This window comes from Dermochelys coriacea, chromosome 10 (genome assembly GCF_009764565.3).
Source record: "Dermochelys coriacea isolate rDerCor1 chromosome 10, rDerCor1.pri.v4, whole genome shotgun sequence".
NCBI lineage: Eukaryota > Metazoa > Chordata > Testudines > Dermochelyidae > Dermochelys > Dermochelys coriacea.
In genome coordinates, this window is record NC_050077.1 from 37,919,440 (window position 1) to 37,978,952 (window position 59,513).

The window sequence follows — 59,513 nt, forward strand, 5'->3', positions numbered from 1 at the left end:
TGCCATCTGTCAGAGTGAGACACTGCTTAATTCAAATCCTGCTTAGCTTGTGGAACTTAGACTGTGTGTTTACTTTTTGTTTTCTTAAGGTAACTAACTCTGACCTATATGCCTATCACTTATCACTTAAAATCTATCTTTCTCTAATTAATAAACCTGATTTATATTTTACCTAAAACAGTGTGTTTTGGTTGAAGTGCTTGGGAAATCTCAGCTCAGTTTACAAAGACTAACGTGTGTCCACTCAGCACTGAGGGGGTGACAAACTAATGAACTTGCACTGCCCAGGGGAGCCTGGAGCAGTGTAAGATGGTACAATTCTGTGGTGTAGTGCTGGAGCTGGGGGGAATTGGCTGGAGCCTCCCTATGGATGGTTCATGAGTGGCTAGGAGATAGTTCATGGAACACAGTTGGGTGTGTCCCTGCCTGTGGATGTCTCTGTAAGTGCAGTACACATCAGAGGTTTGTAGCTTGACATCAGCATTACCATGTGAGAGGCAGCCCAGGTTGGTGGGACAGAAGGCTCAGCAGTCCCACAGTCGAGGCTGCACCCCAGGGACCCCGTAACAGGCACCATCCCCGCTTTTTCATTCTTTGGCCCCTGTAATCACTTAAGTCCGGGCTATGTGGGTCCTCTCTCATCTGAGCAGACGGGCCTTTTCTTGCTTCAGGAATTAAATAGGCTAGCACCTTTCCCCACTATTACACTGGGTCAGAACTTTGAAAGAGGAAAAAATTACTCACTCTCCCTGCGCGCACACATGCACACACATGAACAGTTTGCTGTCAGAGAGACAGGATCTCTCCTTTACTCACATCCAGACCAGTTTTCAGAAAAAACAGTGGTTCATGCCTAGGTTTAACTTGTGACCTGTACACTAACATTGGCAGAGAAATATTTGTGACGTGTGAAATTGGAGGTTCATGTCTAGGGCCTTCATCCATTCATTCTGCTACTGACCTGCTGTGTGATCAGAGGCAAGTCACACCAACACTCTGCCTGTTTCCCCCTCACCCTGTGTCTGTTTTGCCTATTTAGCTAGTAAGCTGTTCAGGGCAAGCACTGTCTCTCACCCAGAAATCTCAGCTGGAGCCTCCAGGAGCTACCATAATAATAAAAATCATTAATAAATAAGTCTTTTCTAATAGTAACACCATGATTATGGTCTCTTGTGGCTATCAGGTTCATTGGCACCCATTACTTTCCTATGCCTACATAGTCCTGTGCCCCACCATCTTAAACTGGGCTTAATGTGATGCCTGCACTGATAGTCAATCAGCTCACAGATAGCCAGACAGGGGACCTCTCTCACCAATGCAAACTCCATGCTGACATGGCCTATGCCCTCCTGCCACACGCCACACCCACTGTAGCCTGGGAAGCAGCCATAAATGAGTAGCGCTTCAAGTACTTTCACATTGGCCCCTGGAGCAGGAGTGCTTACCATATGCACTGCAGCCTGCACACCATGTTGTGTGTGGATGATAGGGTGCAGTTAGCATTACTCTCCTTCACTGCATGTTTGTATGTCTCTTCCCTCACCTCCATGACAATTGTGCCCCATTTGGTAGAAGAGGAATAGAGGTAAATGATATCCTGTGTGGGTAACAGTTGAACCAGTCTTCAGATTGAGACCTACTATGGTAGAGGACAACCTAGCTGTGGATACTGGTGAGTGGAGAGTCCATACCACCAGAGCAAACTGGCCCATGGTATCACTATCCTCCTCCCTGGTCTCCATTCTGCAAGAGAACTCACTTCTGGATCCTTACTATTTATTGTATTACAACAGCACCTAGAGGGCCCTCCAAAAAACTGATATCAGGGCCCCCTTGTGCTAAGCATGATACAGCATAGAGTGAGAAGCAGCCCTTGTCCCAAAGAGATTACAATCTAAATAGACAAAACAGAAAAAAGGTGGGATGGGAAAGAGACTTGCCCAAGGTCACCCAGAAGATCAGTGGCAGAGAAAACAGAACTGTGTCCTAATCCAGTGTGCTTTCTATTAGATCATACTGTCTCCAGCTGCTGTCAATCCTGCACACACCTGGTGCTGGGTTCTTCCCATGTGTATGAACACAGTCAAAGCCCAGAATGACATAGCCAAATCTGTAATATAAGAAATCTTCTGTGCTTTTCATTTCACGCACATGCCCCAGAGCTTCCTTCCTCATTCTTTCCGGTCTCATTCCCTCTCCCTCTTGCTTACAGAATCTTTGCAAAGATCATTATCTCCAGCAGGGTGAAAGATCAACCAGGGAATGTATTTACGCAGTCACTACAAGTTCCAAGAGTGGCCTATGTTACTAGGAATATTAAATGCAGGATAGTGACTGGAGCTGAAAATAAAGAGAATTTCTTAGGCTCAGTGCAGGCTTTATAACAGAGTTATTGTGCTAGCAACCATGATTGCTGTAGCTAAATTTGCATAAGCATTTTAATTCTAGTCCCCTCTTTTATTGGACTAGATTTTCAGAAACTTTTGCCTCTAAGGCTGAAGTTAGCCAGACTTGGTCTCTGCTTGAGGATGAAGCATTTGGGAAAGTGTTTAAACTATTATTTGTATTTAATTTATTTATTACAGTATTGCCTAGAGGCACCTCAGGGTCCCATTGGACTGGGCACTGTTCATACACATAGCGAGAGACAGAGAGCTCATGATCTGAAAGGACAAGACAGATAAAGGGTGAAAGAAGAAAATATTACTATTAAAGCTGGGCAGGAAATGGTTTTCCTGCACATGAAAATTTGTAAGATTTCAAAGGGTTTTTTTCTGTTCCAAACTGGGACAAAAATTACAAATCTCAAAAATATTACTGAGCCGAAAATCCAAAAACATTTGATTCAGGGCAATCAAAACATTTATTTTTATTTTTACTATAAGTGGCTTTAGATGTCCAAATGAAAAGTCATTTCAAATGGAAAACCAGAATTTTTTCATTCTGAAAATGTCAAAATAAATCATTTTGACAATTGGGGTGGAGGGGGGGATCAAAAATTGTTCATCAAAAAATGTGTCTGACCCAACCTTTTCCCACAAAATATTTCTGTTTCAAGAAATCTGCGTTTTCTGATGAAAAAATATTTAGTCTGTACATTCCTGACTGGCTCTAACTATTATCCCCATTTTACAGCAGGGGATATGAAGTGACTAGCACAAAGTCACAGAGAGAGTGCATGGTAGAGTCGGGAACTCAGCCCAACTCCCCGAAGTCCCTGTGAAAAAAACAGTAGTTTTCCCATTATAAAAGTGTCAGTTGTGACATGTAAAAACAGCTGGGGTGGAAAGCTGAAATTTGGCAGGAAAATAGCCCCAGTGAGAAGTGCCTTGAGTGCTGGTTTGGATTTGATATTGACTGTGGAGCCTTTGAAAATCACACTGTAGCATTAGTATAATATATGAACACTTCGTAGTAAGATTTGGTGTGACTAACTAAGGCCTCAAGGCAACAAGGCACTTGAGCACATGCTTAACTTTAAGCACTTCCCATTGGACTTAAGCACATACTGGCATGCTTTTCTGAATCTGGGCCTTAGCTGAAAAATGTTGTAAATATGTAGGGAACACGGCAGGACTCCACAGGAGTCCTTGTCTCAAGGAATGTGCATCACGAATGGTGAACAATGAATAAAACAAGGGCAACTGTGCAGTAGAGAACCTGTTCCAGCATCAATCCACACCCATGCCACAATGCAATGGTAACAGATGCCTTCATTAATGGTGTGGCTGGAATATATTCTTGCCTCACAATCCAAGAATTGAAATGGCAGAATCGCCGCTTATATAACTGCCTCCCAAATCACCTCTTCCCCTTCAGCTTAATCCCTGGAAAAATGAGTTCAGAATGGACACCTCCCATTTGCTTTGATTACAGTTTGATTACAGGTAGGAAGTGGTTTTCTGGAGTTTACACAAGGGCAAATCCTGACCATGTTGAACCCCTAACCTCTGCACCTGCAAGCTCTGTTTTGGGAGGGCTCTAAATGAGCCCCTGGTCCACATTCCCTTCTACTCCCTCATCTGTCTCCCTGCAGTTTTCTCTCACCACCACTGCAGTTTTGAGGACTCCAAGGTCCTCCCATGTACTCCATGAAGCTTTGCTCTGTTACCTCTTTCTGGGGCAGCTAGAGCATGGCAAAGCCTTGATGGGACAGAACCATGATGATGTCCATGCTGTTAGAACTTGCAATAATAATTTGGCAGTTTGTCTGGAAAGCAGTGGAGGAGCAGCCAATGGATTAGCCACTACTCATATCCATAGGGCTAAACACCAGGCAGGAACCCCAATCCCACATCATCTCTTTGACCTCCTAAATACAGGCCATGGGCCAAATACAGCCTTTTGGAGCCCAAACAGCCAAACCTCTGTTTCCTTCTCCTCACAGCACAAACACACTCTGGCCTCTCTATCCTCACCAAATCCACCCTTGATCCCATCTACCTGTCTAGATACCACCCTATCTCCCTCTTCCACTTCACCTCAGAACCCACTGCATGCACCCACTACCCTCCTCACTCCATTAAAATAGCTTTTTCCAAGGTCTCTGGAGATCTGCTTATAGCCAAATCTCAGCCTCTACACCATACTCCTAGACTCCTCAGCTGCTTTTGACACTATCCACAAACTCTCCTCAAAATCTTGCCTTCCCTTAGCTTTCGTGATGCTGCCCTTTTGGTTTTCCTCCTACCTCTGTGGCTGTTCCCTCTGAATCTTTTAGTGGGTCCACTCTGTGATGTTGCACCCCATAAGGCTTTATGGAAATATGCATATTAAAGTACATATGACATTACTGGAATATGTTTGATGCTACATATGCCATGTAACATATCTCTGTAAAGGTTATGATCTACTGAATATATTCATCCTATTTGTATGCATGTATTATTTTTGTATTCAAAGTTATGAATATTGGCTGTGTACTTGCTTGATTTTTAAGTAGCCTTATTAAAGCATTTGGTCAACTTCTTGAGAAAGAAATGTGCAAATTAAGTGCCCAATCAAGAAACACTTAATGAACAATGGATCTTGGAAGGCTCCAATCCACATAAGAAGTCTTCCTGGAGACATTCAAGATAGCATGTGAGCAATGGCTGCTGCCTGTAAAAACTGAGTCATGCATAAACATATGACTTGCTCATGTGACTCCAAAACTCCATCTTGGAGCTGGACTTTGCATAGGAGAAAGGAAGGGGTCTCCATTCACAAGAAAAAGTCTATTTAAACCCGTGGGAGACCCCTCCATTTTGTCTTCAGCTGGCCCAAGAGATAGCAGCTCCACCCCAAAAGATACCTGAAAGAAACTGGAACAAAGGACAGTAGCCACAGGGAGTGTGAGTGATTGCTGGACCCAGACTAGAAGGAGACTAGTCTGTAAAAGGAAGCTTACTGAAACAACTCTGAGGGCGAGGTTTTATCTGTATTCAGTTCTCTTACTATATTAGGCATAGACTTGCATGTTCTATTTTATTTTGCTTGGTAATTCACTTTGTTCTGTCTGCTATTACTTGGAATCACTTAAATCCTACTTTCTGTGTTTAATAAAATCACTTTTTACTTATTAATTAACCCAGAGTATGTATTAATACCTGGCGGGGGGGGGGGAAGCAGCTGTGCATATCTTTCTATCAGTGTTATAGAGGGTGAACAATTTATGAGTTTACCCTGTGTAAGCTTTATACAGGGTAAAACGGACTTATTTGGGGTTTGGACCCCATTGGGAGTTGGGCATCTGAGTGTTAAAGACAGGAACACTTCTTAAGCTGCTTTCAATTAAGCTTGCAGATTGTGGGATGTGGTTTCTGTGATCCAACCCATCACACACTCCTCTCTCATGCTCTGTGTAGCCCACAGGGCTTCATCCCTGGCAGTCTGCTCTTCTTGCTATACATCCTCTCTTTGGAGATCTCATCCACTCACACAGCTTTATATGCTGTTTTTATGCTGATGACTTGGAAATCCACCTTTCCACTCATGACCTATCTTCCGCCATCCAACTCCATATCTTAGCCTGTTTCTCTGAAACCTCCTGGATGCCTCACCAGCAATTTAAACTTATCCTGGCCAGAGCTGAACTCTTTATCTGTTCTCCTGAAGCCCCCTCTCCCTGCATGCTTACTTCACCATTGACAACATTTCCTGGTCACTCAGGCTCTTAACCTAGGGAGTCATGTCTGACAAGGCCTCCCTCTCTCTTGGCCCACACTTCCAGTCCATGTCCAAAGCTTTCCACAGCATCCTACACAAATTTAAAAAATGTAGCCTCTACTTTCTGTCCACACTACAAAAACTCTAGTTCATATCCTCAGCGTCTCCCATCTTGACTATTGCAACCTCATCCTCTCTGGCCTCCTTTACACACACATTGTCCCATCCCCTATCCATTCAAAATGCAACTGCTAAGGTCATCTTCAGTCTTTTGCTCCAATGTGACCCCATCTTTGACACTTTCCATTGGTTTTCCATCTGCATCAAACTGAAGACCCTTCACAATTCTGTTGGTCCCTACTCATCCCTTCTTCGTTCATTGCATTGACTACATGTCCTTTGTGCCACTAAGAATGCCAGCCTTGTACACACATTTGCCTGCTTATTCCTCAACTGTCTCTGTGCTTTCTTCAAAAACGCTCCTTATATATGAAACACGTTTCCTGAATAAATTTGTAAGGCCTCTCCCCTCCCCTCCTTCAGAACTACCCTCTCCATGAAGTCTACATGAGATCAGCCAGTGAAGGATGTTCAAGTAATGCAACAGTCTGGAAGAGCCATTTTTATTGATATATTTTCAACTTTCAGATGATTAGGAAATATGGAGTTGTGCACATAGCCAACCTTTGTGATTGCATCTTCCTATCTTCACCACCCGCATCCCTACCCTCCTTTTGTTTGCCACGCTCACTTATTGTGCCTCATTTCTAATTAGACTATAAGATTCATAGATTTTAAGTCCAGGAGGACTGCTTTGATCATCTAGCCTGCAGAACACAGGCTACAGAACCTCACCCAGCAATTCCTGAATCAAGACCACAACCTCTGTTTGAGCTGGGGCATATGTTTTAGATACCCAGTCTTGATTTAAAGACCCCATGTGATGGAAAATCCACCACTTCCCTAGATAAATTACTCTACAGGTTAATTATCCTTAAGCTCTGCTTGTCTATGTATGTGTTTGCTGCCTAGTACAGTCCGGATCCCAATTGAGACCTTTAGGAACAATAATAACAATTAATAATAAACTACAGATCCTAGCATGCAATGCTCCACCTAGATCTGAGAGAAAGGATGATTAAATTAAGATGCAGCATTGCATGCTGGAACCCATAGGCTCTGTGGCTATATGTACATAATTGAAGCTAGCTGCAACATCTTCCATATTGAAAAGGAGTACTTGTGGCACCTTAGAGACTAACAAATTTATTTGAGCATAAGCTTTCGTGAGCTACAATTCACTTGCATCCACTGAAGTGAGCTGTAGTTCATGAAAGCTTATGCTCAAATAAATTTGTTAGTCTCTAAGGTGCCACAAGTACTCCTTTTCTTTTTGCGAATACAGACTAACACGGCTGCTACTCTGAAACCTATCTTCCATATTAAGTGTGGTTCTCTGGCAGAGCACCATGTAGCCCTTGGTTATGTGTCCTTATATAGTCTCTTTCCCCTTACTGTATATTTTTCAACCATTTTGTTGCATGGTTTTTAGTGGAGAGATAGAATTGTATGATGGGGTCTGATTCAAGGTCCATTCTTTTGATTGATTTACATGGATTTTAGATCAGGCCCAGAAGGAACTGGTTAGCGTGAGTGCATATCACAGCCAGCTACTGAACAGAATCAAAGCTGCTCAGCTGTGTGCTATAGACCCCACACTGTTAATAGCTATGAGTGATTCCTCATGAAACCTGGATTTTTGGAGCAGGAGGATCTGAGTTCTGTCCCCACCTTCACTGTGAGGTTCAAAAAGATGTGCAGCAGCAGCACAACAACTGGTAGACGGCCATGGATTTCTTATAATGCTGTTATTTAAGAGCTGGATTGGAGATATGATGAACTGTGCAATGTTAATAAATTAAATGAATGATGATAAACAGCTACAAGCTGACCAGAATTAGAGTAATTTTAAAACTTTATTCACGCATTTTGATTCAATGAAATAAAATATTTCACGCTCTACTGTATTGCTGTATAATTTTGAAGGGATTCAGGATTGTTGTTAAATCATGCATAAATTACTCTGCAACCTGGCTGAGAGAGTGTGTGTGTTAATTACATTGTCGAGGTGTATGGGAGAGGTAGTACATTTGTTGATTTGAACTACTTCAGTAGTTCTTTTCCTCTGTGATCCAGTCCTCCCTGTACACACAGCTCTCACCTGTGGCTCCAAGTAGCTGTAAGTATGCAGCAGTGGCCACAGCCCGTTAAACTGATTTGGCAGGCAGGCTAAACCATGTGAGGGTAACTGGAAGTGTGGAAACAGATGGTGATTTAGGGATTGCCTTCCCAAGCATACTAAGATTATTCTGGTAGCCAAGGCAAAATATATTGGTCTAACGGCTTGAAAAGCAGTGAAGCAACATACTGTGGAGGGCAAAAGGCATGATGGGGCACTACAGAAGTCATGACTATCCACAGCAGCTAAAGAAGCCTCCAGCTGTAACAGCCTTTGTGTCACTGGCCAAGCTTCAGCAGCCAAGAGAATGGGACTGTCCCAGTGCAATGATTTTCCCATTTTAATCAACTTCACGCACACGTCATTCATGCACATCTCTCTTCAAAAGTCCTGTAGCGATGGGGAAGTGGCAAAGCAACAGGTGAAGATGATTACTAGCAGTTGTAGCCACAAGCCTGCACACAGGTGGCCTGGGACATTGGTCTCCCATCCCTGACCCAAGGGCAGCAAGGAAGCTTGGCAACACCCCAGCTGACAGAGCAGCCCTTTTTAGGATTGCACTGCTCTCCCTTTTTAAGGGAAGGGACTAGAAAAATGCCTCAAATATTGCTTGCCCAAATTAAATCTGGCTAGCTTACCGTGCTTGCGGATCATCCTCAATGTGGTCAGAAACTAAAAAAGTACTAAAGATTGCTGGTTGGACCATCGGGACTATGACAGACAAAGATGATACTTCTCAATTTGAAAAAAGAACTGCTCTCCTTTCAAAAGAGCTAGACCTAATATGGGTCCCACCGCATTTCAGTGAAGTGATAATAAAATGTTTAAAATCCACCAGACTCCGTCTTGGCTAAAACCTGAATGGAAAACACTTAGAGACAAATATGTAGGACACTGCAAGATAGGTGTCAGGACAGAAGTAAAGGGAATCAAAGATTGCTGCAATCAAAGTAGTGCTACCACAGCAGTGGAGAATACAGGCTGAAAACAGTGGTAGCATTGGGAAAATCATGGCACAGATCCAGAACAAGGAATACACCAACCAAGAGACAGTTGAGAGCACCTCAGAAGCCCTGTGGGGGTAAGGGTATCTTTTGTGCAGAAATGCCAGATGAGTATTATTATCCCTATTTCATGGATAGGGAAACTGAAGCTAAGGCTATGTTTACACTATGGAACTTACAGCAGCACAGCTGTACCACCGCAGCTGCATCGCTGTAAGGTCTCGCTTGTAGCTGCTCTATGCCGGAGAGATGGGAGGGAAGCTCTCCCGCTGGCATAATTAAACCACCCCCAACAAGCAGTGGTAGCTATGTCTGAAGGAGACGCTCTCCCACTAACAGCACTGTCCACACCCACCCTTTTGTCAGTGAAACTTTTCTTGGTCGGGGTGTTTTTTTCACACCCCTAGCTGACAAAAGTTTTACCAACAAAAGTGTAGTGTAGACATAGCTTAAGTGATATAGCCAGAGTTGCATACAAAGTTAGTGGCAGAGTTAAAAATACAACCCAGAATACCTGATTCCCAGTCAGGAGTGAAGAGAAGTGTTTCTTGGAGAGAAGAAACTCCCATTTCCTTCCCACATCAACAGTGGCACCCATCAGCCCAATCTCCTCCCTACTCCACTAGCAGGATGGGAATAGGGGACAACATTATAGTGATGAGGGCAGTATAAGCACCTGAATATAATAGAACAAAGCTCTCCAATCAGTTCCTTCCTTGGGCCACTCTTGCTTGGAGTCCCACAACAGAGTCAGTCCCATGTTCTGAAGGATCTATGTACAGTATTATTTGCCCAGCCAGATCCCTGTCCAGATGAACTTTCCCTTGTGGCCACTTTCTGTCAACTGTGACTTAGTTACTCAACTTAGTTCATAGGAGTTTGGGGAATGTGCAGATGTCATCCAGCCTCAGTAGTAAGGGTGAAGGAAATGGGGGTGGGGTGTTATCTAGTCTCACTAGTAGGGGTATGTCATAAATATAAAGGGAAGGGTAAACACCTTTAAAATCCCTCCTGACCAGAGGCAAAGAAGCTAGGATAACCTCGCTGGCACCTGACCAAAATGACCAATGAGGAGACAAGATACTTTCAAAGCTGGAAGAGGGGGGAACAAAGGGTTTGTGTCTGTCTGTGTGATGCTTTTGCCGGGGACAGAACTGGAATGGAGTCTTAGAACTTAGTAAGTAATCTAGTTAGATATGCGTTAGATTATGATTTCTTTAAATGGCTGAGAAAATAAGCAGTGCTGAATGGAATGGACATTCCTGGTTTTGTGCCTTTTTGTAACTTAAGGTTTTGCCTAGAGGGATTCTCTATGCTTTGAATCTAATTACCCTGTAAGGTATTTACCATCCTGATTTTACAGAGGTGATTCTTTTTACTTTTTCTTCTATTAAAATTCTTCTTTTAAGAAACTGAATGCTTTTTCATTGTTCTTCAGATCCAAGGGTTTGGGTCTGTGGTCACCTATGCAAATTGGTGAGGTTTTTTACCAAACCTTCCCCAGGAAGGGGGGTGCAAGGTTTTGGTGAGGATTTTTTTGGGGAAAGACATTTCCAAAGGGCTCTTTCCTAATAAAAAACCCGGTTAGACATTTGGTGGTGGCAGCGATAAAGTCCAAGGGCAAAAGGTAAAATAGTTTGTACTTTGGGGAATTTTTAACCTAAGCTGGTAAAAGTAAGCTCAGGAGGTTTTCATGCAGGTCCCCACATCTGTACCCTAGAGTTCAGAGTGGGGAAGGAACCTTGACATGGTGGCAGAGCGGTGGGATTAACTTGAAATCATTTTGAGATCAATTTGAGATTTTTTGAACCAGAAGCACAGATTTGAAAAGGAAATATTTTTTTTTCCTTTGGGTTGCTGAAAAGCAGGGTTTTGGCTGAAAGCAGTTAGTTTTTTTTTCTGCTTTGGGGCCAGAACAGAGACAAAAGGGAATTGTCTTTTGTGAGCTGGAGTCTTCTCTACCTAAAGGCAGGGTAGTTAACCTCCTGCAGGGAAATTCACCAGTCTTCACAGACCTGAAGAAGATTTTTTTTTTTAACCTAAGAACAACTAGAGGGGTTTTCTGCCTATTTGCCTGGAGACAAAGGTGTTAGGGTTGTTGCAGGGTTTTTTTTAAATTTTTGTTGTTGTTGTTGGTTTCTGGGGGGGGGGAATTTTTCTGTAGGCTGACAATCACTATCAGAGAATACAGGTATCGTATTACAGCGCAGCAAAATTTTACAAGCCACGTTTTTTTTGTTTGTTTGTTTTATTTCTAACTCTTGGGTGTAAAGTTACTTAAAAACAGAGAGGTAAAGATGACAGAAACCAAGACACAACACAAATTGGAGTTAGCCAGACTGGAGGCAGCGAAAGAAGCAGAAAAAGCCCTAGAAGCTGCCCACAGGAGAGAAATGGAGGCAAAGGACAAAGAAATGGAGGCAGCGAAAGATGCAGGACAACACCGAAAGGCTGCTCACAGGAAAGCTATGGAGGCAGAAAAAAACCAAGAGGCTGTTCACAGGAGAGCAATGGAGGCAAAGGAAAAAGAAATGGAGGCAAGGGCCAAAGAACTGGAGGAGAAGGAAAAAGAGAGGAAGTATGTGGAGGAGGAGAAGGAAAAAGAGAGGAAGCATGCACAGGAGATGGAGAAGGCAAAGGCTCAGCAGAATATACCAACAAACCCTAGCAATCCTTCTCCAGGGACCACTTCCCATCCCAGAAAGTTCTCCACCTACAAGGCAGGCGATGATACCGAGGCCTTCTTAGAAAACTTCGAAAGGGCCTGCCTTGGGTACAGCATCTCTACAGACCAATACACGGTAGAGCTGAGGTTGCAGCTCAGTGGACCCTTAGCTGAGGTGGCGGCTGAAATACCTAAGGAACGCATGAACAAGTATGAACTGTTTAAAACCAAGGCGAGACTCAGAATGGGGCTAACACCCGAGCATTCCCGTCAGCGATTCAGAGCCCTAAGGTGGAAACCATTTACCCGACAAGCCTACAACATTGTGAAACATTGGGATGCCTGGATATCAGAAGCAAGTGTTAAATCTCCAGAAGATTTGCCCTTCCTAATGCAAATGGAGCAGTTCTTAGAGGTTGTTCCTGATGAAACAGAAAGATACATCCTAGATGGGAAGCCCAAAACTGTAATCGAGGTGGGGGAGATTTGAGCCAAATGGGTGGAGATGGCAGAAAAGAAAAAAACTGATCGCAGTTGGAGTGGATACCAGAAGGGACAACCTCAGACTACCTCCTACTACCGGGGGCCGCCCAAGGCCCCAACGAACCCTCCAGCTACCTTATCTTCCCGCCACACCATTCTCCAGAAACCCACCTTGCCCCAGTGACCCGTCAGCTGGACGATATTTTAAATGTAACGAGCCGGGGAAGGTAAAAGCCAACTGCCCCAAGAACCCCAACAGATTACAGTTCATTGCACCGGAATCACCCCAGACGTCCTCAGACCCAGATACGCTTGGAGCGGAGGGGTGGACGGGAAGAAGGTCACTGCGTGGAGGGACACCGGAGCACAAATGTCAGCTATCCATGCTTCCTTAGTGGACGCCAATTTAATCAACCCAGAGATCCAAGTGATAATTCAACCCTTCAAGTCAAACTCTTTCAATTTGCCTACAGCCAAGTTGCCTGTCCAATACAAGGGCTGGTCAGGAACATGGACTTTTGCAGTCTATGATGATTATCCCATCCCCATGCTGTTGGGGGAAGACTTGGCCAACCGTGTAAAGCAAGACAAGAGGGTGGGAATGGTCACCCGCAGCCAGGCTAAACAAGCCGTCACGCCCAGCTCTGTTCCGGAAACTTCGACCAGGACCCGGTCAGAGGTGATGGACCCGGACACCAGGCCAATGTCTGCAACAGCAGTAGTGGATCCAGTCCCAGAGACCCAGACAGAGCCAGTCCCAGAACCGGAATCAGCAGAACAACCAGCACCAGCCCCATTGCCAGCACTGAATCCAGTACTTGCAACCCCAACCCCAGAGGGCCCCAGCGAACCTGAATCAGCAGCAGCCAATAACACAACACAAGAGGCTCAGCCGGAGCCTGAACCCCAACATAGTGCACCAGTGGAGAGCAGTTCACAGTCAACGGAAACAGCCCCATCCCCTACATCGCTTCCAGAGGGACCAAGCCTAGGTCCACAATCCAATGAGGAACTGATGTCTCCAGCATCAAGGGAACAATTCCAGACTGAACAGGAAGTAGATGAAAGCCTCCAGAGAGCTTGGACGGTGGCATGGAGCAACCCACCGCCTCTCAGCTCTTCTAATCGATCCAGGTTTGTTGTAGAAAGAGGACTTTTATACAAGGAAACTCTTTCTGGTGGACACCAGGAAGACTGGCATCCTCAGAGACAGTTGGTAGTTCCAACTAAGTACCGGGTCAAGCTCTTGAACTTAGCCCACGATCATCCTAGTGGCCATGCTGGGGTGAACAGGACCAAAGACCGGTTGCGGAGGTCATTCCACTGGGAGGGAAAGGGCAAGGATGTGTCTACCTATGTCCGGTCTTGTGAGGTATGCCAAAAAGTGGGAAAACCCCAAGACCAAGTCAAAGCCCCTCTCCAACCACTCCCCATCATTGAAGTTCCATTTCAGCGAGTAGCTGTGGATATTCTGGGTCCTTTACCAAAAAAGACACCCAGAGGAAAGCAGTACATACTGACTTTCGTGGATTTTGCCACCCGATGGCCGGAAGCAGTAGCTCTAAGCAACACCAGGGCTAAAAGTATGTGCCAGGCACTAGCAGACATTTTTGCCAGGGTAGGTTGGCCCTCCGACATCCTCACAGATGCAGGGACTAATTTCCTGGCAGGAACTATGGAAAGCCTTTGAGAAGCTCATGGGGTAAATCACTTGGTTGCCACTTCTTACCACCATCAAACAAATGGCATGGTGGAGAAGTTTAATGGAACTTTGGGGGCCATGATACATAAATTTGTAATTGAGCACTCCAATGATTGGGACCTAGTGTTGCAGCAGTTGCTCTTTGCCTACAGAGCTGTACCACATCCTAGTTTAGGTTTTCACCATTTGAATTTGTATATGGCCGCGAGGTTAAGGGGCCGTTACAGTTGGTGAAGCAGCAATGGGAGGTTATTTACACCTTCTCCAGGAACTAACATTCTGGACTTTGTAACCAACCTACAAAACACCCTCCGAACCTCTCTAGCCCTTGCTAAAGAAAATCTACAGGATGCTCAAAAAGAGCAAAAAGCCTGGTATGATAAACATGCCAGAGAGCGATCCTTCAAAGTAGGAGACCAGGTCATGGTCTTAAAGGCGCTCCAGGCCCATAAAATGGAAGCGTCATGGGAAGGGCTATTCACGGTCCTGGAGTGCCTGGGAGCTGTTAATTATCTCATAGCATTCCCCACCTCCAACCGAAAGCCTAAGGTATACCATATTAATTCTCTAAAGCCCTTTTATTCCAGAGAATTAAAGGTTTGTCAGTTTATAGCCCAAGGAGGAGATGACGCTGAGTGGCCTGAAGGTGTCTACTATGAAGGGAAAAGTGCTGGTGGCGTGGAAGAGGTGAACCTCTCCATGACCCTTGGGTGTATGCAGTGACAGCAGATCCAGGAGCTGTACACTAGCTACGCGCCAACGTTCTCAGCCACCCCAGGACTGACTGAACGGGCATACCACTCCATTGACACAGGTAATGCTCACCCAATTAAAGTCCAACCTTACCGGGTGTCTCCTCAAGCTAAAACTGCTATAGAACGGGAGATCCAGGATATGTTACAGATGGGTGTAATCCGCCCCTCTGGCAGTGCATGGGCATCTCCAGTGGTTCTAGTTCCCAAACCAGATGGAGAAATACGTTTTTGCGTGGACTACCATAAGCTAAATGCTGTAACTCGCCCAGACAACTATCCAATGCCATGCACAGATGAACTATTAGAGAAACTGGGACAGGCCCAGTTCATCTCTACCTTGGACTTAACCAAGGGTACTGGCAGGTACCGCTAGATGAATCCACCAAGGAAAGGTCAGTCTTCACCACACGTCGGGCTGTATGAATTTAATGTACTCCCTTTCGGGCTGCGGAAGGCACCCACCACCTTCCAAAGACTTGTAGATGGTCTCCTAGTGGGATTAGGAGAATATGCAGTCACCTACCTTGACGATGTGGCCATATTTTCGGATTCCTGGGCAGAACACCTGGAACATCTACAAAAAGTCTTTGAGCACATAAGGGAGGCAGGACTAACTGTTAAGGCTAAGAAGTGTCAAATAGGCCTAAACTGAGTGACTTACCTTGGACACCAGGTGGGTCAAGGAACTATCAACCCCCTACTGGCCAAAGTGGATGCTATCCAAAAGTGGCCTGTCCCAAGGTCAAAGAAACAGGTTCAATCCTTCTTAGGCTTGGCCGGTTATTACAGAAGATTTGTACTGCAATACAACCAAATCGCCGCTCCACTGACAGACCTAACCAAAAAGAAACAGCCAAATGCCATTCATTGGACCGGAGAGTGTCAGAAGGCCTTTAATCATCTTAAAGCGACACTCATGTCTGACCTGTACTAAGGGCCCCAGACTTTGATAAAGCGTTCCTAGTAACCACAGATGCGTCCAAGCGTAGCGTGGGAGCAGGAAGGACCGGATCAAGAATTCCATCCTGTAGTGTTTCTCAGCAAAAAACTGTCCGACAGGGAAAGCAACTGGTCAGTCAGTGAAAAAGAATGTTACGCCATTGTCTACGCTCTGGAAAAGCTACGCCCATATGGTTGGGGACGGCGTTTCTACCTGCAAACCTACCATGATGCGCTACAGTGGCTTCATACCACCACGGAAAATAACAAAAAACTTATTCGGTGGAGTTTAGCTCTCCAAGATTTTGATTTCGATATCCAACACATCTCAGAAGCTTCTAACAAAGTGGCTGATGCACTCTCCCGTGAAAGTTTCCCAGAATCAAGTGATTAAAATCGTCCTTGAGATGTGGAAATATTGTTAGTATTTATATACTTGGCAGTATATTTAGAGGTGCATGTGTCTTAACTGTTTTTTCCTAGAGCTCCAGGAAGAAATCCCAGCCAGCGTTTCACCCTATCTGTGATTTGGGGGGCATGTATTAAATATAAAGGGAAGGGTAAACACCTTTAAAATCCCTCCTGGCCAGAGGAAAAACCCTTTCACCTGTAACCTCGCTGGCACCTGACCAAAATGACCAATGAGGACACAAGATACTTTCAAAGCTGGAGGGGGGGAAAAACAAAGGGTCTGTGTCTGTCTGGGTGATAAGAAAAGGAGTACTTGTGGCACCTTAGAGACTAACAAATTTATTAGAGCATAAGCTTTCATGAGCTACAGCTCACTTCATCGGATGATGTTTTTGCCGGGGACAGAACAGGAATGGAGTCTTAGAACTTAGTAAGTAATCTAGCTAGATATGCGTTAGATTATGATTTCTTTAAATGGCTGAGAAAATAAACAGTGCTGAATGGAATGAATATTCCTGTTTTTGTGTCTTTTTGTAACTTAAGGTTTTGCCTAGAGGGATTCTCTATGATTTGAATCTAATTACCCTGTAAGGTATTTACCATCCTGATTTTACAGAGGTGATTCTTTTTACTTTTTCTTCTACTAAAATTCTTCTTTTAAGAAACTGAATGCTTTTTCATTGTTCTTAAGATCCAAGGGTTTGGGTCTGTAGTCACCTATGCAAATTGGTGAGGTTTTTTACCAAACCTTCCCCAGGAAGGGGGGTGCAAGGTTTTGGTGAGGATTTTTTGGGGGAAAGATGTTTCCAAAGGGCTCTTTCCTAATAAAAAAAATCCGGTTAGACGTTTGGTGGTGATAAAGTCCAAGGGCAAAAGGTAAAATAGTTTGTACCTTGGGGAAGTTTTAACCTAAGCTGGTAAAAGTAAGCTTAGGAGGTTTTCATGCAGGTCCCCACATCTGTACCCTAGAGTTCAGACTGGGGAAGGAACCTTGACAGGGTGGAAAGAGCAGAGGCTCCTGGGGAGAGAGTATAGAGGTATCCCAGTTTAAGCAAAAGAAATAAAGTCAGCAAAGCCTTGTAATGCACACCCATCCTCATTCATCCTTTGTCTGCATGCTCCTTATGGGCACTGTAATCTCATCAGGCTTCCCTCTGGACCCACTGGGTGGCTGGGCAATGAAATGGCAGATGAAATTCAATGTTGATAAATGCAAAGTAATGCATATTGTAAAACATAACCCCAACTATACATATAAAATAATGGGGTCTAAATTAGGTGTTACCACTCAAGAAAGAGATCTTGGAGTCCTTGTTGATACTTCTCTGAAAACATCCACTCAGTGTGTAACAGCAGTCAAAAAAGTGAATAGAATGTTGGGAATCATTAGGAAAGGGATAGATAAGAAGACAGAAAATATCCTATTGCCTCTATATAAATCCACGGTACACATATCTCAAAAAAGATATATTGGAATTGGAAAAGGTCCAGAAAAGGGCAATAAAAATGATTAGGGGTATGGAACAGCTTCCAAATGAGGACAAATAAAACTGGCATGGGTGGCATGTGAACTGCCAGCTGGGGGGAATCTAACCCCCAGCCCTGCCCCTTCTGCCTGAGGTTCCGCCCCTTCTGCCTCCAGCTGGAGCCCTGAGGTTACACCATTCCGTCCCCCTCCCTCCCACAGCCACTGGCCTAGTCCCGCAGCTAGCCTCCCAGCCCCAAAAGAGCACCAGGAGGGCAGGCAGCATGTGGCCCCAGCCGCGAGCACGGGAGGGCAGGTAGTGCGCACCCCAGCATCGAGAAGGCAGGCAGTTCACGGCCCCAGCCTCCCCAACACCGGGAAGGCATGCCACCCAATCCCCACAGTTCTAGAACGCAGGAGGGAGGGTGGCACATGGCCCCAGCCTTCCCAGCCCTGGAGCACAGGTGGTGCACGGCCCCAGCCCTGGAGCACCAGGAAGGTGGGTGGTACACAGCTCCAACCTCCCCAGCCCTTGTCGGAGCACTGGGATCTGGAGCTGGAGGACCAGAGCCACACACGGGGAGGGGTCATGGCAGGGGGTGGGTCCACACCTGGCTGTTTGAGGAGACAGAGCCTCCCTCAGCCTATGTGACCCACCGCCCATGAAAACTGGGACTTTTCAGCTTGGAAGAGACAACTATGGGGGGTTATGATAGAGGTCTATAAAATCATGACTGATGTGGACAAAGTAAATAAGGAAGTGTTATTTACTCCTTCTCATAACAGAAGAACTAGGGGTCACCAAATTAAATTAATAGGCAGCAGTTTTAAAACAAACAAAAAGAAGTATTTCTTCACACAGTGCAGCGTCAACCTGTGGAACTCTTTGACAGAGGATGTTGTGATGGCCAAGACTATAACAGGATTCAAAAAAGAACAAGATAAATTACTGGAAGTTAGGTCCATCAAGGACTATTAGCCAGGATGGGCAGACCGCAGCCTGTTTGCCAGAAGCTGGGAATGGGTGACAAGGGATGGATCACTTGATGATTACCTGTTCTGTTCATTCCCTCTGGGGCACCTGGCATTGGCCACTATCGGTAGACAGGACACTAAACTAGATGGACCACTGGTCTGACCCTGCGTGGCTGGTCTTATGACTATATGGTGCCCAGCAGACTGTCACCTATACATGTAATAATAACAGCATTTACTCCACTTTTCCACACGCTCATGAGCCCAGCATCTCTAGCCCCCGCCCACAGGCCTCTGGAGCATTCTGCTGTCCAGGAGGGCTCTGGAGTGGGTCGGGTGTACACCAACAGCAGGGCACCCACCGTGCTGTGGCTGCCTGGGTCCCCAAGACCCGGACGCTGGCCTAGGCAATTGCCCCGTGAGCTACACTTCCTCGGTTTACGAAGATCATTACCCTCCCCCCGCTCTCTGAACCCCAAGAAAAACACCCCCGCTCCGCGGCCCGCTCACGCAGTCCTTATCTCCTCGCAGCTCGGAGAGGGGCGGTGCCTGCTGTGCGGGACGCGCCCCATATGCTAATGAGCGCTGAATCACGCTCAGCTGTGGCCGACGCACCGGGAAGAAGCGAAGTAGGGAGTGGACTAAACCATCTGCGCAAGAAAGAAGGGCAGGATGATATTCAGATCCCCCCTCACGCCGCTTGGTGATGGACAGATGGGACCCTGTTTGGTTTGTAACGGGGAATGATGTGCTTGACGGTGTTGTAGGCTGGGGAATGGCGTTTTCATGTTCATGAGCGAGGCGTGAAACCCACCTGGCTCTGAGTGGTCCGACCCCCGAGCGGCGGGGGAAGGAGGGAACTCCGGCGGGCGGGTCACGTGACCTGTCGGCGACCGCCATTTTGTCCTGCGGTGGTTGGGTATTTAGAGCGCAGCGTCCGCAGGCAGCGCACCTCAGTAAGGACCCAGCCGAGCAGCCGCGTTGCCACTGATTCCCCCCCAGCCGTAGATCGGCTTGCGCCCCGACCCCAACCCCGACCCAGCACGGTCTCCGCGGTTTTGTCGCTCAGCACTGCCTCAGGAGGAGCCGGAACCCCGAGGCAGAAGAAGACCGTCCGCTCCCCGCAGCGCGCAAGCACCGATCGCGGCCCAGCCATGTCCGAGGGCAGCGCTCCTGAATACGCCTCCTTCTTCGCAGTGATGGGCGCCTCCGCCGCCATGGTCTTCAGTGGTGAGACACCCGGCTCCTTCCCCAGCCCTCGGCGGTCTGGGGGCGATAGTTGCTTTCCCTCACCGGGGGGCGTGATGCTGGCGGTGCCAGCGCCCTTACCTGGGGGGGAATAGGAGGCTCTTTCTGGCCCTCGGGCGGAGGGGGGGGTTGTATCAACCCCGCGATGGGCTGTGGGGGAGGCTCGCGTTCCCGGGACCTGGGGCGTGATGGCTCCTGAGGGAGGGGGTGCTGGCAGAGGGCTTGCTGTTTGGCAGTGCTTTGGGGCGGGGGGGGGAGGACTCGTCGCCGGCTGGGGCTCCTTGGCCGCGCTTTGCGAGCGCCTAGGGGCAGCGCCGCCCGCCGGGGAGCTGACACTTGGGATGTCCGGGGAGGCAGGAGCGGCTCCACCGCAAGGCAGCCAGGACGCCGCTGTCCGCTCCCCGGGTATGGGGGTGGCCCGTACACTGGGCTTTCGGGATGTTACTGCGGGGGCGGACCCTGCCGAGCCTGCAGTTCCCTTCGCTTGCTGCGGCTCCCCCCTTGTCGAAGCTCTTCGCTTTCTCCGCCTCCTGCCGCCACCCTGCCCAGCTGCTCCATCCGGGCTACTGTGGGCGCTCGGAAAGTTCCGGAGGGAGGGGCCTGCAGGGCGAGATGCTGAGTGTCTGAGGCTGACGTCACTGTGGAGACTCAGCTGGTGGAGGAGCCCCCGGCTGATCACGTGACTGCAGGGAGGGTGTGGGGGTTGGTAAGGAAGAACTGTGCTTAGCAAAGATCCTAATGCGGATCGCCTGAGCCAGCTAGGGCGCTTGGTGCAGGTGTTCTTCCAAGAGAGCTTTTCCTAGCAAATGGTTGTAAGGACAATGCAGCTGTGAATGGGGGGCCTGTTTCGATATGGCTGAATAGATGTCCACGTTTCTGACTAATGGAAGCCTTGCAAAGAGGGGGTATGTGAGTGATTGATCTACAATACCTGGCTGTCTCAATTCGGGAGACCAGGGCAAATATTTACTACTTACTGTAAATCTGACTAATGAGCTAACCCACTGGATACCAAGAAAAGAGGACCATTTTGAGTGAGTTTCTGACTTGGTGAGTGACCCCAGGGCTGTTGGTGGGTACAGGGTCAGTTGTAGACGCCCATATGACTACTAGTAATTGTTGTCTCAGGCTTATGAAGCTATGGTCAGCTTTAACAAGTAACTAAATTCCATACAACCTAAAGATCGCTTTTGGATATGGATTAACTTTGGCTGTTAGTACTTGACAGACTAAACTTTGACAAACTCTAAATGTCAGTGTTAATGGAAACCTTGATTAACCAAAAAGTTCTTCTGAGGTATGTGGTCTTTAGTCCTAATGAATTAGATTTGTTAATCATAGCATTAAGTAAATCTGTCACACTGTGTGACCTTCTAGGAACTTTCTTTATTTTGTAGAATAAAAAGCTAGGTGGAACCTTCTTTCACTTCATATATGGGAAAATCTAAAGGAAGCCACTCTGGTCACCTGCAGCCACTGAACTCAAAGCAGTGAATCCTTCACATGCTTGTACAATCACCCAGTCACATTGTACTCTATACACAGAGGATTACATTGGCGCAATACTGACTTGTGTTTGAAAAGTCTGGATTTAGTTCTGTTAAGTACAACTGTAAATATGGCAAAGGCCACTGGCACAATAGTATGTAAACCATCGCATTACCTACTTCAACTTTTCCCAGTTATGACTAGCCATTTTTTTTACTCCAGTATCTGACACTTACAACATACACAAGTCATCCTTGCTTAGTTCAAAATATATGCAGATATTCCTTAAGTATGCAGCTGAATTAACAAATTTTAAAATGAAGATCATTACACAAGCAGAAACTAGTAAGCCTCTCTATACTTCCATTTGTAGATGGGAGATTGCCTCCAAAAATCTTTAGATAAATTTTATGCTTGGAAGGATTAGGATTTTGTTAAATGTCAATAAACATCAATTTCACTGGGTACACACATGCCTAAGTTTCAATCAATGGAATTTTGTCCAAAGTGAGATGCTGCTTGACAACTTACCACTTCAATTTAAGGAGATTGACTGTATATTTTGACATATGATGATTTGTTAATGGTTCCAAAGCTTTAACTTTTGAATTTCATGTGCTGCCATTTAATTCTGATGCCCCAACTTTGTACAACTGAATTTAAATTTAATCAATAAAAAATGCTTAAGTATCTGTTACAGCTCTCCTGCAATGTACACTGAGCAACTCATTCCTTATTTGGTCACCAACACTACAACATGATCTGGATGCTAAACACCTAGGTCTTTGCTGTACCAGTAGGCTTGTGGAAGATAACTCTTGGTATGAAGTAGTCCAAAATGTCAGACCTACACTTGCAAGCAGTAGACAGAAAGATCCTTATTAATTCATTGGTGGTGTCCTTTTTGAGTATAATTACCTCCCTTGAATTAAGGAGAAGGCTTCCTTTAGTTTCCCCTGTTGGCTACTTTCATGGGCTTCGGCACATAGATGCTATCCTCTGCAGTAGAGTGTTATGATGCAGATCAGTGGTCACCAACTAGTTGATCGCACTCTCCGGCAGCACAGTGGGGTTGCTGCTAAGACAGGCTCCTTGCCTGCCCCAGCCCCATGCCACTCCTGGAAGTGGCCAGCACAGCCCGGGGGGGGGAGATGGGGACAGGGGTCTCCCTCTGCGTGCTGCCCCTCCTTGCAAGCTCTGACCCCGCAGCTCCCATTGGCCAAGAACAGGGCACTCTGCCCAATGGGAGCTGTGGGGTTGGTGCTTGCAGAGAGGGGCAGTGTGCAGAGCCATGTGCTGCCCCACCTTCCCAGGGCTGCAGCGGCACATTGGCCCCTTCTGGAAGTGATGTGGGCCAGAGTAGGCAGGGAGCCTGCCTTAGCGGCAGCCACACCACACCACCGACCAGGAGCTGCAGGAGGTAAGTGCTGCCCTCCCTAAGCCAGCTCCTTGCCCCTTCCTGCACCCAAACTCCCTCCTAGAGCTTGCACCCCTTACCTCTGCCCCGTGCTCACTCCAGAGCCCCTGACGCATTGCAAACCCCTTGGCTCCAGCCCAGAGCCCACACCCTCCTACCCCAGCCCAGTGTGGGTGGGGAATGGGGTGGGGAAGGGGATGGGGTAGATCCTGGGTTGCCCTTAAAATCAAAAAGTGATCTTGGGTGTAAAAAGGCTGGAGACCACTGATGAAGATGATATTGCTCTTCAGTCATTGCTGAGAAAGTGTTGGAGCACAGACTTAAGTTGCCTGCTGCGGGGCAGGGTAGGCCAGTAGGTAATCTCCAAATCTTGAACACTTGTCTGGCTTGGCATGATAGTCATGTCAAGCCAGTGTATTGCAATCTTGTATATAGAGGAACAACTCTGCCCACAGTCGGACTCCTGCATAATGTAGCTCAAGATGGCTGTCTAACCCTCATCTGCCAGAGGATGGCTTATAAGGCTGGAGGAGGAAAATGATGGGCATGTGATCTTTCCTTGGGAAAGAAGCTGAAGTGGGGTGAAGAGGATTTCACAGAATTTGAATAAACAGAAGGTGGTAGTCTTAACAGCTTGATAGCCAAACCCAGCCAAGCTTTCTGCTTCATTTCAAAACCCAATGACATATCTCTTTAAACCACTGACGCCCATTTTGGAAGAGTAGGTGGTTCTGTTGAGTTGGAAGGAAATGAGCCCCTAAAACTACTCAAAACTGCTCCTATGCTGCTGAAGTGCTACAATGGTGGAAGGCTTTGTTCTGTGTCTCTAGTAAATCCACCCCCTCAAGCGGTGGTACAGTAGAACCTCCGTTACAAACTGACCTGTCAAACATACACCTCATTTGGAACCTGATGCATGCAATCGGACAGCAGCTGAGGCCCCCGGCTCTCCCTGTGTGTGGGGGGAGAGGTGGCATGCATGCAGCTGCATGCATGCATGTGCGGCCTCTGACTCTGACCCTGCTCCCTGGCTGAAGCACTGGAGGGGGCAAGCCCCAGACCCCCACTCCCCAGCGGGAGCTCGAGGGCTAGAATAAAACAGCTGGTGGGGCCAGATTCGGCCCACATGCCATAGTTTGCTCACCCCTGCTCTAATTGCTTCTTTTTTTATTTAGTTTTTACATTTCTGTTCACTAGATATGCCTCAACACCCTTCAAGTAACTTGTTAATACCTAATGTTAGTATCCTGAATGTTAGATACCTACTGCAGGAAGATGATATTGTGGCTTTAAGCTCTTCACTTTTATATAATCACTGGGTCTTGAAACCTGTTTCTGATGTGTGAGCATATACAACTGAAGTGAGGGAGAGTACTAGGCACTATCTGGCTGTGAACTAGTCCTGTCAACAGATTAAAGGGATTGCTTGCTGTGAAGACTAGTAATATTTTTATTACATCTGACCAAGCTTTTATATGAATGAGTCTTAAAGCTAACTAATTCATACTACTGTTAGAAGTTTACCAATCTCTTAAGGGAACTATCCTAAACTAGGCTTTGGAAATCTGCAATCATTTATACAGACTTATAATTGTCACTAATTCAAAGTTTCTTTTCTAGTTCCATATTTGCTTCTGAACTACTGGTTATCAACTAAGTCTTGCTGACATTGTTGTCAATTCAGGGTAAACTAAATGAGGCAATATCTTGTTCATATGTGATCTGTTACTGAACATGCAGACTTAAATGTAGCATTAAAATCTGCAATGTCATGTAGCACTTTTAACTGGTATGTAGCGCTACAGTATGTTCCAATGCTTCTTGCCTAAGTGATAATTGTTTAAAAATAAACTGATTTTAGAGGCGAGAAGCTACTGACGCTCTCTGGGGAGAGAGGCAGTGGCTTTAAGACTCTGTATAAAGAACATCTGAGCTCAGTGTCAATTAATGCAGTAGACTTTATGTTGCACAACTCTCTTTAAAAGTCATACATTTCTAACTCAAACAAGTCTTGTATACTATGTTTCTTGTGAGGCTTGTATTTCAGAGACTTCTGTCTTTTCGCAATCCTGTTCAAGGCTTGTTCTGTCCTGGCAGGCTTGATGTGGAAACAGTATTGCATATAGTCTTTTTGTTTTGGGTTTGAACACTGATTTTTGATTATAGTAAATAGCTAGCAGAGCGTGTTTTGGTCAGCTATAACTGTGGTGGCCACTAGCAGCATCTGACAGGCTACTGTGACCTTCATGTATTTGGATATCTTCTCAGTGATCAGACCTAAATCATTTCTTGTGGTTTAAATAGAGGGGGGGGAAGCTATTTCCAGTGGGTAAAATGTGTGGGTGGCTACATGTCAGATGCTGTTGAGTGGTCAAATTTTATATAATCCTTTCCATGTTCTGACTCCTACAGCACATCCTTGCCCATCAGAAAAGGAAATAGAGGCATGGTATCAAGACCAAGTGGTCTGCTTCTGCATTTTGATCAGTGGAGACTTCACAATGGACGGTTACTGTGTTAAGGGTTATTGGGAGTCTCGAACACTTTCAACCCTGATCATCATTTAAAGACATAATCCTATATGCAGTTTCACTTAATCTCCTTGAATTTGTCCTAGAAACAGGATCATGCTTTTGCTAGACTGCAAGCAGATGGAAGATTTCTGATGGAGGAAATACTACTTTAGTATCTCAGAAATAGCAGATGGCTAGTCTTGTGCACATTGGTTCCTTTTTATCATTGCTGCAAAACTTGTATCAAACAAGGGTCCATTTACAGAATTTCTCTGCCTGCTGGGTTTTCACTACCATCAATTCACAGCAACTATAGACTGCCTTGGAATTTTTTTCATCACACTTGATAGGTAAACTTCATTGAATCTGCCTGGCTAAAGTTTTTATTTTTCCTGGCTCACATTAGAACTTACTTTTAGTTAGTATTGCCACCAACATAGAATCATAGATATGCAGGGCTGGAAGAGACCAAGAGGTCGTCATAGTTCAGTCCCCTGCACTGAAGTAGGACCAAGTAAAGCTAGACCATCCCCAACAGTTTGCCTAACCCGTCTGGTTAAAAACCTCCAATTGATAAGGATTCCACAACTATCCTTATAATTAGAAAGTTTTTTCCTAATATTTAACCAAAATCTCCCTTGTTGCAGACTAAGCTAATTACTGCTTCTACCTTCAGTGGACACAGGGAACAATTTATCACTATCCTCTTGACATCAGTTAACATATTGGAAGACTTATCTGATCATTACTACTTCCCCCCCTCCCCCCCAGTTTTCTTGAGACAAAACATACCTAGTTTTTAAGCTTCCCTCACAGATTAGGGTTTTTTCTAAATCTTCTCTAATTTTTGTAGTTCTTCTCTGGGATGTCTCCAGTTTGCCGTGCTTCGAGGGAAAACGTGGACACCTGGAACTGGACACAGTATTCTAGCTGAGGCCTTTGTAGTGCTCAGTAGAACAGGACAGTTACTTTCCATATCTTAATATGCCACTCAGGTTAATAAAATCTAGAATGATATAGCCTCTAAACAAGTGCATCACATTGTTGATCACAAGTTGAATGAGTCCACCATAAACCCCAGATCTGGTTCTGCAGTATTTCATGCTACCCAGTTATCCCCCATTTTGTATTTGTGCATTTTTTTCCTTTCTAAGTGTAGTACTTTGCCACTTTTATTGAATTTCATCTTGTTGATTTCAGTCTGATTCTCTGATTTGTCAAGGTCACTTTGAATTCTAATTTTATTCCCCAAAGTGATTATAATCTCTCAAAGCTCTGTGTCCTCTTCAGATTTTTATAAGCATGCTCTCCACTCCATTATCCAAGTCATTAATGATAATATTGAATATACTGGATCCAAGATGGACCTCTGCAGGACTGCACTTGGTATACCCCCGCCCGCTGTTATGTATCAGTAGTTTGCTATCATTAGAATGTGGTTTTGCAACTGCCCTATAGTAACTTCATCTTTCTAGACTATACTTCCCTAGTTACATTGAGACAGTCGTGAGGGACTGTGAATGCTTTAATAAAATCAGTATCGCATCTACAGCTTCCCTATCCACTGCCTTCTAGTACCCTGTCAAAGAAGGAAATTGGAGTGGCTTGGCATGACTGTTCTTGACTTGATCATGTTGTTGCTTAATACTTTTAGCTGCTTACAAACCTATTTGTTTATAAGTTAAATATCCTTACTATAAAATAGGGCCTCCTACCTTATATTTAGCATATCTAAGAATGGTGCAGCTCTGAGAGCAAAACTATTGGGCACCTGCCTGTTATCTCCTGAAATGCTTCTGTACAGAAGCTTGTAAAATCCTCCAGGAGCACGTCCTTTATGTTGGCAGAACTGTCATTAGGAAAACTCCAGCAACTGAGTATGTATAGCTGAAAGAGTCCCATGTGCATAGCGTAGTACAAACCCTTATTGCCAAACATTACTTAAGCACTCTAAATGCAGACCCAAGATGACTTGTCTGCTGCTCTTAATCTCTAGAACTGGCAAAGTATGCTTCAAAAAATCTTAGGGCCCTTTGTCTAATTCAGTGCCAGGGAATGTAACTAGAATGTGTAATCACAAATATTAAACATACTTGATCCCTGGCAATTAGCCATATTTCTGACATCCTGCAAGATCACAACTAGTCTTGCTTTAACACTTACTGAAGTCAGTCAGCTAGAAAACAACTTCGCATTGTGGCTTACCACACTAGCTTATGTCCTGGCTTTGGAACAGAACTGCTGCTGTCTTGCCATTATCCACTTCATTTAATGGAGAAGTAACAGCCAGAGCAAGGCAAGGATATTCCCAAGCACTTCTCTGTAGGACTGTATCTGGCACATGCTTGCTTAAATCACAGATTGGGAGAAGTATCTACAGGATAGCTGCATAGTAAAGACCCCAGTAATTTTATCTTAAGAACAAACATCTTAGAAATAGCAGATGAAATACCAGTTAGAGGAGTGTGTGAGGGTGGAGGTTTGCCTAGTAGGTGGTAAGTGAGGACCTCTCCCACGCTATTGCTCACACATCATGCTTGACCTGATAGTCTTTGACTGCCTTTAAACAAACTGAGTGGTCACTGACTTCAGTGACAAACTTGCAGCCTTGCTTCTAACTCGTGTCACAGATTCCATGAGTCTCTGTGGCTTCTGCACTGGCCACTGCTGGGGCAGTCTTGTGCCGCTACCTCCTCCTTCCCCCCCACCCCCCGCAGCAGAGTTTGTGTGGGAGGGGTCAGGGGATTGGGTTACAGGATGGGATGAGGCAAGCTCTGGGCAGCGCTTACCTGGGGGACTCCCTGGAAGTGGCAACAGTGGCATCCCCCTCACTTGGCTGCTGGTTGGAGGCATAGCCAGGCAGCTCTGCGCACTACCTTTGTCTGGGGCACTGCCCCACAGCTCCCATTGGCCAAGAACTGCAGCCAGTGGGAGCTGCAGGGGCAATGCCTGCGGGCAGAGGTAGTCTAGTGCACAGAGCTGCCTGGCCACACCCCTGCCTAGGAGCTGAGTGAGGGGGATGTCACCACTTCCAGGGAGCCCCTCAGGTAAGCACTGCCAGAGACTGCCTCTCCCCCCTCCCAAACTCTGCTGCTGGGGGTGGGGGGATGCAGCACAGGGCCAGGTAGGGAGCCTGCCAGCCCCACCAACCCCCCCAGAACCAGTGGGGGCCCTGGGCTGTGCACTGCCACCCACACACCCCAGCACCAGTGGAAATCCCAGGCCATGCACTGCTGCCAGCACCCTCAGGGCCCCCAGACAGCCCCCAAGTAACAAACTTTTACTAAAAAGTTATAGATTGGTATGGGGCCATGAATTTTTGTTTACTGGCTGTGACTTTTTTACTAAAAATGCCTGTGACTAAAATGTAGCCTTAGTTAGAAATAACATGGCTGCTTCTTCCTCTGTACTTCAAGGGAGAACTAGTATGTTGCACTCATACTACATTTGAGAAACTTTTTTTTTTTTTAAGTAAATGCAGCGATCTGATTTCCCTTGTCTTCACTAGTAGTCTAACTTACCTACTTATAGGCAGACTACATACTGTCCTAAGCATTCAGGCATTTGGCTGCCAAATCCTTTCCTAGACCCACTTGTGATGTAAAACAACCCAAACCTGAAGTGGGATCCCTTCCCTTTAAGTCTCAATATGTAAACTGGTTTCATAGTAGCAGCCGTGTTAGTCTGTATTTGCAAAAAGAAAAGGAGTACTTGTGGCACCTTAGAGACTAACAAATTTATTAGAGCATAAGCTTTCGTGAGCTACAGCTCACTTCATCGGATGCATCCAATGAAGTGGGCTGTAGCTCACGAAAGCTTATGCTCTAATAAATTTGTTAGTCTCTAAGGTGCCACAAGTACTCCTTTTCTTTTTGCAAATATGTAAACTGTAATCCAAGTTTGCCTCAGTTGAGTTCCATATATAGCTTTCATTCCAGAGTCCTGATGAAAACCCTTCATCAAAGAACATAAGTGTACTCTTGCCTTCCAACAAGCTATTTTGGAGGAAATCTTAATTAGCACTACTCTTGCAAACACTCAAGATTTCTTTAGAATGTGTAAAGAAATGAGGATTTCTTCTAGTCTGATTAAATGAGGAACTTGAGACTTGATTAGTGGTGGGAGAAGTAAAGTGTGTAGTATTGTAATTAGGTATTAATGTAGCCAAGTCTGATCACATGTTTATACACTAGCAACTAAACTTGCATCCATATTCTGTCCAGGAGAGTAGTCTGTAAGCCTGACTGAAGAGAAACTGCAGTTCTGAGAATTAGAGCATTGCTACTATAGCTCTGCAGCATTTGTAGCCTATTTACCCATTAACCTGGACTTCAGCTTTTAAATAAGATCATCTAATATAAAATATTATAAAACTTCTCAATGGCTGCCTGCCATGGAATTGCTCTTCAATTCACCTCAAACTTGGAGCATTTTGGGGTCAGAGTCCTGAAATCTTGAAAGTTAAGTCTCTTTGAGAGTTTTAGGTAAAGATATCTAAAATGGTTGCTTAATTGAACAAGTGAGTAGAATGTGTTTGGGATGGCTGGTCTGGCTATGTAATTGGAATTTGTGATGACTGGCTCCTAATCTTCAAAGTCTGAGCACCCTTGCTGAACTTCAGGGTGTTCAGTCTCTTATGCTTCCAGGTGGTCTGTACTGAATACTTCTCACACTACAAAATTGAACCTCTTCTACAGATCAATAGAGACTACCTGTTTAAATTCACTGAAGTCTTCAGCAGAATAAGTGAAGACTCAAGTCTCAGGCTAGATTCAAACTTCATGTGGCATTAATACAGGATGCAACTAACATTATAGTGACCTAACTTGCACAGTTGGTGAAGAATCAAATATCTTCTGATCGCTTAACAGAACTGCAAAGTTCTGCAATTCAAACCTAAACTAATTAAGGTTGTACAACCTTAATGCAGAGATGATCATTCCACTTCATACTGCTTATGCTTTCAGTATGGTCTTGCTGTGAATACTTGTTCAAGTCACGGAGTGGCCATCTGCAGTCTATGATCTTCAGCCAACTACCTAGCTGAATATCTCATCCACCCAAAAGTATACAGCACTTGTAATAGCCACAGTGAGATCCCTTAATCACTTGAAATAGTCTTTTTAAATATTGGATTAATCTTGTCTGTGAAATTAAGCCAGGACTTTCCTGGCTAGAAATATGGATTCAGACTTAAGGTTTCTTTGCAAGTAACTTTACTATCGGCCCTTGTTACACATCAAGGGCTTAAACAGACTGAAAAAGAGACCTAAGTGCAACTTTCCCTGGTGTTGAAGATCTCAAGTGGCAATGGATCAGAAGTTTTTTTGGTTGTTTTTGAGAAGCTTTTTTTTCTTAACTAGTCACTGAAGTTGTACAGTAGGACTAAAAATACCTTCCTCCACTCCTCCCCCCCCCCCCAATTGCTGGAATCATTCCAAGTTCTTGACTTGAATTTGTGAAATCATCTTCCAGTATAGCCAGGACCTGAATTTCTAATCTCAAACTCTCAAGAGTAGCCTTCTTGCATATTCATCAAAAAGCAAATTGCACAGACTGCATATCAGTCTGATTTATGGCCAGATTAAGGCAATCTGGTCATAGGCCTGCTACAGCATGGCAAGAGAGAAGGTAAGGCTGTCTCATGGGATAGCCATGCCCATTTGGAGTGGCAGAGGCTCCTTCCAAAGGTGCAAGCACAGTAGTATGGGACCACTTTTCATCAGGAGCAGCAAAGATGGCAACAGGGCATCCCTCACCAGAAGTAGGGGTAGCAGGAGGAGTGTCCCAAATACCTCCTCTAGAGCTAAGGTGTTGAGGTGGGCTAGACCTTCTGCACTTCAGCTGCCACACAGTCCTGCCAGGATGGCATTGGCAGGGTCAGAAATTCCCATCCATCTCAATGGAAAGGAAGTACTTGTCTTCCCCCTCTCCTTCAGTGCTATCATCTCCATCAATCTGCAGACCTCTGCAAACACTGCTGCATCAATTAAGTCTCACTGCAAAGGTTGGAAGGCTATTAAATGAAAGCTAAAATTTTGAGATTTGCATGACTTCATGGCCATGCCTAGGGCCCTAGATTTTGAGTATCTCATCTTTATCCTAACATCTTTCTACTCCTCAGTATTCTTCTGGCCAGTGTCCACATTGTGAATAATGCAGTGTAGTTTTGTTACTTATCTTGTTCTGCTTTAGAACTCTGGTTTTGCCCAACCCTTCCCTGAAGTCTTAGCCCTGTAAAAAGTCTGCAGCAACTGATGAGTTACCTATGAGAACTGAACTAAGCAGTCGACAAAGTTGTTTTGCAAAATTAGCCTCCAGGAGAAAACATTTCCAAACTGATCAAATATGGAAGTGTTCTAAATAGATCCTCAGACTTGTAGGACCAGAAAGGCATATTTGGCTGTCCACTGTGAATTCTTCCTCCCTCCCAGAAGCTACAGTACTGCTTTCCTGCAGAAGATGCAAAAAGTCTATCCAGGCCAGACTGGTTAAACACTGCTTCCCCCTCTTCTCCCCCTCCCCCCTCTAAAATGTTACCTTCTACTTAACACTGTTTGGAAGATTTTTCTGTCTTTAACTTTTTATATAGTTCTTGCTTCCCCTATTTTGTGGACTTGCCATACAGCAATAGGAGGAACTCCTCTTTAGTTTTCAGGAAGAGTTCATACTTTAATCTCCTGGGAAGACTGGAGGAGGAAGGTGTAGAAAAAGGAACTAGAAAACTGACCGTTCCTCTAAACCTAATCCTAGTCATGTGCCTGTCAGACAAGGTATAGTTTACACTAATTACTTTCACTTCTAGGTTCAACACTCTGGGGTTGCAAACAACTGCAGGAAACAGTTATCTGATTATTTTAAAATACAGACTTTCTCTCTAATGGCTCTTACCTCCAGAACAAGCAGTGACACTTCTAGTGTAGGTAGAAGTTATTCCATCTCAAATGGGTAGGAGGGGGAAAAACTTCAATATTGCATCTCACCATAGGCACAGACTCAATAGGTGCTCTGCAGCTGGAGCACCACAGGGAAAAAATGATGGGCACTGTGTACCCACTGGCAGGCCCTACAGATCAGCACCTTTTCCCTCTGGCTCCACGCCTGCCTGCCTGCCACGATCAGCTGTTTTGTGGCATGCAGGAGGCTCTTGGGGTGGAGCAGGAACATGGAGGGGGCAGGAAGAGTGGGGTCTTGGGGGAAGGGTTGAAGTGGGGGGCAGAGCCTGGGGTAGAGCCAGGGGTCACACACCCCAATCCAGCACATTGGAAAGTCAGTGCCTATGCATCACATTTCTAAAATATCTTTGCTACCAGTTGACTCTTGGTAGGTTTAGGGCCCCAAATTTCATTAATCTGTCCCAGTGAAGGCCTGGTGGTCAGTCTTCCCGCAAAAAGCACTTTTAAGCGGTTATAAATCAATGATCTAATCGCCCTGAAACAGCTGCTGTACACGGAGTGATATTTGGGCAACTTGTGTCGTCCTGCATTAAAGCATAGGCTTGCAAGTGGCAGGTACAGTTTTACTTCTGTAATGTATTATCACTGGCAGTATCTTGTGGTGGGTCTGGTTTATATACTAAATCTGGTCACTTGTGTTCTGTATTCTGGATTAGCTTTGATCCACTCCAGAATCGTTCAAAGCCTGACTGTTTAGACAAACTTTGACCCTGGCTTGCAGTCAATTTGTTGGCCTCCCCAAAAAAATTAATTGTTCTAGTTGTTTCTGAATCAGTTGAGCTGATGCTGAGTGACTTGGAAGCTGTCCAGGATGTTTCTCTTGCGTACAGATTCTTTCAGCATACAGAAAGATGGCCCACTCTGACATGATACTCAAATGTTAAAAAAAGTGAGACAAAGTAAACTTTGATCACAAATCAGATAAGAGCTGCCAGACTTCTCCTTTCCAGAATAAGCTGTACTTCTGCCTTCCTGCTGGAATTGCACGCTACATTGCAGAAAACATAATTGGACCCCTACAAGATCAGCACATTCTTAAGCCACACAAAATGTCTGAGAAACTCAGTGGGAAGTCTTGACTGGCAAGCTAGTGACCATATCTGCACAACTTTTGTATTCCTTTTCTGCCATCCCATATAAAGGGGTTTTAGGACCAGGTGGAATTCACCAAGAGTTCTGAAGGAATTCAAATATGAAACTGCAGAATTACTAACTGGGGTATGTAACCTATCACTTAAACCAGCTTCTGTACCAGATGACTGGAGGATAGCTAATGTATTGCTTTGTGCTTAAAAAGGCTTCAGAGGCAAGCCTGGCAATTAGACTAGTAAGTCTAACTTTAGTACCAGGGAGACTGGTTGAAACTCTAGTAAGAAACGGAATTATCAGACGTATATGAACACATGTTGGAGAGTCAACATGAGTTTTGTGAAAGGAAATCCTGCCTCAATCTATTGGAATTCTTTGAGGGTCTCAGCAAGCTTTGATCCAGTTGATATAGTACTTTGTCATAAATCCTTTGACAAGGTCCCCATCAAACACTCTTAAGCAAAGTAAGCTGTCATGGAATAAGAAGGAAGGGCTCATGTCTCGGTAACTGGTTAAGAGACAGGAAACAAAGGGTAGAAATGGTCCATTTTCACAATGGAGAGCAAAATAGGGTTGCCCAGGGAGCTGTCATGGGACCTGTACTTTTAACATATTCATAGATCTGAATAAGATTAAACAGTGATCTTAAGTGGTAAACAAAGCTTGCAGGTGATGCATCTGCTCAATGTGTTAGCTTTGGCAGCTACTACAATCCTAGGAACCACTAGGAAAGGATAAAGAAGACAATCATTATGCTACTATATAAATCCACAGTACACCCACGCTGAATAGAGCATGCCATTCTGGTTGCCCCATCTCAAGATGTATTAGAATTGCAAAAGGTGCAGAGAAGAGCAACAAATGATTAGCGGTATAGAAGCTTTTTTTTGTACAAGGAGAGATTAAAAAGACTAGAACTGTTCCCCTTAGAAAACTGACTAAGAAGGGAATATCTATAATCTCAAATGGTGTGTGGAAAACAAATCAGGGAAACATTTACCCTTTCACATGATACAAAAATCAGGTCACCCAATGAGGCTAATAAACAGGAGGCTTAAAACAAACATAAGGAAGTACTTCAACCAATGCAGTCAACTTGTGGAGCTCATTGCCAGGGGATGTTGTGAAGGCAAAAAATGTAACTAGGTTTTTTTTATCATCCTAAGTCTATGGAGGATGTGTCCATTAGTGGCTATTAGCCAAGATGTTCGGGGACACAATCCTACACTCTACATGTCTCAACCTCTGGTGTCCAGAAGCTAAGACTAGGGGATGGATCACTTGATGACTATCTTGTTCTGTTCACTCTCTCTGAAGCACCTGGCACTGGCCACCGTCCAGATACGGGGCTAGCTGGACTATTGGTCTGACCAATATCGTTGTTCTTATGTTCTCAGTCTCAGCAGAAAGTTGTGCCATCTCCTGAAGTTTGCCAAAATCAGAATCCAATTTTGAATACACTAAACTTATAGCTTACTACATCCTACCAGTGTAGAATTTTCCTATTGCCAGCTAAGGGCTGACTAAATCTAAACCCCTTATCTCCACCTAATAACTACAGGAGCAAGAAACTGACTAGTTCCTGTCCATATAACTAAAACATGCTTTCCAAAAGCACAACTTCAAACTTAAATAATCACATGAGAGGAATCTTTAGTGCTTCTGTGATTACAAGAATATGGCGTGTGGGGAAACTGATCTTATTAGCAGGTTGAAACTACAGAAACCTTTGACTCCCTGTTAGTTTCTCTTCCTTCTGTTTTCCTGCAAAATAGCTAGTCCAAAGTATTTTTATTGGGGGCAGAATGTATCCAAAATCATAACACAGTATGGTTCTAGAAATGCATTCATTTTTAAGGCTCTCCAATTGTATCCTAAGGCAACTAGAAATCTAGTGGTGTAACTATGAAGCAAAAACCTATTACAATTTTGCCTGGGTGGAGGAAGGTCAGAATTTACATGTCTGAGGTCTCTGATAAGTGAAATGGTTACAATATTGCTGACAACTTAACATTTGTATTTTATGCAAGAAGTGGAAGCTGTCTGGGTCTGTCAGGGACCAACAATCATAGATTCAAAGGCCAGTTAGACTATAGGATGGGGTGGGCAAACTTTTTGGCCCAAGGGCCATATCAGGGTGAAAAAATGTATGCAGGGCCAGGTAGTGAAGGCTGTGCCTCCCCAAACAGCTGGATCCCCACTCACTGTCCCCGACCACTCCCCAGGACCCCATTCATCCAATCCTCCGGCCCCCTTACCATGCCACTCAGAGCAGCATGTCTGGGAGCCAGACACACTGACCTGCATGAGCACATAGCCCTGCTGCCCAGACTGCTCCCTGCGCGGTGGTGTGCCTGCAGGGGAGGGGCCAGGGGCTAGCCTCCTGAGCCAGGAGCTCAGGGGCTGGGCAGGACGGTCCTGTGGGCCAGATGTGGCCCACAGGCCATAGTTTGCCCACCTCTGCTATAGGATCATAATGGTCCCAAGCTTTATAATGCAGACCATAGAACTTTCCCAAAATTCCTAGAGCGTATGTTTTTAGGACAGTATCTAAATCTTGGACTCAATGCCCAGCAGTACTGAAAGCTCATCTTGTACCCTGTCTAGAACAGCTATCTAGAGGTAGCACTTCTAGGAGTACTGATGCTTGCTAAACAGGAACATCAAATGCAGTGATGGGGAACTTGGAAGCAAAAGCTGAACAAGTTCATAATATCTATTTGCCTGGTGTCTTCCTAATCAGACTTCAGCTTGGTATCCAGCCCTTATGGACGAAAGTATCTTCATGAGTTTGCTGGCAGAAGGCACAAACTTAGTCAGTTGAGAGTGTTGGGGCCAATTCCTTTTGGATGTTCATAATTAAACTTGGCATTGTTTAAAGTTGTAGGTTATGCCTTACAGACTGTAAAAAGTGGTATGAACCAAATTACTGTAGACTACATGGACTCTTCCAAACTAGTTCTTTTAACAAGACCACTCCTTTATCAACTTACTTACCATGTTAAATTCAGCCCAGGGCTTCAGTTGACCTTCCTGTAACTTGTAAGAAATTGTATTATAAAAAATAAAGTAGAACTTGCTTCTAATGACAAAGATGTTCTTGTAACAACTTGTTGGCCTTCTGGAAGTATTGAACCACTCTCTAAAGCATAGCTGTTGCCTAAACCTGCCTCTACACTGAAGCATGAAGAATTTCACTAAAGCACCAGATCTCTAAAAGTAGAAAAGTGCTTTATTTGAAGTCCTTTATTCAGCTCTGTAGTACTGATATAACAATGTTCTGAGAAGCTCCTAGGTTGGTTTGTCAGTCAACAAAAGAAGCCATTGAAAGGTGGCTGGCGTGTGGGGAGGTCTAACCCAGAACCATGGACTTACCACAGCACTAAGTGAATACCAGGAAGATATCCCACATCTGCATCTTATTACCCCATGAGTTATCTTTTTGAATAACTATTCGCACTTAACAGAAAAGCAGTAAAAGAACCAACAGCTGTCTGCACCTGACAAGGAAGAGATGTAAGGCAACCTGAATCAGGGAATTTAAATAGTGAACAGTTACTAGACAGCAACTGGTTCTTCTGATTTGTAAACAGCATGGGATTCCTACAAGCCTCTATACAAATAACCTCCTGTTACAGACATTTGCTCCTTAACAGTTTCTCTCCAAGAGGAAATCATAAAAATCCTTACTTCTAAGCAGAACTGTGCTTCAGTTACATCAGCCTGTGTAAACACTTGTAGTGCAGTTCTCTGAATAGATGTCTCTGGGGCAATGCAGATAATAACCTCACTTGCACTAAGCTTCCCCTTGGCAGAGATCCAGATCATCATACTTGGGCAAGTTTTAAAATGGAGTGCAATAGTCTAATGTGAATTAGCAGGAAAGTTAATTTAGCAGCTAGATTTGGTGCAAGTTGGATTCTTCAGTTGTATGCACTGGAAACACCTGAAGACTATTCCTCGATAAAGGAGAAATATTATCTGGCAGTCCAAAATCCTGAAGAGGAAGGATGTCTACAAAGTTTTCAAGCTGTAAAGCTACACAGGATACTTTTTTTTTTTGTATGCCTCTGGCATTAATCTTAAATGCCTTCTGAGACACTTAAGTAATTTATAATAGATATGTACCACCCTGTAACTGCTTCCTAATGCCCTTCTACTGAAACCTCATCCAAACTTGTTTAACCATCAGGTTTCAATGACCATACAGTGAGGTCTCTTGGAGACTAATCTACTGCTGCTTGGTAATTCAACACAGGCTCAATTGTAGTTGCTGGGAGACTTACTTCACTGTCATTGCTTGGGGTGAAGGCTGGTAGCCTGACTAAATGCATTGTGGAGACGACATTCAGATTCAAACCTGGGCATGGTGATGTCCTAATTCTAGAGGTGCTAGATTAAACAGTAAATCAAAGGGAACAAAACACTGATGCCCATGTTTGTGCCAGTGCCCTGTAACTAGACCATCTTAAATGTAGGAAATAGCAGTTTCCAGATAACACAGCACATTCTTGGGACATCAGGCTAACTAGCCTCAGCCTAGCTACAGTGTGTGATGGGTGGAACAGGCTCAACTTGGAAGAAGCTTAATCTTAATGTTACCTTGGGCAAGTCATTCCTACTTCAGCATTCCCAACCAAATGGGAGATCAGGGAAATATTTACTGAAGCTGGTGCCAGTTTACCTACCTACTAGCAAAGCCCTATGCTAACTTAATAGGGTACAATAGCATAGAAAACCATGCTCTCATAAGTGCATATGGTATTGTAGGGATACCACTAATATTGTTTTCCTTTTTTTCCAGCCTTGGGAGCTGCTTATGGAACAGCAAAGAGTGGCACAGGTATTGCAGCCATGTCTGTCATGAGGCCTGAACTGATCATGAAGTCAATCATCCCTGTTGTCATGGCTGGTATTATAGCTATCTATGGCTTGGTAGTGGCAGTCCTTATTGCCAACTCCCTTGCACCTGGCATCACACTATTCAAGTAAGTTTTTGCTACACCTGTCAATAGCTGTGTTGGGAGTGTTAACCTGCAACTCTTGACCCTTGTCAAATGACTAGATATCACTTAAACACTACTGCACAGAAGCCACTTATTATGGAGTACTTGGAATCTGTGGTGATAAGGGCAGTTAAGTACCTAGAGAGCATTTTATAGCATAGAATAGCTTGTAATCCTGTAACAATCAGGTCCAAATTTCAGATCCACTGTCCTATTCGGAACTCGGTGCATCATGCAAAATAGAGAGCTTCAATACATGGTTGTATAACCTTGCCATTCTGTTTCTCTTCATATATTACTATAAACTGGCATTTAAAGTTGTCCCACTATGGCCCATAAGCCGTTCAAGAAAGGGGTCATCAGCCAGTGAGAAGAACTTTACAAACAGTCCCTGTTTATGTTACAGCTCCTGATTAAACAAAGACTGTTTAAAATCCATACCCCTTACAAGGTATGCTAACTTAATTAGCCTGGTCAAATAAACAATTTGTGAGCTTTGGTATGCATCAGAGTTATCAGGGAGGTGTTTGTGAATAATTCAACTTACTGCTTATTTCAGAGCATGCCAGCATGTTGGTAAATTAATCCTTTAGCTATGCTAATCTCTCAACAGTTGCCTTTTTGCACCTGGAGCAGTCTGAAATCCAATCTCTTCCATGCTTCCTGAGACAGGCTGGAACTAGCCTAATATGGCAGTAACACCTATAATTCTGTAATTTCCTAAAATGTCTGTCCTATTAAGGCCCACTAAAATCTGTCTTAATCCTAACTGGGTAACAGAAGCAGAAGGATCTTCAGATACTGAAATTAAGGCAGTCCTTATTGCCAACTCCCTTTCAAATGGCAACTCTTCTGCCCTAACAGATTTGGAATTTTTTTTCCAGAACTAAGTGCTTAAACCATTTCTATGCAAGTTAATGAGGGACTGGCACTCCTCAACTGTCCAGTGTGAGTGTTTAAACCCCTTGATTCTAGAAATAAGACTACATCACAATGCAGGAGTTACTGTGCAATGCTGTCCATCAGCAGTAGAAAGTGAAATTATGCTCCTCCTTTATTCTTAGGAGGAAGCTGGCACTCCAGGTGTCCTGACAAATGGAATTAGAACAACTTGGAGCAAAAGTTGTAGCTGTGCATCACAGTATGGCAAACACTTCTATTGGAATAGAACTTAATACCAAAATGACTCCTTACTGTACACATTAATGATTAACTGCCTAGAAAACCTATGCAAAGCTATAGTTGCCAGAGTCTTGAATGTTTAATGAACCGTTTGATTCTTGCATAGTTTCATGTGCTGCCAGTATTTGGAATTGCTTCTGACTAAATTACTAATGCTCTTTCAGAATCATGCTTCCAGATAGTATATGGGCGTGATGTCCTGTCAGGTGTCTGCATTTGCAGACCCTGAGAACATGAGATTCCCAATTCTGTTCAACATCAGTCTTCTTCCAAGACTACACCCACATGTGTAGTGGGAGATAAAGCTAGGTGTACAGTTGGGAAGTTCCCTGCTGAGGTTGAGGGACTATCTGTCCTTTTAGGAGGATGTGGTTCCCCCTTCAAAAGTGATGATGGAAGTACTGTTTCTACAGAGAAATGGCAGTTATCTTTTTGACCCAGCCCTTGAACTTGAGATCCATCATTCACCACTAATTGTCTCATCCTTGATCTGCAGGAGCTTTCTTCAACTGGGTGCTGGCTTGAGTGTGGGCCTCAGTGGTCTGGCTGCTGGCTTTGCCATTGGCATTGTGGGTGATGCAGGCGTACGGGGGACAGCACAGCAGCCCAGGTTATTCGTGGGAATGATCCTGATCTTGATCTTCGCTGAAGTCTTGGGTCTCTATGGCCTCATTGTTGCCCTGATCCTTTCCACAAAGTAACACCACAGAGTATGATGTAAAGAATTAAACAAAATCACATTTAAAACAAAAGCTCCAGAATGAAAATGGTCTCCACAATGTGTACAGTTGTCTTAATTTGGTAGTGGATCTCTTGTAAATGCGCAATGTATGTTAGTGACTTGTCTGTCCTGTGTGTAATTCAATATTAAACCGGATGGGCTGTCCCAAGCCTGCTTCAGGGCTTGGCATGACCTATGTTCAACTTTCCACCCACTTCCACCCATTAGAATATGTATAAATAGGAACGAGAAATGTAATTTTTTTTCTGTTCACTGGATGTTTATTTATAAAAGACTTGACATGTTCATACATTATGGAGCAAGAATTTTCAATTTCCCATGCTATATATATATATAAATCATACATAGGTAGATTATTACACTGTGGGGTTAATTGTAAGTGCAGAGAATTCCTTGGATGTAACTTGATGCTAAAGATTGCTGTCGTGTCCTGGTATTGGAGTGTGAGAATTGTTTTTACTTATACAGCAAATGTCCAACACTCCCATGTTTCCAGTAGTAAAATTTATGCTCCAGCATCAGTCGTGCACCCAGTGTTGGGTTTTGCAGTTATACAATGTTTCCAAATAAAACTTCCTCCACTACCCTTCTGCAGCAGATCTTGTGGTTTGTTTTAAATCATGTGAAACAGGCCTGCACTCCACCTCTTAGACGCCCCCCAACACACACATACATACTCTGTCTGAATCATGGGAGCAGGCAGGATTCCAATACAATTGAGCATATAGTAATGGAAGAGTTCATACTGCTTCTTTCATGTACAGGCTTTATTTGATGCACTGCAGTATGTCCCCTTACCAAGGATAGTGAGCTCTTACCTAATGACTGCCAGAGACATACTTTACACTGGCTGGGCACTCTGAGAGCTCTGGGCTAGAGCAATGCTTCATGCACTCAGTCCTTCCAGCCTGCTGCATATTAAGTCAGTTAACAGGATGTTAAATGTGCTGAAGGCCCAATTATCACAGTGCTACTGTTAAGTCCTAGCCATGGCTTCATTGGTACTTGGTGCAACTGCAATGGAAAGGGTGCAGGACTAGCAATAATTAACAATTGATGCATCATCCCTCTACTTTCCCAGTGTGCAAGCTACTCAAATGTAGCTTCTTTGCTGTAAACCTGAGCCTAAAAATGGATAATAAAACACGGTACATGCCAAGAGAACAAAATTGTCTGTGATTGAGTGCTCTCCAAACACATTTAACAGAGGGAGACAATATCCCTTAAACTATCCATGATTCACTCCCTGCTATGTAGAAATAGCTTACTGATCAGGCTAATGCTGCATGTACACTTCAGAGTTTTTAATACTGCTTCTATGAGGGTGGCAGGAATGGCTTGCCCATCTGTGCTGCTGATTGCCTGTTCTGTTCATTCCCTCTGGGGCACCTGGCATTGACCACTGTCTGAAGATTGTGTACTGGGCTAGATGAATCTTTGGTCTGAGCTAGTATGGCTGCACTTGTATTCCTATTCTGTGGAAGCATCTCTCAAAGAGCATAGACATGAGACTTCTTCAAACTGAGCCAAAGTCTTCAGCTACTTCCTTATTGTGACTTGCCCTAAGGACAAGCTCTTCTAATTGTTTCTGCTGGTGAAGAATGTAGATCAGTGATGGTCAGACTGAGGCTCATGAGCTCTTTGTGTCTCTTTGTGGCATATTAGTTAAATCAAGGGTGTTAATATAACCAGTTGTAACTGATATAATACTTAATCAGTTATTTTGCTATGAGAATATATATAAAAAGCTAAATATGTCCCTGTCCTGCTTTTTTGAATGAGTCTATAGCACTACAGGTTTCAGAGTAGCAGCCGTGTTAGTATGTATTTGCAAAAAGAAAAGAAGTACTTGTGGCACCTTAGACTAACAAATTTATTTGAGCATAAGCTTTTGTGAGTTACAGCTCACTTCATTGGATGCATTCAGTGGAAAATACAGTGGGGAGGTTTATATACATAGAGAACATGAAACAGTGGGTGTTACCATGCACACTGTAACCAGAGTGATCACTTAAGGTGAACTATTACCAGCAGGAGAGCAGGGAGGGGAAAAAAACATTTTGTAGTGATGATCAAGGTGGGCCATTTCCAGCAGTTGACAAGAACAGTTGCGGGGGGGGGGGGGGAATAAACATGGGGAAATTTACTTTGTGTAATGACCATTCACTCCCAGACTCTATTCAAGCTTAAGTTAATTGTATCCAGTTTGCAAATTAATTCCAATTCAGCAGTCTCTTGTTGGAGTCTGTTTTTGAAGTATGTTTTGTTGAATTGCAACTTTTAGGTCTATAATCAAGTGACCAGAGATTGAAGTGTTCTCCAACTGGTTTTTGAATGTTATTCTTGATGTCTGATTTGTCCATTTATTTTACATACTGTCCAGTTTGACCAGTGTACATTGCAGAGGGGCATTGCTGGCACACAATGGCATATCACATTGGTTAGATGTGCAGGTGAATGAGCCTCTGATAGTGTGGCTGATGTGATTAGGTCCTATGATGGTGTCCCCTGAATAGATATGTGGACAGAGTTGGCAACGGGCTTTGTTGCATGGATAGGTTCCTGGGTTAGTGGTTCTGTTGTGTGGTTGCTGGTGAGTATTTGCTTCAGGTTGGGGGGCTGTCTGTAAGCAAGGACTGGCCTGTCTCCCAAGATCGGTGAGAGTGATGGGTCATCCTTCAGGATAGGTTGTAGACCCTTGATGATGCGTTGGAGAAGTTTTAGTTGGGGGCCTGAAGGTGATGGTTAGTGGCATTCTGTTTTCTTCTTTAGGCCTGTCCTGTAGTAAGTGACTTCTGGGTACTCTTCTGGCTCTGTCAATCTGTTTCTTCACTTCAGCAGGTGGGTATTGTAAGAATGCTTGATAGAGATCTTGTAGGTGTTTGTCTCTGTCTGAGGGGTTGGAGCAAATGCGGTTGTATAGTAGAGCTTGGCTGTGGACAATGGATCGTGTGGTGTGGTCTGGATGAAAGCTGGAGGCATGGAGGTAGGAATAAGTCAGTAGGTTTCCAGTATAGGGTGAAAAAAGAGTACTTGTGGCACCTTAGAGACTAACAAATTTATTAGAGCATAAGCTTTCGTGAGCTACAGCTCACTTCATCGGATTCATCGAAAATGCATCCGATGAAGTGAGCTGTAGCTCACGAAAGCTTATGCTCTAAATTTTAGTCTCTAAGGTGCCACAAGTACTCCTTTCCTTTTTGCGAATACAGACTAACACGGCTGCTACTCTGAAACCAGTATAGGGTGGTGGTTATGTGACCATTGCTTATTTAGCACATGGTGTCCAGGAAGTGGATCTCTTGTGTGGACTGGTCCAGGCTGAGGTTGATGGTGGGATGGAAATTGTTGAAATCATGGTGGAATTCCTCAAGGGCTTCTTTTCCATGGGTCCAGATGATGTCATCAATGTAGTGCAAGTAGAGTAGGGGCATTAGGGGATGAGCTGAGGAAGCGTTGTTCTAAGCCAGCCATAAAAATGTTGGCATACTGTGGGGCCATGCAGGTACCCATAGCAGTGCCACTGATTTGAAGGTATACATTGTCCCCAAATGTGAAATAGTTATGGGTGAGGACAAAGTCACAAAGTTCAGCCACCAGGTTAGCCGTGACATGATCGGGGATACTGTTCCTGATGGCTTGTAGTCCATCTTTGTGCGGAATGTTGGCGTTGAGGGCTTCTACATCCATAGTGGCTAGGATGGTGTTTTTAGGAAGATCACCAATGGACTGTAGTTTCCTCAGGAAGTCAGTGGTGTCTGGAAGATAGCTGGGAGTGCTGGTAACAAAGGGCCTGAGGAGGGAGTCTACATAGCAAGACAATCCTGCTGTCAGGGTGCCAATGCCTGAGATGATGGGGTGTCCAGGATTTCCAGGTTTATGGATCTTGGGTAGCAGAATACCCCAGGACACAGTTCCAGGGTGTGTCTGTGCAGATTTGTTCTTGTGCTTTTTCAGGGAGTTTCTTGAGCAAATGCTGTAGTTTCTTTTGGTAACCCTCAGTGAGATCAGAGGGTAATGGCTTGTAGAAAGTGGTGTTGGAGAGCTGCCTAGCAGCCTCTTGTTCATATTCCGACCTATTCATGATGACGACAGCACCTCCTTTGTCAGCCTTTTTGATTATGATGTTAGAGTTGTTTCTGAGGCTGTGGATGGCATTGTGTTCTGCACGGCTGAGGTTATGGGGCAAGTGATGCTGCTTTTCCACAAGTTCAGCCCATGCACGTTGGCGGAAGCACTCTATGTAGAAGTCCAGTCTATTTCGACCTTCAGTAGGAGTCCACCCAGAATCGTTTTTGTAGTCTTGGTAAGAAGCTCTCTGTGGATTAGTATGTTCAGAGGTGTGTTGGAAATATTCCTTGAGTCAGAGGCATAGAAAATAGGATTCTAGGTCACTACAGAACTGTATCATGTTTGTGGGGGTGGAGGGGCAAAAGAGAGGCCCTGAGATCTGACATTCTTCTGCTGGGCTAAGAGTATAGTTGGATAGATTAACAATATTGCAGGGTGGTTTAAGGGAACCACTGTTGTGGCCCCTTGTGATATGTAGTAGTTTAGTGTCCTTTCTCTTCTGTAGAGAAGCAAAGTGTGTTGTAAATGGCTTGTCTACTTTTTGTAAAGTTCAGCCACAAGGAAGTTTGTGTGGAAGGTTGGGGTTTTTTTGAGTATCCAATTTTGAGCTCATTCTTAATCTTTTCCTGTTTGCTGTAGAGGATGTTGATCAGGTGGTTCTGCAGTTGCTTTGAGAGTGTGTGGCACAAGCTGTCAGCATAGTCTGTGTGGTATGTAGATTTTAATGGATTTTTTTACCTTCCATCCTTTTGGTATGATGTCCATCTGTTTGCATTTGGAAAGGAAGATGTCGGTCTGTATCTGAGTTTTTCATGAAGTTGATAGATTTGCACACTGTCACATGGAAATCTGTGGTGTAGAGCGGGGATTGACCCCCCTGGTTCCAAGTTAGAGTCCTAACCAAGGCCATACTTCAGCCAAGATGAGAAACTTACTGTATTTAAAATTTGTGACTCCGTGTAATGAGGACACAGATGGCAATTTATTACTAACTAATCCAAACTAGAGGTCTTAAAAAAAACAAGCTCTACTTCATCTAAAGAATAACAGCCTTATCACAAAGGCATGTTTGAATTTGTTACAAACTGCTCCTGACTTGGAATCAAGTTTGTAGATTAAGTTACCAGTTATTTAAATCTGTTCTTTGCTAAAAACTGACTTGTCTGGATTCATTGAACTGACCAGATATCCTATAACCACAGCTTTAGGGGTGACTCCCTTCTATATGCTTTCATTTCAATGTCTGTTGATTTTAAGACATGGAATTAACAAGTTTTCCACTACCAGCACATGCTTTGTAGCTGTGTGCCTTGGGGTGAAGTGTGTGCTTTGGCTACATCTACATGCACCCAAAAGAGTAATGTGCTATGTGTATAGGTATACTTGCACTAGCTGTAAGAGCTAGCTTGCTAAAAATGGCAATGAGGACACAGTGTCATGGGCTCAAGCACTAGTGAGCAATGAGGGTTATGAATTCAGGGGGCCAGATGAAGTCCTTACTTTCAGAATGTGGCAGCAACAGTGAGGAAGGTAGTGAGATAGTATATGGCATAGGTGCACTAAAACTGCAGATTACACCTCTGGTTGCAGTGTACATTTAGGCCAGATCTATATTAGGACCACTTTGCCAGTGTAGCAATACTGGTATATTATACCAGCAAAACACCTCTAGTGTGGATGCAGCACTGTTGCTAACAATTTATTCCAGCCCCATGCCCCTTGTAAGCTATATGGGCACAAGTGCAGTTTGGCTGATACAACTGTTTACACTAGGGGCTTTTGCTGACACAACTGTGTTGATCAGAGATCAAATTTCACACCCTGACCAACATAGCTGTGCTGGCAAAACTCTGTAGTATAGACCTGGACATAGGTTGTAGGTGTGAGTAGGGGCAAAGAAAAATGTGGAAAATACCACTATTCTAATAGGAGCACCAGATTGCATGAAGGAAAAAGTCTCTCTGACAAGTGAGAACACCAAGCCAGAGTCCTAATCTCCAAACTGCTGCTGGACCAATGGTCTTCAAGTTGCACAAGACCTATATTATACATTTCCAGCAGCACAGCTGCATCATCTCTTATCACCCTTCTGCACAGAACATCAGTTCAAAACTGTGACCAAGTAAAATTTTTTTTAAATTTTCTCATCCGAAGCTGCTTAAATTTTATCTTCCAAATATTAAAATCCTGCAGCCATCCCAGAGAGATTCATACAGGTCATATGGCAGAGTTAGGAGGGCCTAAAAGTAGTTAAGGATATGCACATAAGATCCTTCACATTTATGCTCTTCAGGGAATACACACAGTCAGGATGGTATTTAGGCAATTAGAAAGCATATTAGCAAATTGCACATGAAATAGCAATAGTAAATGCTGGGAGTAACTTTAATCTGTAATGGCTGCATATGAAACAAGCCCCACAGCAAACTGAAGGCACTGGTTTAGAGAAGTCCTAAAACTTAACTGCCTCTGACTCAGGTGTACCTTATAAGAGCTTGTAAAGGTTACAAGGACCAGGTATAATAAGTCTGACTCCTGACTAAACATAGCTGTGATCCTCAAATGGGTTAGAAAGTCAGGCATCTCCCATGGTACATAATTGATATTGAAGTATGCATGCATCAATACAACTAGAGAGCAGAGGACACCAGGTGAGGTTAACTTATTTTGAGTACCTACAAATTGTTAAATAGCAGCAAGAAAAACAAGTTCAGAGGCATGCCTCTGAATTTATATTTTAGTCAGTGCAGTTCCTCTAACTGCCTGGCTGTGGTGATTCTCACTGACCATTCCCAGGCACGAATAAGCTTGTTCAAGTCCTTCATGTGTTGCATCAGCAGATAGCTCTAGTGATTCAGACCATTGAGAACTATAGGGATCATTCAGTCCCTTGCCTTCCTTTACCTGCCACAGGCTCCAGCAATCTACCCCATCAGCATGCTGACCTACCTGCCAGGGATAAGCCTTGTAGACTCAGGGTTTGGATGAGGTGGTGAGGAGTTTGAGTTTAGTTAGATTCATAGATTCCCAGGCCAGAAGGGACGCTTGTGATCTAGGCTGACCTCTTGCATAACACAGGCCAGAGACTGCCCCAAAATAATTCCTAGAGCAGAGCTTTTAGCAAAGCATCCATCTTGATTTAACAATTGTCTGATAGACTCCACCCCAACCCTTGGAAAAGAATACACAGGCTCTGGAGTGCCCAATTTTAAAGGGGGCTATAAATAGTTCTTTCTACCACAGGTTACCTGCCTGTGAACCTATACTTCAGCCATTCTCTGAGTACAGCAGCATGAGTCAGCCCTGCAGAGATAGGGGGGAGGGGTAGAGAGAGAGAATAGAACAGATGGATCTGAGGTGATAGAAAATGATAAACATTAACAGTTAACCCAGGCTAGGCCAGGTTGAGAGAGGTGGGTGTCAGATACTGCCTACATACACAATGTTCTTGTTTAGCTGACTATCCCTCCTCTCTCTAACTCTTTCTGGGTGTCTGACTTCTCTAGAGATCCAGGAGGAAAGGGCAAATGAAAATGAAATATTCATTGGTTTCACTGGAGACTAGCTCCTGTGCTTTTTCCAGGATCCTTTGTTGGGCTAAAAAGGCTCTTAAAATGAGCTGCAAGGAAATAAATCTCCCATTCAGACAAATGGCCATTAATTTTATCATGGTACAGAAGTGTTCCTGTGGCTGATGCTTTACCACAGATGGGGCAGGGGGACTTCTGTTTTCCAGTGCTACTGGGTGTGATGGATTTCCCCCAGAGTGCTGCCTGGAACTGGGGTACCACTGAGCCTCCCTGACCCATCAGCCTGGGCTCCCTCTCACACTGAATTGCTGTGATAAGTTGTTAAATTCTCCAATCTTGCTCTTTCAATCGGTATACACACAGGGACACAGCCTGCTGTTGTAAACGCAGTCAGGCTTTCTGACCAGCCCATACATGGGAAGGCTATACAGCTAGGGCACTTACCAGCTTCTCAGGCACACACCCCCTCTAGAGGGTAAACCCAAAATTATACCATCTCGTGCTTCACAGAGAACCGTGCAGCATTAGCTCATTAAATTTGCCCTCTTCCCTCAGCATGGAGAGGGATCTGCAACAGCTTCTGCCCCAAGTTATAATATCCACACTGGTTTTAGAAAAAATGAAAAAAAGTTTATTAAATACAAGAGAGAAATTAAGTGATAGCAAACAAATCAAAGAAGATTACCTAGCAAATAAACAAAATGAAAAAACTAAAACTAAAAGAATTGGATATGAATAGCAAATTCTTACCCTAAATGATGGTTGAGGCAGTTTTTGGTGATTCTTGGAGCCAGCTGCCCTTGCTTGCATTTTAAAACCCCAGGTATTCATTTCACAGGCTAAAATTTTTGGGTTTTTTGGTGCAGAATTTTTAATTCTTTGGTGCAGAATGCCCTCAGGAGTAGAGAGCCTGGTTTGAAAGACTAAGAAATACATAGGACTAACTGCTATCTAATTTACCTAATATAAATAATTGTGCATTGCAGGGTTCCATAATTTTCCTTGATACATTTATCCCAAGTTTAGGAAATTTTTAGACAAGAAATCATTAAGATGAAAGTCAGAAAATTTACTGAACGAAAAAATTAGAACATTCTAATTTGTAAAAATCAATGTCTGCACACAATATTTTAAAATTCTGCAAATTTTATTTGTCAAATAAACATGGAAGCTCCATCATGGCAATGGGAAGCACAGGCCACTGGCTGCACAGAGGTGGGAAGTCACTCTGCAGCCCTGCTGGGACACAGACTCAGTGGTGAGGCTGCACACAACTGTGACACAGTGAAAGAACCAGGCCTGCCCCAGAAACACCCCAGGGCCCTGCTCCTCCTTGACAGGTGCACCAGGTGTGGGCAGGCAGGTTCAGCAAGGCAAGATCCAAGTGTGGACGGGCTTAGTATGGGGGGAGCCAGCTGTGGGTTGAGAGGATTCTGTGTGGGGCAATCTGGGTGCAGACAGCTCAGTGGAGGATCCAGGTGTGGTGGGGATCTGGATGCACAGGGCCTTGTTGGGGGGTTCTGGATGCAACAGTAATGGGACTCTGCAGGTGAAGGTGGCTGGGGCTCAGTGCAGGAGGTCTGGATGTGGGGGGATAGAGCTTGGCAGGGGGGTCTGGGTGTGGGGGTCTTAGTGGGGTGGGGATCCAGGTGCAGCTGGTTGGGGCTCAGTGAGGTGGGAATCCAGGTGGCTCTTCGGGGTAATCCAGGTGTAGGGGCAGTGAGGCTCATTGTGAGGGGTTCTGAATGCAGGGGGGTGAGACTCGGTGGGAGGGTCTGGGGATGAGGGTGTCTGGATGCATGGGGCTTGGGTGAATGGGGGAGCAGCTCCCCGTACAGGGATCCCTCCCCCTGCAGCTGAGGAGTGATGGGTGCAGAAAACACAGAGGAAAGGGGGGAGTTTGTAGAGCTTCCTGCAGCTGGGGGAGAAATCTGGGGGTGGGTCTGATGTCTGGATGCCAGACAGGGGAAGAGGAAATTCCATCCTCCCCAGCCCAGCTGGGACTAGCAGCTGTGCCTGGCGCAGGGTAGGAGCCACCAGCTAGGTCTTCCCCAGTACCGCTCCTTATCCCACAGTGATTTACCTCTCTGCCAGCTGCCCTGGGCATCCGAAACATACTGCTGGGGAGGGTTGCATGACCATTCTTGTGGCTTCCCCATCAGAAAGTCATTTTTCTATAGGGAAGCAAAGAAATCTGCAGAGGACATAAATTCTGCACATGCAGAATGCATGTGGCACATGGCACAGAATTCCCGCAGGAGTAGTGCGTCTTTGGCTAAAGACATTAAGTCCTTAAAATTTTTGAATGAGTAGTTTCTAGGTCAAGCTGGTTTTGGTATTGATGTTCCAAATCCAAGATTGTCAGCTCTTTGGAGCAGGGACTGGCTTTTCTGTGTTTTCACAGCACCTATCTCAACAGGTTTCTGGTCCATGACTGAAGTTCCTAGGCGGAATGATAATACAAATAACATTAATAAAAGCATTAGAAAGCCCTGAGAAAGCTTTATAATACAACACCTTGCATCTACTATGTACAGCTATTCTTACAGGTCCCAATCCTGGAGTCCTAAATGCCTTCTGCAAAATGCTGAGCATCTGCAACTCTCATTGACTTTGAACGATCAGGCTCTTGGTTAAGAGTCGGCTAAGTCCAATCTTTTCTAGAGGTAACCAGGTGCACGTAGCATAGGCTGAAGTCCTCCCTCTCATTCTCACTTGCCTAGCAGCTATGCTGACAGGTTTTGTCAGCACTTCAGGCTGTCATGTTTATGCCATTCCCTCCATAGGGGCTGTCAATATGACTGTCAGCCTCTGTTCCTTTTGTGGAGACAAGGGGTGACCCCAAGTGGCTAAAAATTATAATTACTGCCTACAAAAACCGCTTTTCCCCTTTGGGTCATGCATATTGAGATGAAACCCCATGAAAGCATGAGTCCCAGACTGATGTATTCCCCGGGTCATCCATGAAACCAGTTTCAGACCAGATATTAAGGATTAAGACTATTCTTTTAGATACCTGAGTGAGTGTACATGAGAGATCAGAAGCTGAGATCCCTTTGGCATGTTGGTTGGTTTGGAATTGTTGAGCAATCCAGAGTGTACAAATTGCAAACTGTTTAGAGTTCACGTCACAGCTTGCAGCTTTATCAGTACCTTTTGGAGATGAGCCTGCCTATGCTTTTGACCCATTCTCAAGCTAGCATCCTTCTCTCTCATTAAGGCATCAGAGGAGGCCAATCTTGCGTTTTTCAGAAACTTCCAATAACAGCTGGCAGTTCTGATCCTCTCAAAGTCAATGTGGCATTGAAAATAAAGAGAAAATTGACACTGATAAAAGTTAAGCAGAATCAAATATTCTAGGAACTGGGCAAAGGTAGGTTGAATCTTGTAGTTACAACTTAGTGATTAGGCAGGATTCAAAGTCTTGCATCTAAGCACAGACTGCTTTGCTCTTTCCAGCAGTATGGAGGAAGTTTCAAGCTATTATGTATGCACCCTTCAGCAGTGACTCACCCTTTGGCTTGCATCCTCTTCTTAGAGCTCATGTCATGCAGGTGTCAAAAAAGCCTTATTAACATGCCAGATCAAGTCAGAACATCCTTAATCAATGGATATTAAGTAGAATCCTAAAATGTAGGGCTGGAAGGGATTACAGCTAGTCTGTCCCCCTGTACCGAGGCAGGATTCAGTATATCTAGACCATCACTGATAGCGGTTTAAACATCTTTAAGCAAGAATATTTACATTTTAAATAAATTTCTCTTCCATAATCTGGGAAGTTCTCCCCAAATTTGCTCTGGAGGTAGAACAAGTCTATTCACGCTTATTTGTGCCTACCAAGGTTTCCTTTTGATTTTATAGTAGAGTGTGAGGCCCACACTCACCTTTTTATGTATACACACAATTTTGCACCTTCAGAAGGCACTCTCCCTCTTGAGCAAACAGCCTGGCATTAGAATGTATTTGTGGATGGTATTTTCTCTCTTCCAAATGGCCACACTGTTTCTTCAGCTTATGACCATGCTGTGAAAATGAACCATTACTGACAACAGCTGGGCTCAGTAATGGGTTAAACCATTAACTGGGTTAAACTATTCTAGACTATCACTGACTCACTGTGTGACCTCAGGTAAAGTCACTATTAAAGAGACACAGTCAGGTTAAAAATAATATTGAAAAATAACTTGCCTTGCCCAAGTTCCAGACACCATCTGTGGACATGATTTTCAAAGGTGTGATATTTTTCCTAAGGACCTAAAATTCTTGGAGAAATGAAGTTAGAGGTTCCCAAATCATATATTTACCTCTGCTCCATTGTAGCGGGGTGGCTACCCTACTCCTAAAATAGAAGGGGTTAAAAGCAGCCCTGGAGATGGCTGTGGCTGGGGATGGTTGATTGGGGAAGCAGCTGCAGCTGGGCCATGCCCCAGTCAGGCCCCAGCTGGCCTGTATAAAATGTCTGTGAGCCACCAGTCCAAGGAATCTCTCTCTAGGCTAGGAGAGAGCAGAGCCTAGCTGTGTGCCTAACAGGGTACTGAGGGTGGTGCAGTGCTAGGGAAGGAGCAGGCTGAGTGAGGGTGTTCCAGGCTGGCAACTCCCCAGGCTGTAGGGCCTGGTCCAAGGCCCATAGAGGTACTGGAAGGCAGCAGGTCCAAACCCCCTTGCCTACAATGAGTAGTCTTTGCACTGTAGACTGCCCCAAGCAGCAGAGGCTTGGTGATGACTAGCAGTAGCCCAGACTGAGGCAAGGTGGGAATAGTAGGTTGGGAGTTCCCCAGGAAGGAAAGACCCAGAGACAGAGTGTGGGGGTACTGCCAGGGGACAGCACCCAGAGAAAGGGGCACTGGGGTCTGTGGGGGATATGGGGGCCAGAGCTCTGTGGATCACTAGCCTGCAGAGGGTGCTCCAGGCTGGGAAAGAGCTAGTTCCCAATGACCAGCAGGAGGCACCGCAGGGGTGAGTCTGTTCCTTTACAAGTGGTGGAGAATGCAGGCACTAGCAGCCTGCCTGCCCTGATACAAGGGGCAGGGCATGGACTGTGGGACAGAACAGAGAAAGGAGAAAATGGTGAAGAAGTTGAACTTTTATTGGAGGGCCTGGGGGGGCCCAGATTGCCAAGCAGCAGAGAAGGTTGCTCTGGCTGCTGCAGGGGTGGGTACCCAGGCCCCCTAGGAGACCAGGTGCCAAGAGCGGGAGGCTGGGGCCTGGGCTCAAGAACTGTTTTGCCTGTGTGCAACTGGGACACTTCAGGAGGGAGTATCCCCACTGGGAGGGGGTAGAGAGGCCCCACCCAGACAAGGTGCCCCCTGTGAGGGCAAGAGAGGGGCCTTCAGCTTGTTGGGTCTGTGGAGAGACCTCAAGAGGGAGTGCCCCTGCAGAGCTCCCAAGGCCTGGGCCAGCCCAGAGGGAAGGGCTAGGGCCCAAACAGGCTGTGGTAGGGCTGTGGCCAAGGGAAGACACAAGCAGTGTTTCCACTGCCACAGAGGGCCACTTAAAAAGCAGGTCCTCAAGGAATCAATTCTGAAACACTTGGAGGAGAGGAAAGTGATCAGAAACAGTCAGCATGGATTCACCAAGGGCAAGTCATGCCTGACAAACCTAATTGCCTTCTTTGATGAGATAACTGGCTCTGTGGATGAGGGGAAAGCTGTGGACATGGTGTTCCTTGACTTTAGCAAAGCTTTTGACATTGTCTCGCACAGTATTCTTGCTAGCAAGTTAAAGTAGTATGGGCTTGATGAATGGACTATAAGGTCGATAGAAAGCTGGCTAAATTGTTGGGCTCAATGGGTAGTGATCAATGGCTCGATGTCTAGTTGGCAGCTGGTATCGAGTGGAGTGCCCCAAGGGTCGGTCCTGGAGCTGGTTTTGTTCAATATCTTCATTAATAATCTGGAGGATGGTGTGGATTGCACCCTCAGCAAGTTTGCAGATGATGCTAAACAGGGAGGAGAGGTAGATATGCTGGAGGGTAGGGATAGGGTACAGAGGGCCCTAGACAAATTAGAGGATTGGGCCAAAAGAAATCTGATGAGGTTCAACAAGGACAAATGCAGAGTCCTGCACTTAGGACGGAAGAATCCCATGCACTGCTACAGACTAGAGACCAAATGGCTCGGCAGCAGTTCTGCAGAAAAGGAGCTAGGGGTTACAGTGGACAAGAAGCTGGATATGAGTCAACAGTGAGCCCTTGTTTCCAAGAAGGCCAATGGCATTTTGGGATGTATAAGTAGGGACAGTGCCAGCAGATCGAGGGATGTGCTCTTGTTCCCCTCTATTCAACATTGGTGAGGCCTCATCTGGAATACTGTGTCCAGTTTTGGGCCCCACACTATAAGAAGGATGTGGAAAAAATTGGAAAACTCAGTGGAGGGCAACAAAAATGATTAGGGGACTGGAACACATGACTTACGAGGAGAGGCTGAGGGAACTGGGATTGTTTAGTCTGTGGAAGAGAAGGAGTGGGAGATTTGATAGCTGCTTTCAACTACCTGAAGGTGGTTCCAAAGAGGATGGATCTAGACTATTCTCGGTGGTAGCAGATGACAGAACAAGGAGTAATGGTCTCAAGTTGCAGTGGGGGAAGTTTAGGTTGGATGTTAGGAAAAACTTTTTCACTAGGAGGGTAGTGAAACACTGGAATGTGTTACCTAGGGAGGTGGTGGAATCTCCTTCCTTAGAGGTTTTTAAGGTCAGGCTTGACAAAGGCCTGGCTGGGATGATTTAGTTGGTGTTGGTCCTGCTTTGAGCAGGGGGTTGGATAAATGACCTCCTGAGGTCCCTTCCAACTCTGATATTCTATGATTCTAAGACAGAAAGGGGTGGTGTCCAAGACAAGGGCTCGGTCTGAGACCAGCCCCAGGGAAGAGGTGGTGAAGACTGGGGCCATGAGAGAGAGAGGTTGGGGCAGAGAGGCCCCACCTAAACCAAGGAACCTAAACTGGGGCCAGGAGGGCTACAGTAGGGACCCAAACGGAAAGGGGAACCCCCATAGGACCAGGGTGGTCTACGGTGGGAACTCAGACCCTAGAAGAGGGAAGCAGGTGGTTCTAGAGTGTGGAGGGCCTGCGAGAGGAGAGGGATGCCCTGCGGCCCAGCTTCCATCGCAGCTGGGCCAATAGGGATCCCCTGCCCCTGTGAGAATAGTCTTAAGGGGGAGGTGTGTAGTGGGGCAGTGCTCTACCCCATGCCAGATTGGGCTACAATGGCCGCTGTCCTGGCCTAATCAGGGAGGGCCTGTTAGAGCCAATCATGGCCAGTATTACAGCCAGCCAATCGGGGCTAGGCTAGGCCCTGTATAAAGGCTGCCCAGGAAGGGATCGGGCAGTCTCTCCCAGGCCTTCAAAGGGTGAAGGACTGTCTCTTGCATGAGGAGACAAGCATCAGGGACAGCGCAGTGCTGGGCAGGAGAGGGGAGCAGAAGGGGACTCCTGCTCAGTACCTGCCGGGCTGCAGACCCTGAGAAAAATGGCCTAGCCAGTGCAAAAGGGCTGAAGAAGAAACGGCCTAGGGAGAGAGATGGACAAAGGGAGAGAAGGAGGGCAGGCAGGAAGGCTGCCGCCAAAAGGTCCCTGGGCCAGGACCCAGAGTAGAGAGTGGACCTGGATCCCCCCCTTACACTTCCACCTGGCCGTTTGGAGTGGTCATCACAGACTGCACCAGACCCCTGCCAAAAGGGTTAGACTTTGGGGTGTGGTTGGCCATTGTGGCTTGGACAAAGAGAAGGACTGCTGATAACACCAAACCCCTGGAAGGGGGTGAGACCAGAGCAGTGGGCACTGCCGAAGAGCAGTGTCCTGAAGAGGAGGCCACAAGCTGGCAGCAACATGGGTCGAGACGCCAGTCTAGGGCGAGAGACAGACGGGACACCACCGGCAGAGAGCACTCTGCATGAACTGAGCTAATTCCCTGAGTGAACAGCAGGAGGCGCTGCGATGGTGAGTCCCAACTCCATCACATCCATAAACAAAGAAAGGGCTAACATTTCACTGAATTATTTCTGTTTATTAGTGGGCATAGTGAACCAGCTCTCTAAGCATTTACATGATATAAAACACACACAGCTTTTTGTTCTGTATTTGTATAGTGCCTAGCACAATGGAGTATGCCTGGGGCTCTATAGCAGCACTACCATAATACTAATGATAACTGGCCAAATTAAACAAGGTCCTCTGCTCAATCCAATGGCATTTCTCTATTTGTCTGGGTGTAACGTAACTTTTGAAACCATATCTGATCAATCCACAATGTTCTAGGCACCAGTGGTCAGAACTCTATTGATTCCGGTAAAAAAAAATCAGGAACACTGATGTGACAGGTTGCCCCCCTTCAAGGTACCACCTGATGTATTGAGATACCACTGAGCCTGCCTGTTCTGACAGCCTGAGCCCCCTTTACTGTCTTGCTGAGCAAGGTTCTTAAGCCTCCCCTGCCACACACACAGAAAGGGTGACACACAGCTGCAGAAAGACACACACTGAGCCCTGGTCTACACTACAAGGTTAGGTCTGATTTAGCCATGTTAGGTCTATATAATAAGCAATGCGTCTACACAACCACCCTGTTCCATCGACCTAAAGGGCTCTTAAAATCAACTGCTGTTCTCCCTGACAAGGGGAGTAGTGCTAAAATTGACCGGGCTGGGTCGAATTTTGGGTAATGCAGATGCAGTTTGACAGTATTGGCCTCCAGGAGCTATCCTAGAGTGCTCCAATGTGACCGCTCTAGACAGCACTTTGAACTCCAATGCACTAGCCAGGTACACAGGAAAAATCTGGGGAAATTTTGAATTTCATTTCCTGTTTGGTCAGCGTAGCAAGCTCAGCAGCACAGGTGACCATGCAGTTCCAGAATCGCAAACTAGTTCCAGCATGAAGCAAATGGGAGACACTGGATCCGATTGCTGCATGGGGAGAAGAATCTGTGCAGGCTGAACTCTGATCAAAAAGAAGAGATGCTGCAGTGCCACTTGAAAGTTAAGGAGCTCAGGCAAGCCTTCCAAAAGACAAGAGGCAAACGGTCTCCCAGGTCAGAGCCCCAGACATGCTGCTTCTATGATCAGCTGCATGCCATTCTGGGGGGGAACTCTACCACTATCCCACCACTGTCTATAGACACCTGCAAGGGGGGAGTCTCATGCAACAGGGAGGAGAATTTTGTGGAGGAGGAGAATGCACAGCAGATAAATGGAGAATCTTTTCTCCCTGGCAGCCAGGACCTTTTCCTCACCCTGGAGCCAATACCCTCCCAAGGCAGGTTCCTGGACCCTGAAGTTGGAGAAGCACCTCTGGTGAGTGCACATTTGTAACTACAGAACAGGGTTTAAAAGCAATTGTGTTTAATGTTTGATTTGCCCTGAAGAATTGGGATGCCTTCACAGCCAGTACAGCTACTAGAAATGTCTGTTAACGTGTCTGGGGATGGAGCGGGAATCCTCCAGGGACATCTCCATGAAGCTCTCCTGGAGGTATTCTGAAAGCCTTTGCAGAAGGTTTCTGAGGAGGGCTGCCTTATGTCATCCCCCACAGTAGGACACTTTACCATGCCAAGCCAGTAGCAAGTAGTGTGGAATCATTGCAGCACAAAGCATGGCAGCGAATGATCCTGGATTTTGGTCACATTCAAGCAACACTTGGTCTTTCTGTGTCAGCATCAGGAGAGTGATATCATTCATGGTCACCTGGTTGAAATAGGGGAATTTTTGTAAGGGAACAGTAAAAGGACCCCATTCATGCGGGGCTGTTTGCACTTGGCTAAAAGGGATCATCCCAGCAAATAGCCATGCGGTGGGGTGGGGGGGGAGTGTGCTGCACATCCAACTGAAAACCACAGCTCCTCCTTTTAAATGGCAAACTCAACCAGTGTTGCTTGCTATGGGAAAGGAGGGTGCTGCGGTTTGAAATTGTCAAGGTTTCTTCCCCACTCTGAACTCTAGGGTACAGATGTGGGGACCTGCATGAAAGACCCCTAAGCTTATTCTTACCAGCTTAGGTTAAAACTTCCTCAAGGGGCAAACTTTGCCTTGTCCTTGAAACCTGATGCTGCCACCACCAACTGTGTTAAACAAAGAACAGAGAAAGAGCCCACTTGGAGACATCTTCCCCCAAAATATCACCCCAAGCCATACACCCCCTTTCCTGGGGAAGGCTTGATAAAAATCCTCACCAATTTGCATAAGTGAACACAGACCCAAACCCTTGTATCTTAACAACAACAAAAAAGCAATTAGGTTCTTAAAGAATTTTAATTGAAGAAAAAGTAAAAATCACCTCTGTAAAATCAGGATGATAAATACCTTACAGGGTAATCGGATTCAAAACATAGAATTAAGGCAAAACCTTAAGTTACAGAAAGACACAAACAGGAATATACATTCCATTCAGCACAGCCTATTTTACTAGCCATTAAACAAAAGGAAATCAAACATTTCTAGCTAGATTACTTACTAACTTTTTACAGGAGTTCTGAGCTGCGTTCCTGGCAAAAGCATCACACAGACAGACCCTTTGTTCCCCCCACTCAAGCTTTGAAAGTATCTTGTCTCCTCATTGGTCACTTTGGTCAAGTGCCAGCAAGGTTCTTAGGCTTCTTAACCCCTTACAGGTGAAAGGGGGTTGCCTCTAGCCAGGAGGGGTTTTATAGTTCTGTATACAGAAAGGTGGCTTTCTTCCCTTTATATTTATGACAGAAACCATTCCCACATGTTATGAAGGCGGAAGAAGCCAACCCCGCATACCCTTTGGCTTACCATGGCTGCCTGGAAACCGAATTCTGTTGCCCAGCTGTGTATGATGTCACCATACCGGCAGGCGCTCAATATAAAAGGCAAAATGCAACCTTGTACTTAAAGCACATGTGCCGTCTGCTGTGAATTTCTTGATTCACTGTGAAAGTCTCACATTTCTGAGAATAAAATGATCTTCTTAAATTTTACTTTCCCTTTTTATCCTCCCTGCAGGTGCAAATGTTTCTATACTCCCCCTATCATCTCCGTCCATGAGGTTATCGCAAATTAGAAGGCAAAAAAACGCACTTGCAATGACATGTTTTCTGAGCTTGTGCAGTCCTCCTGCACTGATAGGGCACAGCTGAATGCATGGAGGCAGTCAGTGTCAGAGGCCAGGAAAGCATTAGATGAGCACGATGAGAAGAGGCAGGAGGAGATGCTAATGGGGGAGCAAATTGACATGCTCAGGCATCTGATGGAGCTGCAGGAAAGGCAACAAGAACAGGCTGCTGCATCTACTGTATAACCACTTGTCGTCCTCCTCCCCAAGTTCCATATCCTCCTCACCCAGATGCCCAAGAACACAGGGTGGGAGGCTCCAGGCACCCAGCCACTCCACTCCAGAGGATGGCCCAAGCAACAGAGGGCTGTCATTCAAACGCTTTGATTTTGTAGTGTGGCTTCAATAAGCAATGTGGCCTTGTCCTTCTCTCCTCCCCTACCCCACCTGGGCTATCTTGTAAGGTATCTCACTTTTTTA

The 59,513-nt window shown here is 45.2% G+C and overlaps 1 protein-coding gene and 1 long non-coding RNA gene across 2 annotated transcripts; both read left to right on the plus strand.

Annotated features, from left to right (window-relative positions):
- Positions 1 to 19,367: 19,367 nt before the first annotated feature.
- ATP6V0C (ATPase H+ transporting V0 subunit c) lies at positions 19,368 to 41,014 on the plus strand. Its single transcript, XM_038419213.2, has 3 exons — positions 19,368 to 20,015; positions 38,301 to 38,484; positions 40,181 to 41,014. The coding sequence occupies exons 1-3, from the start codon at positions 19,940 to 19,942 to the stop codon at positions 40,383 to 40,385; spliced, it is 465 nt and encodes a 154-aa protein (XP_038275141.1). The 5' UTR covers positions 19,368 to 19,939; the 3' UTR covers positions 40,386 to 41,014.
- Positions 31,041 to 35,750, plus strand: LOC122456206. Its single transcript, XR_006274943.1, has 2 exons — positions 31,041 to 32,224; positions 33,358 to 35,750. It is a non-coding gene; the product is annotated as an uncharacterized LOC122456206 (long non-coding RNA).
- Positions 41,015 to 59,513: the final 18,499 nt, after the last annotated feature.

Coding starts and splice junctions, on each gene's coding strand:
- ATP6V0C (XM_038419213.2), top strand. CDS start 19,940: ATGTCCGAGGGCAGCGCTCCTGAATACGCCTCCTTCTTCGCAGTGATG. Junction 20,016..38,300: donor CGCCGCCATGGTCTTCAGTG/GTGAGACACCCG, acceptor CTTTTTTTCCAG/CCTTGGGAGCTGCTTATGGA. Junction 38,485..40,180: donor CCTGGCATCACACTATTCAA/GTAAGTTTTTGC, acceptor CTTGATCTGCAG/GAGCTTTCTTCAACTGGGTG.